Consider the following 65,536-nt stretch of genomic DNA (forward strand, 5'->3'; position numbering starts at 1 on the left):
TTGACTATGTATGAGTTATGTTGTTTTGTTGTGGAAAAAAATGGTATAAATGAGACTCAGTCTTTGACTTTGTATGAGTTATTTTGTTTTGTAGTGGGTAGAGTTAAGTTAGAATTGTGATTCTAAAATAATATCAAGAAACCAAACAGGGCTCAAGTAGCTGGATTTCGGAATCTCGGTAGAAAAATTGGGACTTGAGAGGCAGTTGGTACTAAGTTCTCATCAATCAAGTGAAACAAAACAAGGGCCATTATCATCATACTACCCTTTTGACTTCTCTTGCCATGCAATAATCATGCATTGCATACTCTCTCTCGCTAATGAAACGATTCCAGCAGCGGCCAGAACCGAAGAGATCATATAGTTATCATTGTGTATCAAACATGCAAGGAGGATAACAAAAAAATATATATATATATTGAACAGAGATTGCAGAACTATAGTGCTCCGTTTGATTTCGCAGTTAAAATCACATAAAATTTTAACTTTAATTTTAACTCAACGCACTACACAACAAAAATACATATTTCTCAAGTCAAAAATTTGAACTTTAACTTTAACTCAACACATTACACAATCATTTATCATTTTCCACGATCAAAATCAAAGTTACATTTTAACCCTAAAATCAAACGTAACATAAATGATTCAATTAATGTTGGAATGACTGACAAACAACAAACAAAAAAGCTAGAAGATGCTACCAAAGTTAAATGCATGCATGTACTGCCTTGTTTGACGAGAGAATGACGCGATCCGTGCTATCATAAATTTTTCGATGATCCCACCTCATTTTGGATCAATTAAGTCAACGGCACCGGTTGTATTGTGGACATATCATGTCAACAAAAGTTGGGGGTATAATTAAGGTGCAGTGGAGAATTGGGTGCTGCCGACAGCTAGGGGCTCAACTTCAAGCACTCAACCGATAAAGGAAGCAGAACAAAACAAGAAACACAACCGAGTACTTACAAATTTATCATGGAAGCAATGATAACTATGATATCATACCTCTGGTGGAAAGTCCACAATAAGGCGAATGCTTCCCATCTCTTTATCTTTATCGAATATATATATATATATATATATATATATCAACCCAGTGTGCGCCTCACTCAAATGCATAGGATTCTCCATCACCTTTGCCATTTCCAAATCCCTTCCCATCGTTATTCATGTCTCGTAATGATTACTAAACAACGATTTCATACCAGATAAAATGGCAACTCCATGCCTCCAAAAGAATGCCATCAAACGAGGACTTACCTCTTCACCACACCGTCGCCGGGATGAGAAGAAAGGAAGCAGCGATACTTCGAGTCCTGCTGCTGGTAATGGCGTGGCTCCTCTTGGCAGCTTCAGAGCACCATTTTCTCGCCTTCGCTGATGCTCGAGCTATTCGTTCAGGCAAGCTTCTACCTGCCCTTACTCCTTCCTTCACCTGAAAAACTTGTAGCATTTTTAAGGCTATTACACAAATACCAAAAGAAAGAATGATAACACGACGGAAAGCTCATGGATATTCCACTTCCTTACCCTTCTCATTTCTTCTGGCGACAGCTGACTCAAAGCTTGGACCAGACCGACAGAATTTATACATACCACAGGAAAACATCAGGTCTACTATGGTAAGTATGATGCCCCTTTCAACATCTACTTATCTTCATGATCGGCAAGCGATCGGTTCTCATAATTGTACTCTTATCTCTGTTCAAAACTTTTATAATTACTAATAATAATAATAATAAACAACAGGGAGGAGAAAAGAAGATTCGGAAGCCTCCATCAGGACCCAACCCAGTAGGAAACCAACGTCCACCAACGGAAAAGCACTGAAACCTTGGGCGAGCTGCAGCAATCTTCATGTGGAAGTAAGCAGCAAGTTCTTTGGGTTAGGCGTAGTCAGGGTAGGTTAAGACCCAATCTTCTGAATGATGTACTTCGAATACAAGTAGAATTCAATCTGACATTCATATGTTTTGGAAGCAGCTGCAGATCTTTAGGAGAGAACTCTGCTAGTGCAGAATATATGTGTGCATTATATTAGAACTCACAATTACAATATCAGCTGTGTGCTCACCAGAGATGAGCATGCAATCAGGTGAAGTTTTGCACGCACCTTTCACTGTTATAGCTGAGATAAAAGGCAGGTCTTGATTTCATCCGACTCCCAGAGAAATATACGTGACAAATGCAACTTAAAGAGATCACGTAAATAGGCAGAGTAATATCCAATGAAATTGCTACTATGTAACTGATTTGCATGAGAAGCGTGAACAAGAACTACCAAGTAACGACCCGCACCAGACTTCAGATGAACTAATACTCTTCAGACCGAGAAAGATAACCATCACGCTTTGTTGTGTTATGCGCAAGGATGGACCGAGAGGGGCCTAGGGTTGCAGCCGCCCTCCTAGAATTTTCACACCTTAAGGAAATTTACATATAGTTCTTCAAATTTTAATGAAATTTCTTGTATTCGCCTCCCTTAATTCGGGAAAAGTATCCTATAGTTCGCCCCTCAAGGATCTCTCCCCCTAATTTCAAATCCTGAGCTTGTCCCTGGTTATGCGTGGTTCTGTCTCTGATTTGGTTTTCTACAGTACTTTCCACCTATCAGTTTTCTCTAAAAGCAATTCCACGCTCATGCTTTCAAGAGTACCGATATCGTAATATCTATGCACAGCTCGGATCCGCCGCAATTCTCAGAGCGCTCAGGGAATTCCATCATCACAAGAAATCATTATCTCCAAGCACGAATAATAAAACGACCAGACATTTCTCTTTGCTGCGGGAAAAGTGAAAGCAAGATATATAACTCGAACCATAAGAACTTTTAATGATAATCACTAGCTTGGAGAGCTTACACTTTGGGTACTCTACGGGAATTTCCCTATAGATAGGGGGCAGTAGAGGGCAAAGGTAAGCCCATTCTTCCCCTCTCCACCATTTGAGAACTTCTCTCTCTATCTCTAACTTGGGAGTCGGAGTGTCTTCATCGAGGACGACCCATGGGCATTGCAGGTCGAGGGGAAGCAATGGGGAGGAGGTCGGCGGTCGAAGCACAACATGTTGCCTGAAGTCAACGAAGGCATGGAGGTCGATGAATGACTTAAGGTCGAGGACTGGAGGTCGAAGGAGGACTTGAGGTGGACGAAGAACTGGAAGTTGACGAATGACCTAAGGTCAAAGACTCAAGGTCGAGTACCCGAGGTCGAAGGACAACCTGAGGTCGACGGACGTCTAGAGGTCGAGTACCCGAGGTCGAGGACCAGAGGTCAAGCACCCTGGGTCGATCACCCATGGTCGAGGACTCAAGGCTAAGGACCTGAGGTCGATGGATGACTCGAGGTCGATGGATGACTCGAGGTCGACAATGGACTAGAGGTCGATGTTCGATAGACGACGTAATAGATGGAGAAGAGTAAGGGATCCACGAGTGGACATCCGAAGGGCCCTTAGTATTACGACGAGTAAAGCCAATCACGTAGAGACACGTGGCTCATAAAAAAAAATCTCGCATCAATATGGCAGCGTCGTCCATAACTTCAGTCAAGTGCACTTGCTTCATCCTAAGATGATCACAACCATGAAATATCTAGAAAGACTTATATCTTTGAATTGGAGCCTGGCTCTGACTCAGATCATGAAGGACTTCGTCGCTTGGGAGTTAGAGAGAAAGTTGTTATTAAGTTCTCATCCATCAAAACAAAACAAAGGCCCATCATCATCTTCATGCTAGCGTAATTTGACTTCTTTTGACGTTGCTAATCATGCCTTGCAATATTGATCACGCATTGAAATAATCACAATGCTTAATTCTAGCTAGTTGGGGCGAGAACCAAATATATATATATATATATTACAACTATTTGTCTTCCAAACATGTACCGGTTCAAGTGGGGTTGCAACGACCGACAAACAACAAACAAGTAGCTAGAAAAATGCTACGAAAGCATTGCATATGTCATCGTGTCTGAGTATATGTAATGGGAGACGATAGTCAAGAAATAATATTTATTGCAATTTCTTAAATATTAATAAAAAAAACCTAAGGTATCATACGGTTACTGAATCTAGGATAAGTTCAACAATCAACTCCCTACGAGTTAGGATCCTCCAGCAAACCATATAATGATTCTTGATTTCTCTCTTTGAGTGGAGTTGCCGTGGTTTTCTTGGGGCCGGTGGCTACTGCACAAGAGTAATATGATCGAATGTTGAAGGAGAGCAACCATTAGACTTTGGATGGGTCATGTATGGTAGCATCAATGTAATTCACCTGATCCATGACTCCATTGCTAAAGAAGAACGATAGGAATTTAAGGCCGAACAAAGGGGTTACAATTAGAAACTTAATAATTAAAACTATTCTTAATAATTTATTAAAATCTGATTTAAATTAGATGAGGAATCTCCTTATTAATAATATATAAACATTGTTATAATTTAATAAAAAAGATTTGTGATAAATTAAAAATTTGTCTCCCAATTAATTAATTAACTACGTAGTGCAAGTTGGTAGGGTAAGTGGGGGCAATTGGGCACAGCTGAACTTTTCTTTCTTTTTTTGGTTAAACCGAACGAATCGACTAATAATTACATTGAATTGAAAGTTGAACCAATCTCCTCTTTAATTTTAGAAACCTGAGAAATTTTGGTTTTTCAGTTGAAACAGTTATTTGACACCCCTAGTGAAAGGCAACTTTGGTCATATCTCGGCGGAAAGTCAACCCACAATGAGGAGAATGGCTCGCATCTCTTTATCGAATATATATATATATATATATATCACGTGAGCGCCTCACTCAAATGGCATAGGATTCTTCATTACCTTTGTCATTTCCAAATCCCTTCCCATTGCTTTCATGTCTCGTAATGATTACCAAACAACAATTTCCTACAAGATGAAACGGCAGCTCCCTGCCTCCCAAAAGAATGCCATCAAACGAGGACTCACCTACAACATCGCCCGGATGAGGAGAAAGGAAGCTGAATGTACACATGATATGGCAGTGCATCATATTAGCTCACAAGAGATGAGCATGAAATCAGGTGAAGGTTCGCACCTAGCTTTCACTGTTATAGCTGACATAGGATTCAGGTCTCAATTTCATATGACTCCCCCTGAGAAATATACGCGACGAATGAAACTTAAAGAGATCGCATAAAATAGTTAGGAGGAGACGCGGAGGCAAAGAGGAGGAGGGAGAAGGCCATGGTTGGAGCTGACCGGAGGCAGTGGAGTGGGAAGAGGGAGCTGGCTGAGGTCTGGTTTTATCGGCCTTGAACGGAGCCGAGAGGTGGGCGTGTGGGGGAAAGCATGCCATGCATGGTTCATGGCGATACAAAAGGACATCTTTGCCCCTGGAACCTCTTGTCGAGACCCCATCCTGTCATCTTTTGTCGAGACACTCGAGAATCCCCATCCTATACCAGAGTCTTCTGGCTTACGGGCATAACCACCTGACAATTGACGTTTATCACAAGCTAATAATTTTTATTTTTATTTTTCCGTGGATCACGCGCTAATAGTTATTCAAAAACTCGCCGAATTAATTTCGGCCCATCCACAATGCAAGTTATGCCGGTCCACCAGAAAGCTAGTGGGCCTCGTAATGGATCAGAATTTGCCTAGAACAAAGTCGAGTTGACTATGGGCTGGAGGTGAAATTTTCACTTACAAGAAAAGTCCCTGCGATAATATAATGAAATAGAAATTGTAAATACATAACGGGTTATTTGGTTGGATGTAATCTTCAAATTTTCCTGGGAAAATTCAAAAACTACGACCTATTTTAGGTTGTTTGGACGTAAAGTGATTCACCGTAATCACTTTTATGGATTAAGATTTTACGGGTGTGATTGGGAAAACTTTTACGGACGAAACACTTGATATTTTCGGCTTACTTCCGTAGACCCCATATCTTATCTCTGTAAAAATAAATCATATACATTTTTTGTAATTCAACATATTTATCAAGTACAACAATCTTATTTTTTGACTTCAACTCGTATAAAATGATTCAATAGTTAAATTTTCCTTATAATCTTCACGTTCCCCGTAATCTAACAATCGGGGAACCAAACGACCTCTAATAAAGAGGCACATATAATCCCAACGAGTATCAAATCTGAAATCTCTTTATTATTAAGCGAAGGCATGAACCATTACATTAAGCCCTTTTTGAAATTACGTGTAAAATTAAGTAGATCAAGAAAGATCTACCAAAAAATTGCTAGCCAGGGAAATCGATTCATATTCCCAAGGATTATCCATGTCTCCCAACCCTTTCAGAACTTTATTTATTTATCAGATTCATGGGACTCTCTCGTACGGAAAAGTGATTGAAGATCACGTCGTTGGTATGGAAATGTGACGGCGGATTATAAGGTAAAAGGGGATCGATGCACCTCATACATAGCTTCACCTCAGTGAGCTTCAATACCAGCATGATCACCACCTCTGGATCTTGAGAAGGTCCAAGGAAAGACTTATCTTCTGAGTTAGAGAGTCGGGCTCTGACAGAGAACAAGCGGACTTCGTCGCTGGGTGTCTCCTGGCAGCAGCAGCAGCAGCAGTTGCTCCATTTCAGAAATTCGGTGGAAAGTCGATAAAGAAAGCAGAACCAAACAAAAAAACACGACGGAGTAATTACAAATTTATTATGGAAGCAATGATAGCTATGAAATCATACCTCCACAAAGTCAACCCACAATGAGGAGATTGGCTCACATCTCCTTATCCATTATCGAATATATCAACCCATTGAGCGCCTCACTCAATAGCATAGGATTCTCCATCACCATTCCCATTTCAAATCTCTTCCCATTGTTTTCATGTCTCGTAATGATTACCAAACAAGGACTTCGTACCAGATAAAACGGCAGCTCCATGTCTCCAAAAGAATGCCATCAAACGAGGAATGGGATGGGAAGAAAGGAAGCAGCAATAGTTCGAGTCCTGCTGCCGGTATGGCTCCTCTTGGCAGCTTCGGAGCACCATTTTCCCGCCTTTGCTTATGCTCGCGCTATTCATTCAGGCAAGCTGCCGCTGCCCTTGCTCCTTCCTTCACCTGAAGAAACTTGTAGCATTGTTAAGGCTATTGCACAAGTACCAAAAGAAAGAATGCTAACACAACGGAAAGCTCATGGATATTCTGCTTCCTTACCCTTCTCATTTCTTCTGGCGACAGCTGACTCAAAGCTTGGACCAGACCGACAGAATTTATACATACCAAAGGAAAACATCAGGTCTACTATGGTAAGTATGATGCCCCTTTCAACATTTACTTATCTTCATGTTCAGCAAGCTCAGTTCTCATAATTTAATACACTATCTGTTCAAAACTTCAACGATTATTTAAAAGAATAATTAAAAAAACTACAGGGCGGAGAAAAGAAGATTCGTAGGACTCCATCAGGGCCCAACCCAGCAGGAAACCAACATCCTCCAACGAAGAAGCACTGAAACCTTGGGCGAGCTGCAGCAATCTTCATGTGGAAGTCGGTAGCAAATTCTTGGGGTTAGACATAGTCAGGGTAGGTTTAAGACCCAATCTTCCGAATGTACTGTGCATACAAGTAGAATTCAATCTAACATTCACATGTTTCAGAAGCAGCTGCAGATCTTTAGGAGAGAACTGCTAGTGCAGAATGTATACATATGACAGTGCATTATATTAGAACTCACAATTACAACATCAGGCGTGAGCTCAAAAGTGATGAGCACAAGAACGGGTGAAGGTTTGCACCAACCTTTCACTATCATAGCTGAGATAAAACTCAGGTATTGATTTCATCCAACTCCCAAAGAAATACACGTGACAAATGAAACTTAAAGAGATCACATAAATAGGCAGGGTAATATCCAATGACTACTACCATGATATTGAATCAGATGAGCAGCATGAACAAGAATTACCGAGTAGCGACCAGTGCACCAGACTTCAGGGGAACTAATTACTCTTCAGACTTGAGAAAGATAACCATCAAGCTCTATTATCTTAGCCATGGTTCTATCTCTGATTTGGTTTTCCACAGTATTTTCCTCCTATCTGTTTTCTGTAGAAGCAAATCCTAGCTTATGCTTTCAAGAGTACCGATATTGTCATTTTTATGCACAACTCAGTCTCACTGCAATTCTCAGAGCACTCAGGGAAGTCCATCATCACAAGGAATAATCATCTCGAAGCATGTATAATAAAACAATCAGACAGTTCTCTTTGCCGCGGGAAAAGTGAAAGTAAGATATCCCAAGACAAATCATAAGAACTTTTAATGATAATCATTAGCTTGGATGAGGGTTCGCCAAGATAAAAATGGCCACAATAATTGAACAAAATCACAAGTTGCAGGCATATACAAGACTCACCATAAACTAAAAACTTTTCACCGCAAAATCCAATCATACTTCATACAGCCCGTTTTCTCTTTGATCTTTTGCTTCTCTTTGGACGAGAATACCCAGGCAACTGTTTGCTAGCACTGGAAGCATACGTTTCTTCTAGCACTTCTTCGCCCTGTGAGCCACAGTATATGAGTTCCATAAGTCCAGTGTTACAGTACATTCATGAAAACTAGCATGCCTCTAACGTCAGTCATCAAACATAATCAGGATTCCCATCGGTGGGATCTCATTACAGAATTAACAGTCATCTATCCTTTGGCTGCATGTTCTCTCTAATGCTAGAATACTGAAACAAGAGAGCCATCCATCGATTACTAACAAGTCGCAAGAGGGCTAGCTCTTCTGCACTGTATATTCATTAGCCTAGATAGATATGAGATCTTCATAGAGATGGCAGAGACTGACCTCTTGAGCGATATACAAGTTCAATAATAAATGAAAGATTTTCCCAAACAACATTAAATGTTCGAGAGTTAAATACCTTTTCAGTAGACTCTTCATCTGAACCATCATCATCGGAATCAGAAGCTGAAGTCTCTACATTTTCGGCAGGTGATGCCTTGCCCAATTTTTTCTTCTCCTCTTCTTTTAGTTGTCTAAACCTGTGAACGCAACGTTCTTCAGCAAGACAAGCTCTGAAGCAGTTGATAATATTGCCGTCTACAAAACGAAGAGCACTGACCTATCCCCTGACTGAGCAGGCTCAGATCCTGCCCTCTTTGCGCGACCTGCTGTAATGATTCCACTAGCATTTTCATTCACAACAGGCTTCGCACCTCCCAATTTGCGCAACCACACTTGTTGTGATGTACTCAAGACATTGTTTGTAAACCTGATTGTGACATATGGAACATCCAAGTGCATTAATAAAGGACTGCACTGAGTGAATCTGCCACATAGAGACAGAGAGAGGGAAGAACAGATTCCTAGCAAAACTTTGACCTCATAAATATGAACTGTGCAGAAAACAGTGGTATTGGAAGATATTTATATATAAACATCCACTACAAGAAATGGGGCATGGGCATGTTTACTAGCATACATCTAGATGAACTTAAAAAAGAGAGGATGAAATTTGTTGCCTCAGTGGATCTTTCATAAAGAAATAAATTAAACCTCAGTATGTTAATGCACCAGGGAAGAAAGCACAAAGCAGGGTTAAGAACTGAAAAGACATACAGAAATAACTTGTTCTAGTTGACATTTTTATGAAAAGAAAATAATTCCTCTGCATGCATAGTAGTTCCCTAAGAAAACTTAATATTTACTAACAAAAAGAAGCAGTTCACAAGAGACTAACCAATAAATTGATAATCCTGACGGAACGGACAAGGAGAAGTAACCAATCATAAGTGGAAGAAACTTAAAGACAAGAAGTGTGTTCTTCTGAGCCGGATCATCAGTCTGCCAAGAGAGCAACAAAATTAACTTCCCACTAATACATAATGCATAGCAAAATTCCAGCAGTGCTTAGTTTCTACCTGGGGAGGTTTCATGAGCTCCATTGAAACGTACTGGGAAACAACAAGGAGGACTGGCAAAACAAGGTAAGCTGCAGTGTCATGCCAACCCAGTGGAGGATGGCCATCCTGAAAGGTGGATTATTTGCAATTAGCAATACTGAAAGTGCAAGTCCAAAAGCTCCATCATAAGACAATGGCTACAGAAGCAGACACATCGGATGTATACTAAGACAATTAGCATGCTAGTGACAGGGGGACATAACTCTGCACGTCTCAAAACGATATCTGTCATACGAGGCTTTCCTGTTTTGAATAGTCATTGATTGCCTTCTATCTCTTTTTCTTTTTTAATAAACGATTGCCTTCTGTCAATTACCATATAAGCTGGCGAGCAATACACGTCCTCATACAGTTCTTCTCTAGGCATATTGTCATGGGAAATTACAAAAACAAGACCCAGAGTGTTGCACATGAAACTTGAAGTTTGAAAGAGACGCTGGAATGAGAAGATCTAATAAGTGAAGAAAAGACAAATGGTATATTTGAGAATCACATCACAACTTCAGATAGACGTTTCTGCATTACCACATAATCCAGACAGATTTTTACAGGGCATGCTTTACTAGGTTCAGTCTCTGCCTAAAATAAAGCATTTACGGCTTCAAATGTAAGTTAGCTTGAACAAAGATCTGAGTTGTAAAAGAATGGATCAATATGAGCAAGGATAATCAACTTGAACTCTTCAAAATAGGGAATCGTAAATGATTTATTACCACAAAGGGAAAAAGCCAAGAAATGCCCGCTCCACTTTGTCTAGCGGCAATTGTAGTTGGGCCACCCAATGAGGGGATCCAAAAGAAACCTTCCGTTAACAAGCCCTGATATAAACGGAACAAAAAAATTGAACGTCCCCATAAGATTTAAAAATAGAATACTGAAAAAATGTTTAAACTTAACAAATTAGAATTTTCTTTAGTAGCATGGCTTGAAGCACAGCACAATCTATTAATACCTCATTAGCCACATTTGAAAGAGCTTGATACAAACCAATCCAGACTGGTATTGTAGCCAATGTTGGGAAACATCCTATATACCAGAACAAGCATTAAATTCAGGTGCATCAATAGAATGAAATATGCATATCTTGGCGAGATGATAATTTTAAGAGTAAATTGCACTGGTGATCCAAAAAGTTTTATAAATATTTCAACATGGTACTAAAAGTTTTTTTTGCTATTTGATGGTACAAAATATTTCAAAGTTGTTTCAATACGGTACAAACCGTCATCTCGCCATTGACAAACCGTCATCTCGCCATTGACGCCGTCAAGTCAACGCTGATTATACAAAATCGATTTTTGTGGGATGTTACATGATGGTGCAAAATGTTTTGAAGTTGTAATACGTAAGTTGGTGCAAAATTTACAGTCTTATAAATGACGGCTTGACGGTATTAATAGCGAGATGACGGTTTGTACCATACTGAAACAACTTTGAAATATTTTGTACCATCAAGTAGCAAAAAAACTTTTTGTACCATATTGAAATATTTATAAAACTTTTTGGACCACCAGTGCAATTTACCCTAATTTTAACCAGTAAGATGTGGAAGCAGCCTGGTAAATCAGAGAAATAATAGACTGTAAGAAGATAAAGATGACTAAAGGCCAATCATGTTTGATAGAGCACATCCAGGAATATTACATCTCATACCACAGAGGAAATTAAAATGTAAACAAAAATTTTAAATGAACCACCGAAGAAGAGCATTTACTTTGTGAATCACAGAACAGAAACAAAGTTCTATCACCAATAAATCATCTGTACCTGCCAATGGATTGACTCCGGCCTGCCTATAGAGTCTTGATGTTTCGAGTTGTATTCTTTCCTTAGGATAATAATGAGAAGAAGAGACAATAAAGAGCCACACCAACTGAGGAAATAATATCACTATGGTGAAGAAAACAGGTATATACGAGCCTCACCTGATTGCCTGCATATCTTTGTTGGATGGCTTTAATCTTAGGTTGAAGGTTTTGCATGGCCAATGTTGATTCCACCTGCATATTACTAAAGATCATCATTCTGCTTTCAAAACTAGAATTTTAACTGCTGGGAGGAAAATATATTTAAAAAAAGGAATAAAGAAAAGAAAGAAAAAAATAAAATGATAAAAGACGCACGGGAAAAGAAAAGACTTGAATCCATCGGAACTCCATATATAGATACATATGTATGTATAAGCCTAGTTTCTTCTGAAAATCAAATTTGCCAGCAAAAACACAAGTCTGAGGATAAAATGCGGAATAGTGATTGCTTGGTGACGTCTCACCTGCTGCTTTGTCAGTGGAAACGTGGCGATCTTGACTATAACAGTCAGCAATATGATTGCAAATCCATAAGCATAAGGGACATGAACCGCACTGAGCCCATCCTTCAAAATCTGATCAGATGAAAAGAGGATAATATCAAAGTTAGCAGAAAAAGGACATATCTTGAGAGTGAAGATGAAGCATACTCATATTTTAACATCATTCCCTTCAAACCAAACAATGAGTGTAGTTTATCTCATTTCAATCCATGTCACAATATCTTAAGCTTTTGGATTTTTTATTTTTTTGTAAACATCAAGATGGAACCAAAAACTAAAAGCACCGTCTTCAGTTCATAAAGATAACATACTCTGCGAACTAATACAATAAGCACTCCCAATCATAAAGCTCGTTTAACATCATCAAGTTCTGAGGAGCCAGTTTAACGAGCTCCCAGCTCAGTAGGACTGCCCTCGACGTTCAGAATTCAAAATTCAATGAACATATTATCGCTAAATAGCATTATTAACAATTACGAACAATCAAAGGCGGAACTTGAAAAGAATGATCAGTACAGCAGCTTAATACAAGAACTGAAAGCACACGTGAAAAGCACGTCAGTATGCGTCACCTTCAGTACGACCTCCATCGCATCGGATATAAATCCAAACCAGCCTCCGCTCTTCTGTACGGCAGCATCGGTGGAGGAGGAAGCAGCTCCACCGGTGCTCGGATCCACTGCAACCGCAGCATCGGCGAGAGTGTAGAGCAAGCTCTCAGCACGGCTGGCGATGCAGCTGAAGTCGACCGAGGAATCGAATGGATGAAATGGAGGAGGGATCTCATGGAAGTTGAGCTTCACTCGGAGGCTGCCGAGCCTGCGGTTGTGAGGAAGCGTGCGGAGGCCGTGGCGGGAGAGGGACGGGAGAGGCGTGCCGATGAACGGCGGCGACGAGAGCAAGGACTTCGCCATTGAACGCGGAGTTGCGATTGAATGGCAAGCTCTGCCGATTCGATTCAGCTTCTCATAGCCATGAGAGGCGAAAGAGATAAGGCGATGCTCGGCAGTAGGCCTCTGGTTTTCCTTCTTCGACTACTAATATTATCCGCAAATGTTCTTGGATATTTTTTAAGGTAAATTCCCAAAAATAAAAAACACAAATTTTTTACTCTTTTTTTTTTAAAACTTCTACTTTGTCTAATAAAATCATAAACTTTGCAATAGATTTCACGTTTGGCACCTTATAAGCTCACTCAACATTTCTAACATAAAAAGCTTATGTAAACCGTTAATTATCATTATCAATTAATTGTGAACTATCATTATTCACGTCGACATCATTAACGGTTTACATAAGTTTTTTTTATTAGAAATGTCGGGCGAGCTCACAGCATGCCAAACATGAAATCATTTGATAAGTTTGCGATTTTATTGGATAAAGTTAAAAATTCGAGTTAAAATTAGAAAAAATTGAAAAGTTTTTTTTTCTGAGAATTTACCCTATTTTTTATGGAATCAAATCAAACTAACGGAGTTGCAAATAATATTTAGTTGAGACCAATCTTTTGGCGCGACGTGTCAGAAGAAGGGCCATTTTCGTCATTTCAGGGAAAGTCATTGACTGGTAACGAAAAGAAAAACCAATTCAGTAATGCAACCCCACCGGAGCACGGGTGACGCGGCCGATTTTCCTTGGGTACGCCTTTTCTTATTTTCTCCGAAAGCGGACATATATTTGTGTCTCAACTTATCGATTACATGTGTTCTTTCTGGGCGAACAAATGTATATGGATATAATATTTTTCTTCTAAAAAAATTAGGCATCATTTGGATTTGAAAGTAATAAGAAAGTTCGGGGTTTTCCTGAAAATGAAAACAAAAGGAGGAAAAAGGGCAATGATCCGCTGCGCTGGTCGCCGTGTAAATAAGAATTTCCTGCTGCGCCGGTATAACTTTCCGGTTGCCGTCTACTTTACGGTTCATACATCCATCACAACATTCCAACAGTAAGATTATCCATCACAAAGCAACAACATTTTCAACAGCTATGTGTATGTCTTCCCGCAACCGAGTTCACATCAGGATCAGGAACATAATGAAATGATCCCTAATATGAGATTCTGCGCTATAATAGTTTCATATAACCAGACTGAAATTGCTAAGAATAAAATACGAAAGGTCCAACATGTGTGTTGAATACAAAGGCAACTCTTCAAATCTACAGTCCGTCCCCATCCCCGTCGCTTTATTCAGAAAGTAGCAAAACGTTGCCCTGAGACTAGAAAGACTATGCAATGCATCTATACCCCTAAAAATCAGCAGGGAAACTTGACTAATTACATTTATGGGGGGGAGCAAAGGCATCAAATTACTAACTACACCATCAATGAATTGCTAAAGAATTCTTACTTCGTAACTCCAAGACCTAATGTACGAGCCTGGGCTTGTTCCATAAGACTTCACCAGAATAAATTCTAAGAATGGGCAAGAAAAAACAATAATGCTGTAATGGTGAATCTTGTTTCACACGTTTCCAATCTCCCTTCCTATGAGTACAAGCTATATGTAATGAAAAATGTGCATTCCATTTCCACTCCTACCGTCACATTTTCTCCAACTACCCCTTCAGTCAGGATAACATCAGTTCGTTTTTCACACCTGAATGAGACCGAAGACACACTCGAACCTCGTGCTCCTCAGGGCCTGTGCGATGCTTTGGCACCATGATCTCAAGACCATTCCCAGCTTCGTCTTCATAAGCCTCGAGCTTGGCGTCGTCTGGGATTCGTGTAGGCAGAGGGATCTCCCTCACGAACTCTCCGGGAGGGCAGTGCTCGGGAGAAGGATCAGTGACCTCGAAAGTCCTTCCGTTTCTTTTGATATAAGGCATACAAGCAGTGCTCACTGAGGAAATCTTTACTACCCCATGAGTGAGATTGTTCCACCAAGTGACCTTCACCCTTTTGAGATCAGAAAAGGGCAAGCTTGTGATTATCAAGTAACCTTGCTCGTCCTCGTAGATTGTTTTTGCTGCTGTAACAGGGCCGTACACATTCCTCATCACTCCACTGAAATCATTCATCCATGGAAGCTCAGCTGGGTGGGTTTCGGGCTCAGAAAGCCTACCATTAGGTTGATTCATATGCAAGTAACAGTCTTCCTCGCTTCCTGCTCCATACATGTCCTTCTTCCTCTTGTTGTTTCCCACAGGTGAGAGATCCAAGGAGCCCCCATTAGCCTGGTTTGGTGGACGATTTGACAGGTTCAGACTGGAACCATTGAGGAGCTTCTTTGAGTTTGAGTTGGAGGTGCTGGTCTTCAATGGAGGCAGGTGCCTTTCAAGCTCGAACTCCGTGGTGGGGAGGTTCCTCCAAGAACAGAACTCACTTGCCTCGGGCGGTAGCGTGAAATTCAAGTCTCTGCCCGTGAGTTCCACCCACCTCTTCTGTTCTTCCTCGTCAACTCCCTCAAAGTTGGGTGAAGAGACAAGCTCGATCCCGTGAACGCACTGAGGATTTGAGAGTCCTCTGTAGTGCTTCCTCTGCATCCTGTGGGACCTAACAAACCCTTTATCTACGCTAAACGGGAAAGGTCGCTCTCCTTGACGAGAATGCCCATTCATGTAACTCCGTAGCTGCATCTTCCCGAGGGCGTTCTCAGGCCGTTTCTTGAAGACCCACATGTACATGTTTTCCATGTCATGCTGTACCAAGAAAACATCCAGCTCGAGGTCTGACTTATCAAATCCAGATGCCCCATTACCATCCCTCACTACCTTGCACTTTGATTTGTCATTCAATACAGGCTTGAAGTAGTAGCAGAAGAAGAACCAAGCTCCCCACACACTATCCAACCTCTTGGTGCACTTGCGCCCGGTCTTGGGCAGATTAGCATGGGCATCATGCTCGTTACTCTGAGACCCAAGACTAACATCTAAGGTATCGAAGGGGTCCAAGTTCCACGACTGCAAAGAAGAGCCGTTTTGCTCAGAGGCAAGGGGGAGATTGATATCCGGGGGCCGAGAGACGATAGTCGGTCTGCTTAGTTCATGGTCCAATTCGTCCCGAGAAACCCCACCCGAGTCCATTGATAATAAAGTCGATGGATGATGATGATGATTATCAATAGATAGGGTAGTGAACAAATCCTCTCCCATCTCCTCAACCCTCTGAACTAACAACAATCAATTCGCAGAGCACCACAAAGCTTACAGCTTTCACAGAATCGAAACCGTTGCCCAAATTGAATTCACTCAGTCGTCAAAGTTTACAACGGCTACGTCCTGTGAAGCTATCTTTGTCAGTACCAAGCATTGGCCTCCTCCAAGGAAGCGGGAAAATCAGAAACCCTAGCCCAGAACCAAAACTCAAGCAGGGGCTGTTTGATTCATCAATAGGAGACATTAAGCAGAGAGAAAAATAGAGAAGACAGCGTACGATAAAGGACTTGATGGAAGGGATTTACCTTTTGAGATTGGCCGAGAATCTAAACACCACCATAGATCTCCATGAGCAGATCCTCACCTCCAATGAGCTGAGGAGGAAGATATCAATCGACAGCGACGATAACGGTTCCGTTAACAAACGGGGATGGGATTTCTCGTTTTCCCCTTTGCTTTAGATATTCAAATTAAAATAACTCCAGCAGTTGAGAATTTGGCTTATTTGTTTTTAAAATTAAACTTCACTTAACTTAATTTTTTTCTCAATTCAATAATATAATTTTTACTTTTTTTAAATTTTCTCTCATACTTTTTTCTTATTCATTATTTAAATTAATTTTTTAATAATAAATTCTCTCAACTATTTAATATTTTTTTCCTCAATTCAACAACACAATCATATCTTTTATATATTCTTTTTCAATTCTCTCACATACTTTTCCCCACTACTTTTGCCTTTATCTCCTTAAATCAAACTAAATCAAATTAAATCAATACTTTGAAAAATGAATATAGAACTATTTTTTTCTATCGCGTCACGCGAGCTTATTTCCATTTAATTATTAGCATTTGTGTTATTATTATTTATTTATATTTACGGAAGGTAGAATGACAACAATAATTTTAATTCAATACTTTATAATTTTTTCGAAAGGTCGTTACTTTTTAATTACAATTATTTTAAGAGGTTCCAATTACGCAATGAATTTTCTTAAATTTCCCATATAATATATTTGTTTTCCAGTGTTGTTTACTAGTCTCGAAACCTGTGCATAGAGCGAGTACTAACGGTTATTCGAATTTTTAATAATCCACTAAAACGCAATTCCCATAAGAGTATCTTTACAGACTTATTAAAACATATTCAAATCATACGAAACATGAACTAAGAAATAGTTGCGGGTGATTTACCGTTTATGTGATCGTGAATTAAAAACAGATTTTAGTAGAGCATGTTCGGATCATACAAATAATGAATTAAGAATTGGTTATGAGGAGTCAGTAAATGAGAATGTCCCAAAAGTCTATGTGGAAGGTTCGTAAATCCAATTAAGGGCTCACATTCGCAAAGTCCTATTTTAATTATATACAAGAAAATAAAATAGAAAAAAGTCACATTAACATCACATGGTTTTCTCATAAAATGACTTGAGACCAACTTTGTTATATCAGAACTTTATCATAAAAAATGATTAAGAAAATCATATATAGAGTCATTTATCGATTTTAGATATGCAAAATTCAAGTAATCCTTATATAGGAAAAAGTGATATTAATACTTAAATTAAAAATTATAGTGAAAAAAGAATATAAAATATATTAATTTTAATAAGAGAGTAAACATTTATATACTTTTATACAAATCTATATATCATTAGTACGACGGTTATTTAATTCAATAAATTTATCTAATGATAATATTCAGTTTAGTAGTTTTATTCGTAGTAAAGGCATATGTAAAAAATTATTTTAAAAAAAGAAACAGACAATGTATTAATATCCTAAAGTAGGAACAACGAAGAATAGAAAAATGTTAAATGGAGAGTTTCAAATATGGGACAATATGCACGAGTAGCCATATCCTTACCACTACAACACTAACATACTTATCAAATATCAAATATTAAATATAGGAATGGGAAGAGTCTATTATTGTGAGGATCCCAGTCTTATCAAATTGATGATGTTACATAATTTCGTCACACGATATCAGGGAGTCTAAATTACATATTTGTATTAGAAAATTATAGATATATTAGACGGACAGTCAATAATTTGTTATTAGAAGATTCTCCAACGACGCTGCGTATTTTATATTTTTCTATAAAATAATTATCTAGCATTTTTAAGTAATTATTTTAGTTTTCATGCCGCTTGTAACGTTAGTATTATTGTCTAGTGATTATCTTTTTTGGCGAAAAAAATCTTATTAAGGTTCTCAATAATTTACTTAGATGAAAAAAAAACCCTTGGTTCCACTAATTTTATCTGAAGCTCCTTTTAGTGAAAAATATAACATAGACTTGAATTGTATAAATAGAATAACGATCAAGAAGAAAGGTGGCACTTGCAAATTTTGGCTTGTTTTTACAATATTTAAATATTCATTCAGGGTTAAAAAATGTAAAGAATGCTGCAAATAACTTCCCATAAAACCAACCTGAGCTATCGTAGAACTAGAAGCGCATTTACCCATTTTGTGTAACAAATGCTGTAGCACAACAATAACAAGTAGAAAGAGACTTGCACGGGAAAAGGTGACACTGGTACGTGCCTATACCGAAGAGAGCTAGCGGGAAGGAGGAATGGATGCAAATAGCTCGGTGCTGCTGCTTCGAAACCTCCATCGGAGCAAAGGAGATGATGTTGCGATACGAGGATTTTTCAAAAAATAAAATTATGAGGAGGGAAAGAGGAGCAAATATGTAACGGTGACGGAAGCTGAAAGACTTGGTGGACCCCCTGGAAGAAGTGAAAGGCATAGAATAGAGTAGAATAGAGTTAAGAGAGATAAAAGAGTCGGAACTATTTTATAATTGGATGGCTCTTTCTGCGTGCTCTTTACCGTCAAAAGGCATCCGATCCAAAAAGTCCTTTTGGGCCCAAATGGGCCTTTGTTCCATATCCGGCCACTTTTCTATAAACCATCCCATCACAACCCCGAAGCAAACCGCTTTAACTCTCTTATCCATGATAGTTTAAAAAAGTCATCTCAGCATCATGGGAGCACTTAACTAATTCTTAACACGTGAAACTTACACATTCCCTGTCAACAAATATCGGGCAACTATCTACCCCACCCAATGCTAAAGTCCGTGTTATCCTGGATGACTTCGATATCAGTGCGATCGGAAACCTGTACCTATGCTCTTGTTTTGCTTGACAATAGATGAATACATCGGTGTTTATGTATTTCTTCTTTTCTTTTTGTGGACATATATACAATTTAATAAATAAAGTTATTTAATCGCCCACAAAAGTGGACAGCTGGTCTCTGGACCGTCAGGACCCAATTTTCCGTTAAAAGAGCCGACCGACGGAGTTCCGGTTGATAGGTCGGGATCATTTAATTTGACCATTCGATGCATCATCGCCTTCTGAAGGGCCCACTCCAAGCCTTTTCTGCAGCCATTCAGGCCCACCACATGGCCTCATCCATAAACCACGAGATGGGCCCACTGGGCCTCGAGCATTTAAAGCCGATCATATTAATCACGGATCCAGTAGTGTTCGTAAATCAATTTCGCTCCTCAACAACTATTTATATGGCTGGAAGCAATTGAAAATTTTGACTCTGGATTGATGTTACGATTATTTTGATTGGACTGTTCTATCCTTGTTCGTGTCAACTTCGTGCATTGTCAAACGGAGTCACTGTGGTCATCTTGACCGAGAATAGCATCGAGGCCGATACTTACCACACTCGATAAACATCTGCTGATTGATAATAAGACCGGGAATTATATGGATCTGGAGATGATGCAGTCGTCCGTGCCTGTTGCTTCCCGCGAGCCTAACAGCGGAGGAGAAATAATGTCAGCCACCTGATTTTTTTTTAAAATTTTTTATAGCTGAGTTGAGGTGGTTATTGGGTAACCATATTTTTCCGTGACAAAGGACGATCATGGCAGCTTTTGGTTCTATACATTTCATCCTTTTAACTAATTAAGTGTTCAATTTATCAAACACCACCTAAATCTATGAATTTATGGTCATATAACTAAAATGACTCCTATATTAATAAATGATATCTCATTATTGAACAAAAAAAAGCTAAGAGAGTTGATTTAATTATGTGAATTTCATTTATTTAATTGGATGCTAACCTAATTTCTATTGTAAAATTAAAATTTTATTATTATTTATGAACTTATTATAATATAAAAATTAAACAAGGATGTCAAAAAATTTGCATAATTAAAAAATTGGTAATGAAGTAAATATATATCATAAGGATGTCATTTACAACAATAATCTCTCTAATATATTTACTACTAAATAAATATATAATATAATGCTTACTAATTGGGACTGTATGTTACAAATATATATTGAAGCCATGTAAACTCAGTCTAATTTTATTATTTAATTATAACATAAAACTTATAAAACTTGAAATTAATTATTAAAAATATTTTATTATGTTAAGAAGCCAATACATTTTCCAAAATTTAGAATAACTATTTTAAAATTGATATAAATGAAAAATTTAATTTTCAAAAAAGTTATGGATTTATAAATGAAAAATATTATGATATAGCGCTATGAGCTTAAATTCATTAAAAAAATAAAAATAAATAAATAAATAAAAGAATCTCATTAAATTTGTTTTAAAAGACGAGCGAAATGAAGTTTTATCCCATTAGTAGACTTAACACATGCCAATCTATATTGATAATTAACAAAAATAAGATGATGCATATCAATTGAAATAAATAGTTTAAAAATATTGCTATGATAATTAACTTGCAACATGGACAAAAAATAAATAACTGACTCTTTTTTTTAACGAAAAAAGGTGTTAAGATACTATTTAAAATTATAATTAATAACTGAAAATTTTAATGATTTTTAATAAAAAAATTTGTGTTTCAAACTGTAAAAAATTACAATAAGAAATGGTGTATGTATATATGAAAATGAATCCGTGTAACGGGATGTAATAGAAAATTAGTATATAAGTAAATATGTAGACTAATATCTAGATAGATAATTTTGATTGGCAAGTTCTAATTTTACTCAGAAGACAAGACTATTGGTTTTCCATAATGTTGTTAAATGCATCTGTCGGCACTCGACATACCATTCAGAATTATAATATCAACTGCTCGGAAATAAAAGAGTATTCACTCAACCAGACCCGGGACGGGAGAACAACTTTTCTTTCCTTTTCGAAGCTAAGTACGAGTGCATGTAATTAATTGGTGCAGTCAAAGTGTACCTTAATTTCTCAATTATCTTTTTGCCTATACCAATATTATTTTCTCAATATCTCTGCTTTATTGAATTGAATAAAATGAATATCGAGCTTCCAGAATTCAGGTTTTCCAAACAGGAAAGTATATTTTATACAGTGTTTGTTTGCCTATCTTATATCACATGTATATATAAGTAATCAGTGTGGGTGCGCGGGGCAAAAGGACACGGAAACAGGTTTGCAAGCCCATGTGAGCCGATCTCTCTCTCTCTACCAACTGTTTCTTTTTCCTCGCTTTCACCACACAAACTCATACCCAAACAGGCACTCCTCCGCTACTTTTCGAGAAATTTTTCAATCTCTTCTTCCTCCTCCTCACGATCTCTTCCCACGTATATATACTAATAAACAGATTCACCTCTGCCTGGTTGGCGGTCTGATTCCGTTCTGTGTGGTTGAAATTCCACGCGGATCCAGAGGACCTCCTTAGGCCAATTTTCTACGGAGCTCAACCTCTGCTTTCCTCGTAGCGTGCCTGTGGACAACCCAGAAAACGATCTTGGCTGGCTGGCTTGCTCGCTCGCTCGCTCGCTCAAAGGACCAATTATTCTTCAATATTGAGGTTTTGATAGTTTTCAGCATTACACTACACGTCCTCTCAGTCTGTCAGTCTGTCAGTCAGTCTCTGGGACTATTCGGCACGGCTCTGCCCTGCACTGCACTGCACTTCAGCTTCTTGCTTGCCTGGCCTCCTGCAATTTTTTGGTCCTCTCCTGACTGATCCGCTCCGGGCCTGTTTGTTATGATTTGAGCTGAGCTTGGAGCTAGGAAATGGCGTGTTTTGGTAGACTAGGAATTGGGCTCAGCATAGGCTTCGGTGTCCTCCTGTTAGCCTTTGGAGCTGAGGTCTATTACTTGCTATGGCGGAAGAAGAGAATCACGGTCTCTCCTACCCCGGAAACCAAGTCCCCTTCCCCTGACTACACGCACTCCGCCAGGGAGCTCCTAATCCAACTCATCCGCTGGAAGAAGCCGAACCCCGCCGATGATCGGATTCCCGACGTCAAGGAGGGCGAAGACCTCGAGCTCGGAACGGGGAAGGATTCGGATTCCGTCGCGAAGCAGTTCGTCGGCGAGGAAAGCGTGGAGTCCGAGCTCATGAGGCTGCACAATCTCTCCGGCCCGCCGAGGTTCCTCTTCACGATCAAGGAGGAGACCCGGGAGGATTTGGAGTCTGACGACGGGAGGTCGAGGAAAGGGTCTCGGGCTCGGAGCTTGAGCGATCTGATCCTGTCCCTCGACACGCCGTTCCTCACCCCGCTGCCCTCTCCCCCATTGAAGGCCTCATCGCTGAACAACGAGAGCCCTCTTCTCGACTCCTATAACAACCCGCTGTTCGAGTATTCGGGTCCTATGAGGCCTCCGGCTTCTCCTCCTCCCAAATTCAAGTTTCTCAGGGACGCGGAGGAGAAGCTTTACAGGAGGCTCAAGGAAGAGGCAGAGGCGGTATTGATGAGAGGAACTCTGAACAAATCCGGGGCACAGTCACAGAAGGTCACGGCTCCGTCTAGCTCCTCTCAGGTGCTTCCCCTGGAGTCTTCTCCGACAGTACTCAGACCGGCGCCGGACAAGAAGACTGTTGTCCGTTAAACTTTCATTGGACATGATGGGTCCAGTCCAGCCATCCATGTCCATTTTCATATGTGCGTATTCTTGATTGATGATCTAAAGCTAATTCTTTTTGGCTTAAAAGGATTGATTGCTACGGTGTCTTAGTATTAGCAATAGTAATAGCAAGCATTATTAATTGCTTCTTCCTCTTCTTGTTGTTAGTTTAGCATAGTCTCAAAAACTTTGACCTTTACTCCTTACTGGATCGATCCAACGCGACTTAATTAGTTGAAATTTAATTGGTTTTTGAATATCATGGTTCATATCGAAAAAATACGAGCATGTGCCGCTGCACTATAATAAGAGAGGTCTATAGATATGATAAAAGGAGTACGCACGACATTGCAATTCCAACTTTCTAGTTGATTTTCTTTTTATCGAGGTTTGAAATTAATGCGCTGGAGAATTGATTCATCGGGAATTTAAACATTATAATTCAATCTACTTTACCTAGACTAGATGTATTATTATTAATCTAACACATATTATATTATCACGTCTATTATTGCTGGATTCGGCGTGATCTTTTGACAAAAACGTTGTCATCAATCCTCTTAAATTTGGTATCCAGCTAATGGTTTCCTTTCTTCTCCAAAGACCAAGCTTTCTACTAAACGATACCAATCTTCTAGTGTACACGTTTTTTCACTTTCTCCCGCAAGGTTGCTTTTTTCTTCCTATTTTATGTCATCCCGTGGACCGCGCAACAATGTGTTCTCCCTATCAGTAGTTCATTCATAAAAACTCTTCTGGGATATTTGGTTGACCGAATTAGAGGGAGGATAGGATTTCTAAGATCCTAATCCGACATTTGGTATCGACGGGAACGGGATTGGGTTCCACATATACCAAGATAGAAGTATTAAGGAGTTAATTTCAAGGAGTGGTGAATTGGGATATGATTATCTAGCAAAAGACGAAGATGCCCCTACCTTTCTATCAAAATTTTGAATTACGCCATTGAAGATTTTTTTTCCCTGGGTTCAAGAAGCAAGAGGGGTGGTGGGCAGGTCTTGACCAAGAGGGCTGGGGTGGTTGTGGTCCCTCTAAAATTTGGACGTTGTATAAAAAATCATAGGCTCTTCTACCATTTTTTGTGAAATTAGTTATGTTCGCCATCCCTATATAGCAAGTTACTTTCCCTTTTGTGCCCCTAAGGGCTCGATCTCCTTGACCAAAATCCTAGATCCGACTCTAGCGGTGGGACCTAATGCCGGCCGCCTCCCAGATGAGATCAGCCTCGGGCAACCACCCCCCTTCCCCTCAGGCCTTAGCTCTGTTCAACTCTCCAGTTTTTTTTTTTAGTGAAAATTATTTTCATTTAAAAAATATTAAATATAGGACATATAGGTCTTATTTTGTTTTCGTTGGGTACATATATGTAATTTTCTTTCTTTTATCCTAAATTCAAATCTTGGCAGGCTCCAAACATAGATTAGTACTTTGAATATCCATAGGTTTTTACATCTCATCCCATCCTGATCTTATCTTAATCCCGAACTTGATGATCAAATGCGGTCTTCAATTATTACATGAGTCATCAAGCTTTATACGTACAAATAACATGGCGCTGGTACACAATAGGTATGGAATTTGAACAATGTTGATAGGAGAGCCACGTCAACATATTCCGTGTTAAAAAGGAATATAGATAGATTTATCTTCTCAGCAAATATGATATATATGGAGAGAGAGATCAGCGTAAATGTAAAAGAAGAAAGTCGCAGCAACAAAAGAAATCAAAATTTCATACTGCCTGGCGGAAAAGTCTCCGGGTTGATTTGGGAGTGTAATGAGAGATTTCATAGTAAATTTTTCTTATAATTTTAAATAGATATGGAATTTGGCGAGAGTATTTAAAATTGAAACTATGGTTTGGACCTAAATTACAATTACAAACGTAATTTTCTTAAACATATTAATTGATATTCATAAAATATGCTTTTGTTTGTTTCAAGTATTAATAATTATCTTTTTTATTTTCAACAGTTTTAAATTAGTTTCATTCAAATACTTTAATTTATAATAAAATCAACATTTATTTTTTAATAATTTTATTTTAGTACTTCTATATCAGTAACAATACTTCCAAACCAAGCCTCAGTGAAAGGAATCTGGGCAAAGAGCTTGCAAAAAATAAAAAATCAATTTTCCCTTTTCTTGACCCATTGAAAAATTAAGGAAAAAACTTTTTTATGTTTTTAAAAAAGTTAACAAGAAACGTCACTGTTATCACGCGATTCGGCCGAAAGGTGCCTCCAGTACCATTCTAGTTCTAACATTAGCATAAATTAAATTTTCTCTTTTCCACATTTTCGAAGGAATATGAAAAAAGAAATTGCAAATAACTTTTCCTAAATTAACGTAATTCCATAATAATAAGAGTATGGGATATTTTCAGTATATCAACCAAGTTAATTAATTTCAGCAGATTTTATTTTCAGCATATGATTTTTTGGCTTTTCATGAGGCAAATAGCACAAATATTTTGAATTTTGTTTTCGCCATATAACCCAAAATCAACTTTCCGTCAATAATGTGATACGCGGCTAAAATTGGTGGTAAACTGCGAGTGCCACATCTATTTGAAGAATTATACTGAATAACGTGTTCTTTTTTTCCTTAACCTTGTTGGAAATTCTAGCAATTTTTTTGAAAAATTGACATCATTTTCGCATGATTTTATCTTCCAGATGTACAAGGATGTCAAAAAATTAGTGTCACGTGACTCACGTCCATTTTCTGTTAAAAAATTAGTATTGTGTTATATGGTAAAAAATTCAAAATTTTCATACTATTTGGTGACATTGAAACAATAACGTTGTTTCATGGGAAAAAAAAAATCTTATCATACGATATAACACTTTTTTTTTTCAATAGGTGTCATAGATATAACTTACCCATCTTTATAATGGTGGAGTTTGCGATAATTATGGGTTCGTGCCAATTTAAAATGATGATTACCACAAAAACCCAAGTTATGGTAATAAAACATGTTCCCATGTGCTACGAAGGGCCCCAGCCAGCGGTCCATGAATTGAGCAAATCATTGGGCCCATTTCATTATAACCCTTGCATGACATTTTGTTGCAACTCGAACCATTCATTATCCCCAACCTTTTCTATTTCTTCCCTATATAATAACCATTTCCCGACAAAGCATTCAAAATTTTGATATTCACATGTTGCACATATTTCGGATTCTTTTATATTACAAATGTGATGGATAATTCAGTATGGGAAGCTACATCACAAATATACATTTCGACTGGACCGTTGCAGCGTCGCTGTCCCTCGTATGCAAATAGTTCACACCACGAATATCACATATGAAATTGATCTCAATGTGCGCGAGTTCCAGCCATACATCATCACAGTCCAAGGGTTAATTGGGCCCAGCACAAGCTCATTTTTCTGGGCCGGGAGTTGGACTTATATCCACTGGATTCTGAATTTTCTGAGCACCCCCCCTGCTCCAAAATTAGCTGTAGTCTACATGGTGACCAGAGTCAACCTAATATCCAAGGGAGGATTAATCTGATTTGACCAATCAAAATGTACGAAACAATTGTAGCATAAAGAACGAGAACGAATGAGGCATATTAACTTTGAGCTTGAGCTTGTTCCTCGATGGATTTGTTCTCACACGGTATGATAGTATCGATGCACCCAAAATCACGAGAATGAAGCTTTGCGAAGCATACTACTCATTGTTATGCGGGATTGGAAGCGGGACTTCTTTTAAATTTTGATCCCGTTTGATGCTAAAATTTCATTGAGCTATATGCAGTGTGCCCTGCATTCGCGAGGAGGATGGATGGATGAAGATTTTTATACCTCGAAAAGAAACAGGAGAAATAAATTAAAGCGTACAACGTTGGAAGCAAAAGAGGAACGAACAATGACACTCTGCAGTCAGCATGTGGAAATTGAACTGTGGACTGACTGTCCTGAAATTTTGGGGATGGTCTGGTCAGTGGTCGTCTCGTCTGAGGAAGACGAAGACGGAGAAGTGAAACGAAGATCTTGGACAAGGACCTTTCGTGGGGAATTGGACAAAAGGTCAGACATTTGACATATGTGCAGGACCTAACCCACCTGCCCGGCTAAATATCTCTCCCTTGCCCGACCCCCCCGACAGTCCCATTCCTCACAGACACGGTCAGGCTTCCTCCTCCACCGGGCAGCTCCAACCCCTCTCTCTCCGTGTAAAAAAAGATCATTTCTTTGGTTTTTATTTTTTATTCATTATTATAAAGAGGAAAAGTCTCAAGCTTTCTTCATCAAATGGAGGGAGATCGCATTAAAATGTGAACTTTCCCCTTCGATGATAATGAGCGGGAGCAGTCTAAGGCCGCGCCCACCAACATTCTCCGGCGGAGGTGGCGCGTTCTAGTGGCGGCGGGGGAGAAAGAACAATGGGCCAAGGGCTGAGCTGCTGGCACGGCCAGGGAAATGGGATGCTCAGGGCGGTCAAGTTCGGGGATTTGGATGCTGTGGAAGCTCTATTGGAGAGATACCCGACTCTGTCGGAGCTGAGCACTGTCTATGGTCGTCAGTCGGTCCTCCATTTAGCTGCTGCCAGTGGCCATATCGAGGTGATCAATCCCCTGCATCACAGTCCGGGCAATGTTAGATTTGTTTAGTAGCAATTGCTTATCGTAGTGACCTTGCTGTTCTAAATGCTGCTATATCGAGTATTGGGTTTGATCCGGATTAGTTCAACTACTCGGAGAAGTTCTTCTTAGATAAATGATGTCGGAATTGTGCCGAATGTTTGTATGATTTCTTCTGCTTTTTGGCTGATGGATCCTTGAACATGTACAGTTCGAATAACCAAATGCTAAGCCTTAAGCTTAATTCTTCATCCTGGACTCTTGCAGATCCTGTCTATGCTGTTAAATCGGTCTGTGAACCCAGATTTATTGAACCGTCACAAACAGGTAAATTTGAGAACTGAGAACTCTCTGTGATTGAAAAGGGTCATGGTAGCTGTTTATTTTAGCCCTCACATGATTTTTTGAATGCCTTCAGACTCCTCTTATGTTGGCTGCCATGCATGGGAATATCAGCTGCGTAAGCAAGTTGCTTGAAGCTGGGGCCAATGTAGGGCAAATTCTCCTGCGCTTTACCTCTTATTTGATCCGATTGAAGTTCTTCTAGTTCTGAGATCAGTTTTGATATTGATATGATTCTTCAGGTCTTGATGTTTGATTCTGTTAAGGGAAGGACTTGCTTGCACCATGCTGCCTACTATGGCCATTCGCATTGCCTTGAAGCGATTCTTTCGGCTGCTCAATCTAGTCCTGTGTCTGCTTCATGGTTTGTCCCCCCCCTGCGCTGCTCGAGAATTCTCCTAATTCATTAGCTCCATGATTTAATTTGCAATATCTTTATGTATTGCCTTGGACTTCAGGGGATATGCGAGGTTCGTGAATATTAGAGATGGAAGAGGAGCCACCCCATTACATTTGGCAGCCCGACAAGCGCATGATCGTTGTGTGCACATCCTATTGGAGAATGGAGCTCTTGTTTGTGCTTCGACTAGTAGATACGGGTAATTATCCTGTCAAAGGTTGTTTCATAATCTGCACTGTGGATTAGCTGCAAACTTTCCCAATTTTTAAAGAGCCAGACAGTCTATCAATGTCCCGATCTATCTTGAAAATTGACCAAGTTGCTTTTGTCCAGATACCCTGGAAGCAGTCCTCTTCATTTGGCAGCTCAAGTAGGATCTCTCGATTGCATCCGTGAATTGCTTGCCTGGGGAGCTGATAGGCTTCAAAGAGATTCATCCGGGTAATTGTTTCTAGCGTGAGCATTTTGTCATAAATGCATCTTTTGTCTTCCATAGCAAGTTAATGATTTGGTAGTAATTGCAATTGATAAACATTCAAGGGGAAAGATGTGGAGAGAGTTGTGAAATGCAAGTCTTTTGTTACGTTTCAGTAAAAACTATAGTAATTCAAGACCTTTCAGTCTTATATTTAACTGAGTTCTGATGTGAGTGATCTGAGCCTGCTCTGACATGACAGTGTGGCCATGCAGGAGAATACCGTATGTGGTTGCTCTCAAGCACAAGCATAATGCATGTGCAGCTCTGCTGGATCCAGCATCAGCAGAGCCTCTTGTGTGGCCATCTCCGTTGAAGCTTATCAGCGAGCTTAATCACGAGGCAAAGGCCCTCCTTGAAAAGGCATTAATGGATGCTAATAAGGAGAGGGAGAAGAGCATCTTGAAGGGAACTCTGTACTCTCTTCCATCTCCGTCACGCTCCGAGGTTGGGGTTGATGATGATGTGTCAGAGGTAAAAGCTTACATTGAGCTCAATCTTCCATTGTCAGTGTGTTTAATTCAGGATCTTCTTCTGTGCTACAGGCAAGTGAAACCGACTTATGCTGCATATGCTTTGACCAGTTATGCTCAATCGAGGTCCAGGACTGTAGCCACCGAATGTGTGCTCAATGCATACTCTCGCTTTGCTGCCACAACAAGCCCAACCCAACAACTTCATGCCTAGCCCCTCCCATCTGCCCCTTCTGCCGAAGCTCGATATCAGGCCTCGTAGTTGCAAAGGTTAGAGTTCCTGAGGAGCCTGATCATCATGACATAACCGAGGTTAGCTCCTCCTCCAAGCCGAGGAAGTCATGGAAGTCTCAGGGTCTCTGTGAGGGAAGCAGCAGTTTAAAGGGATTATTGGTTATGGGTTCCTTCAAGATGGGCGGCCGACTTTCTGCTGAAAACGAATGGATCGATAAGCCATGAAAGAATATCTGTTGACTGCTGTCATTGATTCCAGAATGATTAAGAAGGCAGTGAATTGGTGCATTTTGGGTCTATTCTATTCATGATCACCCTGTTTTTCCCTCGAGAAGGGAATGAAGGGAAGAGAATGGAAAAGCCATTCTTTTTCCATGGCTCTGCGCTGCTGGCACAGCATAAGCCATATGGAATGGATTCATCCAAGGAGAAAAGTCAAAGATACGTACCATCGGGTTCATTGTATCGTATGAATAATATAGAAATGATAGAAGATGTGGGCCGGGCTTTATGGTGGGCCATGTGATAATATGTCTGGTGTGGGTTCAGTAAATTATAACGTGTTCTGTCTCCTCTTGAACGAGGAAGAGCGTCAAATGATCATCTCTCATGGATTTTCCCAAGCAATCGTACGTTCTCCTGCATTCTCCCCCGTCCTCTCATAATAATGCAGGCATCGGATACCTCTTAGAGTTGGAGTTGGACCCAGTAAAGATAGTTGTGACTGCAATAAGCTCGTGGACTCTCACTGATGCGAACAATGAGTTAATGTATTATAGTTGCTATAATTATAAAGCCAATCAATCTATATATGTGTGTTTTTTCATATATATATATATATTCGTTGGTCATGTAAAGGAGCCCATGTCGGGTGTACATCTAGTATCCTGATGGAGATTTCGGGATTCTTTTGGAATTTTTTAAGAGTTGGATAGTTTATTAAGGGGAGGCCTTAATAGGCAATACTCAATTGAGGTTGAATAGCTGATGGGCCGCCCGGTTTAAGCACCTGGAACTTAAACGGCCCCATAACCGGCCTTACTCCTGAATGTTGGTTTGCCGGGAAAAAGGTCCATCCGGCTTTTTTGAACGGATCGGACCAGACTTGACCCGATGGACCGATCCATCTCTTCCGAAAACACGATAACAAGGAAGAATTATATCCTTGCCCATCGTATTCTTATATCGTATGCCACTCTTACTCATCAAATAGGGTAAAGTACACACAAAAATACAACTACTTACTTTTGCCTCAATTTTGATACGAATTTTCATTTTTTGACATAAAAAATTTCAATATTTTTGTTTTGTCTCAAATAAGGCACGCTGTCCATCAGCTTTGACGGATTCCGTTTAATTGTTGACGTGGAGCATAGCGGTGTTAAATGGACTTCCCATCCACCGATGAAAATGGGATGCAGGTACAATTATCTTTCTAAAATAAAAATAAATCTTTTTTTTTTTTCACAAATTTGCCCCACGTCACTCTGCCCCCCTCAACCTATTCTCTCTCTTATGCAAATATTTATCTCGTTGTCTAAGCTGTCGCTGTTGAAGCATGACGAGCAAAGTCCACCATCCTTGTACCTCCAAAGGGTGAAACAAAACCTCTCCTCTCAAATCCGGAGTGCCAAAGCTGGACGAAGCAACAAGCTACTAAATAGAATGAGGAGACTTCGCTAGAGGATTGTGACCAGGGTGTTGAAGGCTTGAGTTCAGAAAAAGCAAAGGCAAAGGCTAAACAAATTCAAGAATCCCAAAAGAGTGATAAATCTGTTGTAAATAGAAAATGGGCCATGCTTTTAGGCATTGGTCGAGAGCCGTTGCTTCCATGAGCAGGGAGGAGAGAGATAGTTGCATAAGAGAGAGAATAAGTTGACGAGGGAGGAGAGAGGTAAGGCATATTTGTGAAAACAAAAAAAATATAGGGTAAGATATTTGTACATATGTCCCGTTTTCATAGGTGGATGGGGGTCCATTTATCGCGGTTACTCTCCACGTCAACAATTAAACGGAATCCATCAAAATTGATGGACGGCGTGCCAGATTTGAGACAAAATAGAAACATTCAAATTTTTTATGTCAAAAATAAAAAGTCGTGCCAAAATTAAGAAAAAAAGTAAAAACTTGTATTGTGCGTTTGGTTTCAGAATTAAACTAACTTTGATTTTGATTGTGGAAAAGAACAAATGATTGTATAGTGTATTGAGTTAAAGTTAAAATTAAAATTTTTGTGATTTTAACTGCGAAATCAAACGGAGCAATATTTTTTTAGCGTAATTTAACCCATCGTAGTTATCTATGTTGTCGGATTTTAGTGAAGGGAGAAATGCGTTTTATAATATCTCTGTAAAAAGAGAAAATTAGAAAACCTCTTTTCCTTTTAAATTCTGAGTAAATTCTTTTGGTAATGCTTTTCGTAAAAGAATTACGTGTATTAAAGGGATTCACTCATTGAAAGTAGACAATCAATGAGGAAAGATAATTCATTAATTGAATAAGTTATATTCAGTGATGGAATTGCAACCCAACGAAATATAAATAAACAACTCAAACCAAAATTACAGATGATGGCCTACTATGTTTTCCATTGAGGCAAGTAGTTTAGGCTATGAACTTAGGTCTGAGGTCGCCTGTAGACGAAGTAGAATAAATGAAATCCATTGAGACGCTTTGAGCGAATGACCGTGGAATGAGGGCGAGACCTTCTGTCAACAAGCTGATGGAGTCGTGACCGTGTAATTGATGATGTAATCATGCCACGACGGACTTGTGAACTTGGATCTTTGAGGGGATCACCCTGCTGCTACAAGCTTGGATCGAAATATCTAAATTACTCCTACTTCTAGGGATAAAAACTTATATAAGTTGAAAGATCTGCAGAAATTATGTCTGTTGAATGAGTTGTGTATTAATCCAGCTGGATCTTCTGATATTTATAGATTTTCTTCCTTCCTTGATCTTGAGAACGTGGGTTCCTTGTTATCTAACTGTTCTTAACCGTCATCTTATCTTCACGTGATAATTATCCACAACTTTGACCAGTCCACCTTGGATAAGCTTTATTTTTTTCGATCTATAACTGTCCAACAGTCGTGATTTAGAGACAACGTTGTGGATATCCAGATTCTGAAGAAGTTATGATTCAGATACGACGTCGTCATCACTCAGATTCTATAAGTCAGTCAGTCACAGAATATGAGTCATGCAGTGTCATGCACAGTTACGTCCATATTCTGTCTATTCACAGGCTCATAATTTGAATATGTTTGTTGTTCCAGAAGCGACGTCGTTTTCTGGAGTTCTATTAATATTACGCCGATAATCCCTAGACTTTTGTCATTTACAGGAATACCCCCAACACGTCTAATGACCTGATTGGGCCACGTGACGAGTCTTTGAAAATCATTTTATTATGGTAGAAATATCAAATGCCACTCTCTCTGGAATGCGACCTCACTTAGTTCTGCCTTTGACTGTTGTCCATTTACATCATATAAAACTCGTGTATGTACTGATGTAATGGACAGTTTTAATTGTTCAAAAGGAATCATTGTAGACCGGTTATTATTTGGAATGAGTATGTGATACAGATGATGACCACTTATTGTATGGTGTTAAAGAGCTTAATTAAATATGGTCCATATGCGATACGATCTCTAAAATGACAGAGCTCAATTTTTCTTGATGAAGTGCATTTCAAGCTCAAATACAAACAGCTGAATCGTCACATATGTAGCTAGCTAGAATCGATCTCCAATCTTTAAAGTACCTGAAAATATTGTATATCTGAATTTACGCGAACTATTCCTATATGCTCCATCTTTTTGACCGGCCGTTTCAATACATGATTTGCCTAATTTACTATCTGATCTGATGCTGCAATAAGAACGACTTCCGGAAGTAATAAAAACTGAACTTAATAACACTCGTGCACTATGTTGTATATTTATAGTGTGTATGCATATGTATGTATTTGGGTTGGAGAACATTTAGCAATCTAAATATTTTGTTCTATAAAATTAATCTCTTAATTAATGCCTAATTTTTCTGCTAAAACCTTTTTAGAAAAAAAATTGCATGAACAAATATTCTGTCGCGAGATCGATAGATCGATCAATCTCTTGGAAGGAATATATTTTCAATGCGTTGATCAATCATGTGGATTGCTCATGCAGCACATAAATCAAACTAAAATAAAGATCAGAGGGCTGTGGGGAGCATGTTTGTATCTTTTTTGTATCAGAAAAAAAGTCAATGCTTGCAGCTACGTAATTAAAATTTGCGTTGAAATCTTTCTTTCTCTTTTGCTTCAGGTTCAACTTTTTCAGAAACAAACACATCGATGCATCTGATGATCCAACAAAAAGTAAAACCCCACATTCATGTTTGCTGCGGCTTAACATGGAATCCTATGCTAATATTCATCTCTCTGATTATGCGGGAAAGTTAGCCAGACACACACACACACACATGTATATATTGACTTTTTACTTCGTTGCACTTTCTGGAAAAGGTTCAGATCTGAATCCGAGGCAATATACCTTTCCAAAAGATAATGCGAAAAGAATTTTAAATTAAGGTCTCGCTCATATATATATATATATATATATATATCGTAAGATCATGCTGCATTTTTCAAAAAATCAGATTGGATTTAAATCTACTAGAAAATTTCAAATCTGGTATATATGATTGTGCAGATCAGGTCATGATGTTTTGTATGTGGAAGAAATCAATGAAACCCGGTTGTTCTGAGCTTTAAAATAAAGACTCAAAAAAGAAAAATGATACAGAGGGAGATGGAGGTGAAGCATGTAACGAGCATCGAGCTCAGCTGTAGGGTGCGATCAAACAAGCAAACATATATACAGAATAAAGAATTATCCGTATATATATATATATATATATACGCGGTTGCTAAGTACCTGCAAATGAAATCACAATTCATGTTGTCGTATCAGGAAATTCAAATTGCATTCAAGTGATATTTTAACGTATGAGTACCTTTTTGTTTTGGTGGACAGTGTATAACCAGAAAGCTTTCTGTATATGCAGATCATGGGACGTATAATATATATACATGCACAAAAGAAGGAGAAGAGAGAAATGAAAAATCAAATCGAATGCATGCAATCCAGCCCTAAATTGATCTCAATGTAATTAATTTGTTCATCGGATGACCTCTCGGAATTCCAGAAGTTCATTCATGATGAAAAGCCAGTACTTTTTACCAATAGACTGAGAACCGAATCGAATGTATATGGAGGTTATCTCATAATTAAAACTAATTTTCATAGACCTAATCGAATTAATGCGAAGCAGCTAATAACTAGTTGCTCCAAAGGAGAAGCAAAAATACAGTCAGCATTATGCATCAATTACTCAACTTTTTCTCAACATCTTCTTCTTTTACTTTGCTAGAGTCGTCCACGATCTTCCTGCGGAAGTTCTTTCGAATTGTAAGAGGAAACAGTGCCTCCACTTCATTCGAAAAATCCAACAGAATCCTTCGGCCACGACTGGACGGTTTCCTGATCTTTGCCTTTGCAGCAGGGACTGCTCTCGGCTTTCTCGGTGCTGGAGGGCATTGCGTTGTCGTTGCTAGAGGAATTATCCTGTGGTCGGATGAAGTTGGAGTCTTGAAACCCTCATCATACTCATCGCAAGCCGTGGGGTTCGTCGTAGTCTCCTCCTCTCGTTCCGGTGTTGACGTTGCAGGGCGAGGCTTGACCAGGAAATCGAACTGATCCATGGCGATGATCGGAATCGAGTCGTCTTTTTCGGGGATCTTAAACTTGCCGGAGGAGTTCTCCGGTGCATAACCCATTTGTAAGAAATTAAAGAGAGTGGAACACTCCGAGCAAGTGGGTGAAGGAGGAATCTAAATGAGAGAGGGATAGAAGAGGGATAGAAGAGGGAATGAAGAGAATTCAAAAACCAAAGCTTTGGATTTGGAACATTAGAGAGAACAAACTGACAAGAAGAATGAAAGAAGAGAGACGACGGAGAAGTCTAGGAATAAGAGGGAGAATAGGGATAATATGTTTGGTGGTGCAGAAATAGGAAGGAGGTCTTAAAGACTCTTAACTAAAAGGAAACTCTCTACTGCCCAAAAAAAAAAAAGATCAAACTCTCTCTCCCCCTCTCCATCTGTGAATAATTTATCGGATATTATCACGTGACAATATTACAAGTTAATAAGAATTTATATATTTTTACTGATTTTTGAAAATACCGTAAAAACTATTATTGATAAAAATTTGAATTTTTTATATATGTGCCAAAATGTCACACGATATATCCGTCACGTATAATACTCCTTTCTATGCCCTAGCTAGCTAGGAATTACTAATAAACTGTTTGGGTAGCCTTTGATTTTTTAAGCATTTTCCAATGATGATTTTTTTTTTTTTTGGATTTTAGCACTTGGGAAGTTCTTGATCAAGAGAGAGAGAGAAAGAGAGATATAAAGGTGGGGGTAAGGAATTTTTTTTTTTGGCCACTGGGAATAAGGATTTCAAAAATACCCACTTTGGCGAAGGATCCAATGCGCAAAAAATACACATGTACAATTGCCTGCACCCAAAGAAAGGAAATTACTAGTGGCAAAAAAAAAGGCAAATTACTGGTATATACACAATATATATATATATATATATTTTTTCGATCAAAGTGTACTTATACACAATATTAGATATGATAATATTATTATTTACATTTCCAATTTTTTCGTTTGACAGCAATCTTTCAAATTCAGCATAACTTAACGTTTTTCTAGTAATAGGTATATCCGAATATATATGAGGACCCAATTCAGATATTACAGAGAGACAGGACAGGAGAGCTGTGGACAGATATACTTAATATAATTAAGGTAGTGCTGTATAGGTAACAATATTCAGCAAAACTAAATGGGTAAATGGATATAGAAATAATAATTATTTTTTTTCAGCGATAAAGAAATAACATATTAACTAAATTAATTGATAGTTCACCCAAAGAAAAAAAAAGCTGGGGTTTTATTAATTTGAGGGTCACCTCCTCCCCGACGATATAACTGAGAAGTGAGAAGCTTCTGTGCATGGAAGCACGTGCTTTACTACAGTACAGTCGTGGGTTGGAAACCCCAACCCATCCAACCAGTGAGATTTTAATTTTACGTGTTATATATATAACGGGGCTCTACACACACACACACATATATCTATATATATTTGTATGTTTATATTATTATTTTTAGATTACAATTTGTATATTTACGTACATTTAACTGTCAGAATATTCTTGTCCCTTTTTTCTTTTTATATTTTTTTTATAAAGATTTTCTTACGGCCAATTGATGCACGGAACATCCAGAACCTCTTGGCATGAATGCATCTCCTATAATTAGAACCAAATTAGGCAAAACTTCTCTGCCTAGATTATATCTCCCCATATTTTGGGTTCTTAGATCGATATATCTATCTCGGCATATATATATATATATATATATGCATACGTACATAGGGCTGAATGAACTTGATAAATTCCTTTATATATATCATATCATTTTTCTTTCTCTTTTTTTTTTGTGAAAGGATACGGATAATGCGCATATATCAAATCTAACCGACCCAAAATAATAAGTAATATATAGCGCGTCAAAGCGTTTGGTGAGAGCATCTAATATAAAGGTTATCCAAATTATGATGAATGAGGAAACTTATTGTGCTTAGGATCCAAAGAGTAGTTTTGAGGTTTGGTTGATCATAACTACCTAACATTAGGGAGTTGGTACCTATAGGCTGTAGCTTAGGAAAAAGAAACAACAACAGAAAAGTATTTTATATGCATGTATATACATATGTGTGGGATTTTTTTCCCATATATATGGGGCCACGTATTTTGTATATAGGGGAATTATTGTGTTGGTTTTGTTAAATTTCCTTGCATGATTTTCTGTTAAAATTTTTCATGTGAGATTAACTCAAAGTAAAATTCATCCGAAGGTCTTTGAACTATCCGGTATAATTTATTGAAAGAGATGAAAAAGAAAAAAAAAACAAATAAATGATAATGGTAATACTTAATAATAATATGGCGGGCAGAAGATGGCGATCCTTTGAGATTGCTTGGATTTCACCGCATCGTAGACATAATTAGGAGTGTGCTTTCGTGGGACCACTTTGGCCTCTCTATCGTCTAGACTGTTCTTCTATAATCCCTTCGTAATTTAATATCAGCATAATTTCTTTTCTTTTCTAATCTAATGAATCCAGTCCCCCTTACTCTCCTGAAATTACTCCACGCCCATCCACGGGTCATTATTTCTTGATCTATTTACTTCGAATAAATAGTAAATCAACAATCTCAAGCTCGTGTATTGTGATATATATCACATACCAATTTACTACGTGTATGCATAATGGCTTATGAAACTTATATTTTACATAAATAATGTGTTGCTTGGCTCTCAGGGTTGAATTTTTATGAACCTTTACGGGCTGAATATGCTCTTATATTCAGTATATTAAGTAAGTCAAAGAAAAAGAAAATTAAGAGAAAACATATGTACAGAGATCTTAATTATGATAATAGATGATTTTTTTTTCTTTATTATCCGATTAGAGAATAAAAAAATAAAGTGTTTTGATAAATTCTTTTAGTTTTTTTTTTGGGGGGCCATTTAATGAAAATTGAAGAGCATGAAGAAAGGGATGATAATGGGGGAATGATGGTGAGTAAGAAAAGAGTAACACATATATATTACAAACACTCTCATGATCGATCGACCCCATTAATAATTGCTTTCTCTATCATGCTCTTCTCCTTAACAATTATTCTGCTTCCTCATTCCCCATCATCATGCCTTCCCTTCCCTCTCCTCTCCTCCTACACTTTCCACTTGCTCTCTCTATACACATATGTACATATATATCTGTATGTATATCTTCTTTGGGTTTCATATTCTGATCACCCTGTCATCAGCTATGTCATATACGCATAAACAACTATCATATATATATATATACATATATGTTTGAGTATATCATGTTTATTGATAAAAAAAGAGAGTATATCATGTTTTAGTTGATTGGCATATATCATATATATCAATCGGGGTCACCAACTAACTATATATGTTGTTCATAAGATACTAATTGAATAAACAAACGCCAGTGCGATTTTGAATTTCAAAACTATGATGGTGATGGAGTGACACGAGATAAAACAAGGAGAAGCTACCAATCTGACAGTTAGAAATGCTTCTCCACATATTAATACTCTCGTTGGATAGTTTCTCAGCCAGATTAATTAATTAGGCAACATGCCAAATTAGTCGTCATTTTGCTCACGGCTTCTAATTTTGAAATTTGAACTTCGTAAATTGTAACTTTTCTTCTGTTTTCACCTTCGTTGAACCGGTCTTCGAGAATTTCAATATTATTCCATTCCATGCAAGTATGTCAAATATTATACATTTCATTCTCTAATAGAATTATATATATATATATATATATAGGATTTAAAATCAGCTGTAATGATGCGCGTATTGTAATAAGTATCTTATTTTATATATACTTCAACATCATTCAAGGAGTTTTCTGCTTAATTAATCTGACTGGCTGGTGAAGTATAATGGGCTGTATTAAACGCCAAGCTGCCAACGTTTAGTTTAGTAACGTGTGTATTATAATAATTATCTTATTTTATAATGGGCTGAATTAAAGCCCAACCAGCTTGTCTTTTCGTGAAGGAAACGAGGCCCGGAGCTAAACAGCTCCGCAGTTACCGGCCCATGTCGTCATTGATGGGCCATAAACATGGGCAGGTCCATTATGTGTGCATCTTCTAAAAGAAATGTTTTTTTTTCTTTTTCTTTTGCTGCATATAGTATATATAATATGATAGAAAATCAATTGAAAAACTACAAGATCGGTTTTTCCCTTCTCCTTGGTAAAACGATCCCTTTTTTTTTTTGGCCAGACCTTGGTAAATGATCAAATAATTATACACATCAACGCGTTTGAGTACTGAACCTAGATGTTTCTCTTTAATGCTTTTTATCTAGAATTAGAATCGTGCCCGAATGCTACGTGCAACTGCAAAATTGGTTGGTTTCTCACTCGAATATTTGACCCAGTAATTTGTTTAGTGCATGTGAATGAGAAGAAAGGTCCGTACGCTTATTAAGAATTGATTGCAATTAATTGTTTGCGCGAGATCATATGGATGAAATAAACGACTTTCAAATCCCAAGACTCACAGCAGTTGAATTGTTCAACAGAGAAAATTCAGCGTCGGATCTTCCGATATGTATAAGTGAAAGCGGAACTTCAATTTGGAGTAAAAGTCTTTGTGTCTTAATCTCATTTTGCTGATGGCTTTGTGTGTGTGAATGGCTATTACTTTAGACTTTGATAAGTCTTAAAAGAGATTTACCGCTTTTCAATTAATAACAGTCCCAACCAAACATCACGCGACAAATTAAAATGATTGAGTTCGGGGAAATTCATGGGGATTGAAAATATAAGATGTTACTTTCCTTAACTTTTACGAGGTATAAGTGCCCTCCATCTTGCACTTAATTACAAGTTTGCCCCTTTGTCTCATTGGGAACCTCCGAGTCGGAGGAGGGTACAGCAGTGCTCCTCAGGAATTTGCTGACTTTTTTTTTTTTTGTTTTTTTGCGACTTTCTTTGGGTGAGATTTTCTTTTGAGTGAAAAATTGATGTCACGACTTTGAGCGAAGGGTAAGGATCAAATCATTATCACAGCGACTTTGTCCAAAAAATAATTAAGCATAGATTAATCTTCAAAGAGGGGAATTTGGTCATCTGATCCATCTCTCCTTGTCATGCCCATAGCTTACTTCATTGACTTGGCTTTGCGGACATTAACTTGGACTATGGACTTTATTCAGCCGTCAACATAGTGTTCGCACCATTTCTACTTACAAGGAGAGATTCATCCAAAAATAAAAAAACTTACATGGAGAGAGAGAGAGAGAGAGAGAGAGAGAGTTTTTGCATTGACCCGATTCACTGAAGCCCAAACTTACATGAGCCTGAACCTGCGCTGGGCTTTCGTACGCCGGGAGTATTAGACAACCTCAACGCCCTCTTGGCGGGTGAATTTGCGCCCGAAGGGGGCGCCTTTATTACACTGGTCTTCAGGAGGAGGACGACCAGTGGCAACGGTTGTCTTGTCTTTCCCCTCTTCCAGTTTCTAATAATTCTCGTCAACCATAGGTTCTCCCCACTCCCGGGGTCGGTTTGGATTATCTGGAAGAAGTCCCACCAAAACCATTCGGAGGAAGAAGCTGAATATCTAATTCAAGAACTCAGCTAGAAGACCAGAGCTTAGGTTTCTTGTTCTTCAAAGCTCCCGGCAGGTTTGGCTTTTAGCTCAATTTTTTTTTATCTTTATACTGTCTCAGCCTCTCTACTGTTTCATTGAACTTGCCCCTGTTCTTCGGAGCCCAGGTTTCTCGTTCTTCGGAGGTCGGACAGGCTGCGTCTCTCAAAGTGATTTTGTTTTCTGTCATTTATCTCAAAGGTGGTCCTTCGCAGCTTTAACTCTGAATCTACCGCATTTAAGACTGGTTCCTTTCTAAAAATTGGATATTTTTGAAAGGATCGATGAGGTTTTATGCAAATCACTGGTTGCATTAGACATCGGAGAACAAATTTCAGGTCTGAGTAGGCTTGATAGAGATTTGTGCTTTCCCTGCGCAGGCGGGTTTGCTTCTCTCAGCCACTACTGCTGTTTCCGGCGTTTAAAACATGGGAAAGCACTTGCCTTTTAGTGGTCAATGCAAGGTCGAGCTCGGGGAACATCAGCCGGGATGCTTCTGGGGCATGCTTCATGTTCTTGATTACCACCACTGGCAGTATATGAAGAGACTGCTTCATCACAAGAAACATCATATGAGAAGAAAACGTAATCGGTGTGGGTGATTCTTATTCACCTTACTCTCTCTTTCTCTGAGTTCTTACATATTGCATGTTTTAGATAAACAATGGTTCTTAATCACAACTTATTTTTCCTTATGTTTTCTTTTTTTTTGAAATTTCTTAATCACAACTTCATTGGCTAAGCTAGGAGTGTGTTTCATTTCTGTTTGTTATGATTCCACCGTTTTATAGGAAGGTGGGTAACTTTCGATACCTATGTCTAACGGTCTTGTTTTCAGGTTGTGTAAATCCGAAAACAATCTCTTTTACTTATGATGCTGGGAAAGCACCAGAACATAATGATGCTGAATCAGAGCATTTGCCGGTAGGCTCGACTTTCTGAGTTGTCTAATGTCTGTGGTCTGATATTTTATTCTGATAATGAGCTAAAAGCTAACGATTCTAATGTCACAACTCACAGGGCCAGCATCATATTGAAGGGGGGGAAACTTTAGTTGCTACAGATATATCCAATGAAGAGGTTGACAAGAAGCACGATCATCTGATTGGTGGTGAGATGGGTCGTACTACTCCATGCTCGACTAAGGCGGAGGACGAGTTATTTCAGAGAATCCTCCACAATTCCCATTTTGGAATTGTGAAAGATGTTGCCACCGAATATGATGCCAATAGGGACCCGAGATTCACCAAAGCTAGATCATTTCCCGTGCCCAGTTCCTCCGGGGTCCAAAGCTATAAGGCCAGCACTCTCAAACACAAACAGAACGAAGTTTGGTTCTTTCCTGGGGGAGATGGACGGGAGATTGGCTCATCTAATTTTCCTAAGGATCATAAGATACGGCTGAAGCCATTTAACGGCATTTTCAAACAAGAAACTACATTTTCTTCTCTTGATTCGCCGAAGACAGTTCACAGCCATGGGTGGAATCATTTGATTATTAGTCAGTTCAAGGGTATCAAGCGGAGGATAAAACGTGCCCTCAAGGAAAACAGAAAAGGAGATTCACCAACTGAAGCAATTATTGATCACGGAAGCTCTACTGATGACAAGAACGAAAATTCTAATGATCGTGTCGAAGAGAGTAAGCTCCAAGGGATGCTGAGATTGTCCTCTTTGAATGACTCACTAGATAAATATGCCCGGTTATTCGAGGAAAGTGTCAGCTTAGAGTCCAAAGCCACCAAGTTGAACAATTCCAAGAGCCTAAAGTTGACGACCGAAGATAGGACTAGCGCACCAAAAACCTTCAGAAGGAGACTCTCGCTGCCTGATCATGAGACACTTGGTGCTCTTCTGGGTGATCTGTCTTATGATCATCTTTATTCGGGGCTGCCAACTAAGACGAAAACGGAAAGCAACAAATCTAAAGAGTTGAAGCTGAAAAGTGAGCCATTAGGTTCGTCACATGACTTCCCAAAAATTGATCCAATGGAGAAATCATCAGAAGGAAGAGATGCAAATTTGATCACCGAACCGGGACAAAGTTCTGTTGGAGATGGTACTGAAGATCGGTTCGGTGATGATGATATTTGTGATGAGAATTCAGTTGAATCTGTAAAGAGAAAAAATATTCTTATCCACGGAGAGGAGATTGGCATGTCATTGAAAGACGCCGCTGAGGCAGAACCATCGAGTCCGGTATCAGTTCTCCACTCCTTTTTATCGCACTGGAAGACTGGGGTAGCACCATTCTCTTTTTTGGAAGGTATCAGCTCTTCTTTGATCGTGGAAAATGACAAATGAGTTGAGATTAAAAATTTGACTTGGGAAACGTGTATTTTTGTTGTGTAGTGTGTTGAATTAAAGTTAAAGTTAAAATTTTTGACTTGGGAAATATATAATTTTGTTGTGTAGTGTATTGAATTAAAGTTAAAGTTAAAATCAAGTTGATTTTAACTTACAAACCATACAAGCCTTTATGCTCCGTTTAGTTTCAAAATAGGATTTTTAAATCAGATTTTGATTTTGAAAAATAGTGGTATAAATGAGGTCCACCCTTTGACTTTGTATAAGTTATTTTGTTTTGTCATGGAAAAAGAGTGGTATAAATGGGGTTCACCTTTGACTTTGTATAAGTTATTTTGTTTTGTTGTGAGTATAATTAAGTTAAAGTGGAATTTTAAAATCCCACTTTGAAACCAAACAAGCCTATATTTTATGGAACATGTTACATTTTAAGTGTCGGACTGAAATTTCTTGTCGAATCTTCAGGAATGGAGTTACATCCCCTTGGTGCTTTAGATGATGGGAATATTGGTACGAGGAATGAAGCCGCAGGCAATCTCTTACAGACTCGTCCCATAATTGTTGAAGAGGATGTGACCGACTTTAACTTCGTAAAAGACATACTTAAGCTGGGGGGTTTCTTTCAAAATGAGTTCATCGAGCCATGGGAGTCAATGGACCTGCCGCTTAACCCGAAGCTGTTTGATGACTCGGAGGTTTCAAAGCTTCATGGAATTGAATGCTCTGACGGCCAATGCGGGCACCAGGTCCTGTTTGATCTGACTAACGAAGCTCTCCTTGAGATTTGCGAGAGACACTTCACCTACTTCCCGAGAGCGTTCTCCTTAGGCCGATTCACGAGACCGGTTACAAAGGGGCAGCATCTTCTCGAAGATGTCTGGACAAGAGTGAAGTGGTATCGCAGCATGGGGCCTGAGCTTGACACGACGTTAGATGATATAGTTGGCCAGGATATGGCAAAGGGTGATCGGTGGATGGACCTCGAATGGGAAAGCCAGTGCAGGGCTCTTGAGCTTGAGGACATGATCTTTGATGAACTCGTAAACGAGCTTATACGTTCTTGATTGGATTGTAGACCGAAGAACAATAGCAGCTGTACATGAAGTTTTACAACTACGCAGGTTCTTATTCATTTGAAAATGGTTTGCCTGGATCTTATTATTACCATGTAGGCTGCCGGTAGGTTTGGTTTGGTGATTATTTGTAGCTTTTGGGAATGGTTTTCTTGGACAATAAGTTGTATACTGCGAGGAATTCAATAGACACTGCAATGTCAAAGAAGTTGTGCTTGCTGTATCCGTGACAGTTCAAGGTGGACGTACATAAGGAAGGCCGTGAAAAATTGATTAGGCACAACACCAAATTACAATATATCAGTGATTTGATCTAATAGATTCGGTCTGACATGGTACAACATAAATATGTAAGATTTTTGCAATTGCTTAAAACTCTAGACCCGCACACTTGAGATGATGGTGATACATTGATGTATAATCTGTATGTGATTAATGAATGAATAGATCAACTACGTTCAGAAATGCACGATACTCTCTCTTGAGATGGAGACGTTCGATCGTCCCTGCAAATGTCTAGTGTCAGGATTATATAATCTACAACATAATGGGCCTCTCTTAATGGGCCGATACGTCAGATGGGCTTCAGTTGGAGCCCGAGCCTATCCACGGCAAAGTGAAAGACGATTCTAATTGGTCGATTCCAGAGCACACGGATCGCAATCCTCTGTCCCATTAGAACTGAACTTTACCATTGGATCGCTATGGATCTGACGGTCCTAAATTTTGCTCCGCCCTCCAGGAGCTCGGAGAAGCTTTCATTCAAACTTCCCGCTCCTCACACTGATCTTTTCTCCCTATAAAAATGTCATCCGCCTGAGATTAAATTCCCCATAGCAATCACATCGTCTGTCGATTTCGCGTTTTTCTCCAGAAACTCTCTCGAGAGATCCACGCAAAGCTATCATCCTTCTTTTACCTGATCGATGGCACGCACGAAGCAGACTGCTAGGAAGTCGACCGGTGGGAAGGCACCGAGGAAGCAGCTGGCGACGAAGGCCGCCAGGAAGTCGGCGCCGGCCACCGGAGGAGTGAAGAAGCCGCACAGGTTCAGGCCGGGGACGGTGGCCCTCAGGGAGATCAGGAAGTACCAGAAGAGCACGGAGCTGCTGATCCGGAAGCTCCCCTTCCAGAGGCTTGTGAGGGAGATCGCTCAGGACTTCAAGACGGACCTGAGGTTCCAGAGCAGCGCCGTGGCTGCCCTCCAGGAGGCTGCGGAGGCCTACCTGGTAGGTCTCTTTGAGGACACGAATCTGTGTGCCATCCATGCCAAGAGGGTCACCATCATGCCCAAGGATATTCAGCTTGCCAGGAGGATTAGAGGCGAGAGAGCTTAGAAACAAAATCCAACCCCAACTGCTGCTGATGATTGTCTTGATTAGGGTTTCTAGCTGTCTAGTTGGTAGATCTCTGATGTGTGCTGTGGGTTGGATTGTGCACCTTCGTGAGGATCAGTAATGGATGCTTGTGTAAATCTGTCCGTAGTTTACTTTGATTTTCAGGTCATTCCACTTTGAAGGATGATGTAATCCGGACATCTGAAAATTGAATGCAAATTTCTAATTTGAATTCTATCCTCATTTCTTATTTTAAATGCAAATGTTTCACCTTGCAAACAAGTGTTCTTTGAAAACTGAAGACAAGAAGAATGTGTTGCTGCGGTGGAAGGAAAACTGTGGCTTGCAGTGTTCTGATATCACTATAACATGAGTTTTGCTTTGAGTTTTTATGTGGAATGATTGTATTGATATGAGTTTTGCTCTCTTACCAAACCATGAGTTTCACTATAACAAGAGTTCTGCTTGATCATAAAGAGATGCATTTGGGTTGGCTCAAATCCTGTTTTGGGATAGAGTTTTTAGTTTCTCGTCTTGTTTGTTGATGTGGAAAGTATCCTCAGCTGGGTTTTTCAGTTGTGTGCTTATGTGCTCCTGTGGATTGCTGCTATAATCACATGATAGTAGGGCTGATAGTAGGACACGAATTGCCATCCCCACATGATAGTGAAGTAAGATGGACTGGACATTACTTATTGACACCGATGACGGTGATGTAAGTTCACAAAAGACAAGGAAGTCTTCGGTTCTGAAACAGCCAGTTGATTCTTCATACGGTCAGAGTGATCGCAGAAGGGACAAGACTGCTAATCCTGAGAATTTTAAGTAAGATAGTTGATGAACTCGGCAGCTGTTGCAATGGCGCTTCCAGTAATAGCGTCCATTACAATCTTGTCTTTATGATTGTTGCTGGCGAGGGATATCGCCAGCCCTGTCACAGCTCCCCCTATCATAGCATTCTTCTGCAATTGAAAACCAGAAACAGGTAAAGTGGGTGAGTTTGTATCCTAATGAAATACCTAAGGGCACATGCCCAAGAAAATCATGTTCTTTTTCAGAAGTTAATCCGATGAACTCAAATGATACGGAAAATTTGTCGAAGCATCATAATTAAGGAAAAGTTCTGAAAAGCTTACCCAGTCTCTGGTACCCCGGATCCTCTCAACCCCATACTCCATCCCGGCATACACTCCAGCAACAGTTCCTGTTCACCCATAGAAAGAATTGCAAACAGGATTGATTTCATCCACGGAGGAAGTCCTTAAAAATTTCTTGACAGAATTTGCTTGCACAATATTTCCTTACCCCAGTAAGCACCTTCTTTGCACATCTTCTTCAACTGCATTTGTGCAGTGATCACATCAGTAAAGATAAACTTGTCAACGATCATGTCCACTAAAATTCAGATGCATTAGCAATAAAATAGCAACACCTTCTTTATTTATTTATTTTATTTTTATAAATTTGGGACAAATGTTCCAAGGAATGAATAGTTGGGAAATGAGAAGTCAATTAATTGTACATGAAACCTTAAATATGTTGGATCAGCAGAGCAGCCTTCACATACAGTACACACACAATTCACTCATCCTTCAGTGACTAGTAACAAGTTCAAACATCATATCAAATACAAATCAAATTAGTAGCTTTGCTCAGCCTTAGGTTACTCACCGAGTGCTCAATCTTGTCGCCAGACAAACTTCCTGCACAAGCGGGTCATCATTCAGCAAGTCGGAAGCTCATACAAATTAACTTGCTCATCAGTTCAACTATGGATGGATCAGATCAGATCAGAGCTATTCAATTGCACGCAATAGATTCATTGTCTCACTGGTGCCGTCAAACCATTCAGTGAGCAGCAATAAGGATAAATAAGAGTGTAAAGACCTCTTTTAAAGGCGTGGTATGCATCCTCAGCCGCTACTCTGGTGGCTGCCACCTGAGAATTATCCAGCAGTTGAATGGATAAAGATAAAACCGATCGAAACTGAGAAAGCAGAATGTGGAGGAGATATGAAGGTAGAGATGAGGGAATGGTTGGGTCGCAACGTACAGCGCCGATCTTGAGGAAGCCGTCGACGGTGATGTTGAGCAAGGGATTGCCCATGTCGATCAACACGTCCACCCTGGGAGTGGAGAAAGAGCCTGAGAGACCACCGCGAGGCATCTTCTTCTCTGCTGCTGCTGCTGCTGCTGCTGCTTCTTCTTCTTCTTCTTTGAGCTTCTCAAACTCACTGATGAGTCAGTGTGAAGCCACAGTTTGTCTGCTTCTTCTTCTATATAATATAATGACTAATGCGGCCAACTGACGGGTGGCAATTCATCTGATATAAATAAATAAAACAAAATATCGTCTCATTATCAACCCGTCTCTCTCACGGCGATTGGCGATGGCGCATTTACCCAAATGGAATCGTAGATTCATCTCATCACGAGGTTCAGATCTTTGTATGCGGTCGAGGTTAGTGTTGCCCGGGCCAATTTTCTGCTGTGGACCTAAATTTTGTGTCCGGAGTACTTCACACCCCAAAGTTTTTTTTTCTCTTTTTCCCAATTTTCACCAAAAACTTAGAAAGTGCTCTGTGGTTAAAATTTTTCGGCCAAATGTGGGAAAGACTTTCCCTTCGTGACATTTTGTTTTCTCATTACCGTGGTGAGTACTACATATTGACTCTCATAAATAAATTAAAATTTGATTATTACTCGTTTTCATAGTAATTTCAATGCACTTGTCAAATACAACAATCTCACATTTATTTTTATATTTTTACAAAAATGATTTCATAATTAAAATTTTCCTTGCAAAGGTTAGGCCTCTAGACTAACGGTCAGCCGTGTAAGTCTTTTCCCGGTGCTAAGTGGTCGTAAACATGAATTAAGATTTAAGAGGTACATATCGAATTAGTATTTGAGGGCAAACTGGGTGTCAAACATATCTTGAGGGTGCAAACTGCAAAGCATTATTTTCCATCTGGTTGACTTTATGGATGAGCCCAGCCCATAGATGAATCCAATGGGCCCACGATCGGGGCGGTCTTTGGGCTTGAAACAACATCGCTGGCCCAATCCATCAACAGAAATTTCCCTCAACTTGCGAGGCCTATATATAGGCTTGGAAGCTTTGAGCCTCCGACTTGAGAATTTGCAGGTAGCTGGCCGAAGACGAAACCGCAGCAAAAAACCCTTTGAAGCGGTGAAGGGAGGGGGAGAGCAGGCAGATTAGATCGATCCGAAGATGGATAAAAGCATGTTAGGAGACCTCGACAACCTTCCCGAGGCTGACAAGATCCGAATGTCTGGGATGATTGACCAGCTCCAGATCCGCGACAGGTCTTTTTTCTCCGTTCCATTGCTACTCTCATCAGCTTCTTCTGACTCAGTTTCCACTTTATACTGCGTATTCAACTGTGTTCCTTTGTTATTGCGGGAAACAAATGCTGATAACATGCTTTATTTAGTTAGCGCGTTGGGTTCATTTGTATATATATGTAAGAAAATGAATGCGTGTCTATGGGCGATTTGCAAATGGTCGTGTTCGTATCATTGTTCTTTGTCTTACGTTTTAGAGTCGTAAACTTCAGCTACTGAAAGTAAGCTAGCCAGTGTAATTTGATCGATCGGTCTTTAATGACCGCCGACAAAAATTTCGTATTGGATTGGCCGTTTGCTGGTGCCACCAGCCATTTAGTGTTGAAGCTGTCAAAAGCAATTCATCTGTGGCACGTTACTGGATCTCTGTATTGTCTGAGGAGATTAAATCCTTGTCTTGGCTAGCCAGACTCCTACGACAAGATGGGTCGGTAGTATCTGCCACCGAGTTGAAGTGATCTATTCTGCTGGTTAATACATTTGGCTTCATATTTATTGTATATGGGGTGCATTGTGGTCTCGTCTTTGTGACCCTGCTCCTTGTGAAGCCAGAACAAATGTTCTCCTTGAAAACCAGGGCAGCCTACATTGCTGCATCTGGACGTTTTGGGAACAACACATGCGAGTTCCTCGCTACTTGAATCCTTGGTTTTATGGTGATTTATGAGCATGCACACCGCCTTTTAGTATTACTTCTGTTCCGTGTCCATTTCAGAATAGAAAAAGATATGATCTTTAAAGTTGGGAAAGGTATATCGTATTCCGGGCAGCAGGTTTCGGCTGGGCTAAGGTTCCTTCCTGGCAATATCCTGTCTATTTACAGAACTTCCTTTGATTCCGACATGCAGTTTGAGGATGTACAACTCACTCGTGGAGAGGTGCTTTAGCGACTGTGTTGACTCCTTCAAGCACAAGAAATTGCAGAAGCAAGAGGAGACCTGTGTCCAACGTTGTGCTGAGAAGTTCCTAAAGCACTCGATGCGAGTCGGTATGAGGTTTGCTGAGTTGAACCAAGGAGCAGCGACACAGGATTAGACTGATTTAGCCCCAAGCAAAAGAGCTCCAAATTACTGTTTAATGAAGTTTTTTCGATTCCATATGTCTAGGAATTGATGATTATATTGCTTGTACTCGATTTTCTTCCCCTCGATATTAGGAGGGTGTCTCATCTAAGAGAGCGCACTGTTGTAATAAGCTTGAGGCAGTCTCATTTTTTAGGAAAGCAACGTGAAATCGTGTAAAACTAAAATGCAGCAGTTCCTTGCAAATGAATGCAGCCATGTTTTTGTAATTGGATCATCAATCATCATCTGCTTTAAGGAGAAAGGGAGATGAGCAACATTCCTAATGAAACTTGGAGGATGAGGTCGCACAGTAATGCAAAATACACAAACTAAATGCATACAAATGTCTTACATATCATGTCTGTTGACAAACAGAGATTCCTGAGCCGTTGATCCAGTTGCCCACAAACCAGGCAGATCGACAACCCGTTAACAAAGAACAATTTTACACATTCTTACTTAATTCCATCAGCAAATCTTCCAGTCAAGTTCACTCGAAGGTATCCCAATTCTTGGTTCCAATTCATGCATCAACCGAAAGGTACAGCAAATCCAAGAGCTTGAAAATTCATAATGAAAATTTTCTTGGACCGAAACCATTTATAAGGGATTTTCCCCATCTGCATCGCATCGACTTCACATCTCTTCGGAGGAACACCAGCATCCTGAAAGTAAGACAGATAGATCGTCAGCATCCTGTACAGTCAACAACCTATATTTGTAGTGATCCAATTTGAATGATCCAACTTGCATGTTTAGTAAAGTCTCCTATCTCACTCTAAGGAGTTTGCTCATTTGTTGCTCATGTAAATCAGGCCAAACATACTTTACGGATTATTAACGATATAAACAATTCCTACTTCCTAAATCCACTATAAACAGCTTCATAAGAAATACTAAGGAACCAGAACAAACAGATGCTGACAAAAGTTTTTCCGACCCGTCATGGTAAGGGTAATGTAAGTTATACAAACATCAAGCAAAAGACTCATCAAGAACATATTTCAATACGTGCATTTCATAATCTTAGGATCATTATAATTTTACAGGCGGTTTCTCATCATTACAAAAAATTAAAAATCCACACACAATTAATCAGAAGGGATGGGTGTAAGCATTACCTCTTTTAACTTGACTCATCCCCTCTGTGGCGATGCCTTCGGCTGCTCTTCACTGATCGCTTAGAACCCCTACCAATTCGTGAGTCATCTGATCCACTTGCCTCTGAATTGGATGGAGTGGAAGCCCTCCTGCTCTTCCGTCTATGCCTTCTTCCAGAATCACTTGATTCATCAGAATCATCTGAATATCGGCGGCTCTTCCTTCTCCTCTTATCCCTCCTGCTCTTCCTGTGCCTTGACCTATGATCATCCTCTTCATCATCAGAGGAGTCATCCCTCTTCCTCCTCTTCTCTCTCCTTTTCCTTCTCCTGCCCTCATCATCATCCTCAGAGAGGCTACCCCGCCTCTTCCCACTCTTCCTCTTCTTGGACCTCCCCCTCTTCTTCCTCTCTCCAGAATCGGAATCAGAGTCATCATCCTCTGAGCGATCCTTCTTCTTCCTTGATGAGCTTCCCTTGCTAGGCAACTTCTTCCCAGATCTTTTGGCAATTATCCTCTCAATCTCCGAATCCACATCTGAGTCAGAAGTCTCGCTCTCTTCCTCTTCATCTTCACTCTCATCCTCACTCTCAGCCGCACCCTTGCCATTCAACTTGTTGCCACTCCCCTTCAGTTTGTCCAAAAGTGGCAAGGACATGGCCCCGGCCTGTGCTGCCTCCAGTTCTTTCTCCTTGTTGTCATCCTTAGCGCTCAAGAAGTTTCTACACTGAAAGGTCAAGTGCCCAACACGGCCACACTTCTTGCAAGCACCACGAGCTTCGTCAGCATTTGAGCCAGTGATACGGGCAAGGGCAAGGAGGCCCTGGAAGCTTGCGTAAGCATTCTCACCCTCGGGCTCGGCACTGGCAATATTGTTCTGTGCTGAGCTCTTCGCGTCATCCTTGTTGGGTGCATAAGGGTCATACCCGATAGCACTCTGCCATATACCATGGGTCTGCAGGGCTGCACTACTGTGCACCCTGTTGTTCGCAGGCATGCGAACCCTACCTGCTGTAGCCGGCATCTTGAACTAGGAAGATAGGAAGCCTGTAAACAGACACAGTACAGTTAGGGTTTCATTTCAAATCCACATTTGGCTGGATCAACAATCGAAAGGAACAGCAATACCAAAGTTTCCTGAGGCTCATCTCAGAAAACAAGCAAAAAATTTCAGCTACATTTCAAATCAACTCGTGATGAGAAACGCGTCAATCATATCGGTAAATCGGTTCTAGGGTTAGCCAAAATTTACCACACGAATGCAAAAATCAATAGCAAGAAGCTGGATAAACGATTGCACTCCATATCAATGAACAGATGATCACAAAATCAACAAGCATGCGTCATCAGGCAACAGCAATAGCATTCAAGAAGATAAAACCCAGGACAAAGAACTGCATCTTTATTGGTAACCCCTACGCCGCCGCAACATGAAAATGATAGAATTCAAGAGAAAGGGATTAAGATCAAGATCATACCTGAAATTCGATTGATTGACCTCGCAGAGAATCGCTGATCGCAGAGAAAGCTCGCCCCAATTCGAAATGGAATCTAATTGAATCTCCTCCTCAACGATGAGGGATTATCCTCATCATACGCGTGGTTCGGTTTGTTTAAACGAGCTAAGCTGCATCGAGTATCGGGCCGGTCCCATTACAATGTCGGTTGGGCCCAAAATCCTTGTTTGGCCCAAATTCGAATTTGCAGTCTATTTCTTGAATTTTCCGTTTCCCCTTTTCCTTTATCTTGTCTACGACAAATTGCAGGCAATCATTTGCTTCTTAGTGCCATCGAGCACGCTCGTAAAATTTAATTTTGGAAATTCACATGATGGATATTATTTATTTATTTAAGTAGAGGTCCTTCTCTTCAAGAAAATGGAAGCAACAAATTAAGATTCACAATTTTTGAATGGTGAAAAAAAGAGAGGAGGAATAATAACCGGGAAAATGATTTAATGAATACGTGCAATGTATGACGCAAGATCGGCAACGAATTTCTTAGTAACTGGCCATGGTCTTATGTAAAAAAAAAAAAAGAAAAAAGGGGATTGCCTTTTTTTATTAGACAAATCCAACTATATTTAAAATTACAATTTCAATACCGAAATCTAGATAAAATTCTCAACACAAGAGTGTAACTACTGTAAATGTCACAATTTGACAGCAAACAATCAAAGACAGTCGTTGTTGGAAAAGATTTTACTAAAACATGTAACATGCATGCAAATTTTTTAGATGTTCAAGTTAATTTTTCGATTGGGAATAATTATTTGCAAGAATTTCTTAGTAAGTTACCATATTTACATTAAAAAAGAGAATTTATTTTCTTCTTTTTGGAAATCCAACAAGTCGCAAATTACAATTTGAGAGTACAAAATCAAATAAAAGTCTCAAAATCATAAAGACCTTAGTTTGATATCAATCATGGAAGGATTTTACCAAAAAAAAAAACGCACCAATGTAATGAGGTACTTACGAGATTTAGCGATACTTGAATTATTTCTTTACAAAAGATGGCCATTTTTCTAATCATGAAAACATTAATAATAAGAGTAGACTACCATTGTCGCCCTCCATTTATTCATTAACAACCGTTTTTATCACTGATATATTTTTGCCACCAATTAGCCTCAAACGTTGGCATTTTATCTACCATTTATATTCTTCCGTAATGGAAAAGTAATAGAAAATGTATTACCGTCCATAAATTTTCCATCGCGGAGGTTAACGAAATGATATAAATTGTAGACGGAATGCCAACGTCTGTGGTTAATTGGTGGCAAAAATATGCCAGAGATAAAAAAGGTTGTTAATGAATAAGTAGATGGCGACGATAGTGTTCTACTCTAATAATAATATTATCGTTATTATTTATCTTAATTATTTATTATTTATTTTGGGAAAACCAACAAGCCTAAAAAATCTATACATGGATATGGTCAAATAGGCAAGGAGTGATGAGCAATATCGGAGTACTGCAAATCCTCCGATATTCAAAAAAGCCTTGTTGTAGTTCTCCGACGTGAGAACGTTTTCCAAGTACGAAAAACCGCCACCTGGTGGGGCGGTAGGACTTAAACCCCGGGAGCCGTTGTCTTGCGTGAGGTGGCGCGTCATCTCCAAGCGCCTCCGCTGTCAAAAAAAAAAAAAGGACTATCAGTTTCGGGTCTCCTTTCACTCCCCGATCAGCTCAGATATCGAAGCCAATCCCATACCATACCCACTGGTCCACAGCCCCCGGTTTCTGCTTCATTCCATTCCCCTCCCCGTCCCGTCCTCATGTCTCCCACTGCCAACCCCAGCTCCCCTCACCTCAACCCCGCCGATTCCGACCGCTTCGCCGGTACCCTGCCCCCTGATCCGCTCCTCCAGTCGGGCTGCTTCATCGACGCCACCGCCACTACCAGCGGAGAAACCCTAGTCGCCGGCGCTGATATGCCTAGCTCGAACGGTGCGGACGCCGCGACCCCGATCCCGGGCCGCCGGTCAGATCGAGCCGTCCGGGGTTCCCCTCCGTCAGGGGCGCCGAAATCGAGCTCTAACGGCGGGGAGCCAGTCACCGCCACGGCGGAAAGCGCGGCGGATGGCTCCGAGGACTCGAAGCCGAAGCGGAGACGGCGGCTCACAGTGGGGGAGAGGCGGGTGGCAGCAGGGGAGACACCAGATTGGCTGCCGTCCGGTTGGATCGTGGAAGATAGGGTCAGATCGTCTGGTGCTACTGCTGGATTGGTCGATAAGGTTCGATTCTGATGAGCTTCTTTCTCCTCCTTTGTGTATTTTTAAGATCAAAATGGAAATATAGAATTTCACCCAAAAAAAAAAAAGGAAATACAAATGTAGAATTATCAAATTACGGAATTTATTTTTAAAAAAAAATATTGGAGATTTAATCTGATCCCATTTTATGCTTGCAAATGCGCCCATATGCTCGGAGTACGATTACCATTTATATTTCCAAACATAGGAACTTTTGAGTCCGCGTTGTTATTTATTCTTTAACCTCCATGATTTAATGCGAGTGCTTGCTGTAGGATTTTGATTTGGTTAAGGATGTTAATGGATTTGAGTTGCTCTGCCTCTGGTCTGCAGTGTAGCTCCTAATTCCATGTTCTCTTGTACGATGTACTATTTCTAGCCTTAGCTTTAAACTTGTCTGCTTTTGTTCACTTTGTTTTTGACTTTTTAACCCGTTGCGTGAAGGAACTGGATGCTAACCCCATTTCTTTTGTGCCCCTGGTTCTTCATGCTGCCAATATGGTGAGCTCTTTCATGTTGGATTTGCTTAGACTAGATATTTCTGCTGTAACTGACCGAGATGGACCTTGGGATAGTTTGCGTTTTTTTTATTATCCGGGAGTGCGTCAAGAATATTCCTATGTTGTGGTAGCTTGTTATGTGCCGGGAATTCCGTACAAAGAAGATTGCTTAATTTTGTGGCCTGGCTGCTCCGTGTTGAATGTGCTTGAGCTGCTTTACCATTGCAACCGGCAAGCCTCTTGCATGTTGGAAATCTGGTCTGTGGGTTGTCTTAGCCGTTAGTGTTTGAGCTTTTATCCAAATGCTTGTTGATTGTGGTTTTCTCTCCGTAATTCTGAAACCAGTTTGAGTGGGCTCGGGCTTGATGATCTTGAGTACGTTCGCTACCCGAGATGGAGACTGAAAATTTCCCCTGATTGAGTTCAAGTTGTTCCCTTAATTGGCTCAACCTCTAGAGTGCTCCCCTTGCTTATACTTTCTTTTTCTTTATTCATAGGCATCGTTTCACTATGCATGTCTACGACTACATGTCCTAGCTTTGGTTTTGATTCATGTTGTAGGGTATATACAACTTCCAGTATGTACTTGCAGTAGGCTGGTGCTTCATTCAAGCTTCAGCAGTTATACAGTGTTCCAGTGATCAGTTGCAGTGCAGCCACTTGACTTGGTTTAACTGTGGGAAGTCTGTGGGATGTCGATCTCAAACCTTTGATCAAATGTCATAAATTAATGGTTCTGCAGAGTGCATTGTATATGAACCACGTGTGTGGAACTTGAATTTAGAAGGCCAAAGCTTTTAATTTAGGAGCACGAACTTAGAGTAGGAGCTCAAAAGGTGAGAAGGCTTCATTGTTCCTGTTACAAAGCCTTACCCTTGAATAGAAACATGATAAGGGAATCCCATTTTCCTTTCAGTCATGTCAGGTTGGTGGACTAGTTACAATTGATGATGGAGGAAGCATGGTTTGGCATTTATCTAATGATCTTTTCTTTTCTTGTCTCTTCTACCCCTTTGTTGTACTAGGAACCAGATTTCAATAGGAGTGCAATTTTTGTGAATATGATTGTTGGACTGGTACTAATAGAGCTTGAATATAAGTGGGTTTCTCGTATTTGTTTATCATGTAGGAGACAAAGAAATTGTATTGCTTGGGACACTTGTATCTAGGATCTTTTCAACTGCTGCTCGCCAATTGCTGTCGTCTATCTTATCTGCAAACTCTCTTCTTTCTCTCCATCTGAGGCCTAAATTATAACTTTCTGGTGCAGTACTACTGTGATCCAGTCTCGGGCCATGTGTTCCGCTCGAAGAAGGAGGTTCTTTACTTTCTGGAGACCGGAACGAAGAGGAAGAAAAGTGCAGACAGCTCCGATGTCGATACAGCTGTAAGAACAGAAACTGATCTCAATTTTTGCCATTGCCTTTTGCTCTCATTTTACTTGCATTTGCTGAGCGTTTACTGGAACTGCAAAAACAGACTGGAGAGAACTCGGGTAGCCACAAGAAGGCCAGCGCTGCCCTGAAGGCTCCCCCAAACTTCGACTTCAATGATCCTCCCGAGAAGGTTACTTGGGTCCTAACCGATTCTTCTGAGGGGTCATGGGCCCCGTGTGTGAATGCTAAGGCGGTGCCTGAGTCCACAGTCCGAGAATGGGCTGCAGCCTTCAAGTTCACATCTTCTAAGAAGCGTTGAACTGTTTGAGTTATTCTCCTCTAGGAGGCTCGTGCTGCTTCAGTTTGCTCCTTGCATCACAGATCCGGGCATGTTTTTTTGGGTCTAAGCTGTCCATGACAGACTCAGCACAGAGAGGAAAGGGCAAGGGCCGCGGAGGTTTCGTTTCATTCTGGCTTCTTCTCACTATGAGGAGCATCGTCCTGATAAGTGGTAGAGTAGAAGAGATCATAGTGATGTTATCGTGAACTCGTTTTATATGTTGCAACACATTTCGTGTTATGGCCTGCCAATCCAAGGATTTGGAAGCAGTGTTATCAGAACCGGACCGGATGATGAACCGGAAGGGGTACGGGGTCATGGGTTTATGGGTCCAACCGGGGGTTCGATGGGTCGGACCGCTCGTTTATTTAAAATAAAATAAATATTCATATTATTAAAAAAATTATGATAATTAAGATAAAAATATGATGATTTTAAAGAAATATAACAATAGTATAAGAAAGTATCTATATTTAATATTTTTTACTTCAAAATAAATATTTTATTTTAATAAGTACTTAAAAGTAGAGTTAAAAGAACAAAAAAGTGGTGGTGGCTTGGTTGGTAGTATGCTAATATGAAAAGCAAGAGGTCATGAGTTCAAATCCTTACACAACCAATCAATTTTTACATTAAATAGGAAACCCATAGAACCGGCCGGTTTAATGAAATTTTGCTTAAAACCGACCGGTTCAATGGGTCCGACGGTTCAAAGCTGCCATTTCGGTTTTAGGCGAACCGGACCGGACTTGGTGCCGGTTCCCGGTCCGACCGGTCGAACCGGCCGGTCCGGTCCGGTTCTGATAACAATGTTTGGAAGTCGTAATTTCGCTCTTCTTCTTTTTCTTTTTTCAAGTATCCCCTTCTGGATACTATTTTCAAATGGATGTGCTGAATCGTGTACAATTGTAGAGATGCGATGCGGCGAAGGTAGGACAGATCCTTCATGATTCGACCATAGTAATCACATCAGAGCTAACCGATACAACATATGATGGACAGGACCTCGGCTCGTGTACGTATCTACTGGACTTAATTTGTTCTATCGTGTATTGACACACAAATCACCCGTAAGGTCGTGATTATTACTCAACATGTGGACCAATACTATTGGAAAAAAAGAAAAAAAAATATACTCATAATATTTTCTTTTCTAAGTAAAAATAAAAGGGAAACCAAAATATAAATAAATATACAAATGGATGCTGTATGACTGTCTCACTAATGGCTGCAGTCACCCGGGGGGGGTGGGAATTCTACGGGAGAGGTGAGAGGGTAAGAGGGTGCCGGAATTTTCTACTACTGGCTAAAGCTTCTTCTACCGGCTTTGCTGCTGCTGCTGCTCCACTTCGCTCTCTTCTCTCACCGATCAACTGGAATGGCACGGAAATTCTTCGTCGGCGGCAACTGGAAATGTGTATGCCAGCACCCCTCAGAACCCCCTTCGTCTCCTGTACTCTTTTATCTTCGATTACTTTCTTGCTGTTTCATCAGTCATATCGGTGTTGATTTTTAATATGTCTGTGCTCATCATCTCTCACGATCGTTGGGTGATATATATATATATATATATATATGCGATGGAGGATGCGTGGATGTGATGTGAAGCCCGACACTGGACTTGGACTCTATTGCTTGCTCAGTGTTCCTCTCATTTACTGCAATGATATGGTTGAATTTGTTATGACTGAGCTTTGAATTTGCTCCAGAATGGAACTCTCGATGAAGTGAAGAAGATTGTCTCCATCCTTAATGAAGCTGAAGTCCCTCCCGAGGACGTTGTTGGTGAGTCTTCCTGAATGGCGGTGTTTTCCTATTACCAAGTTTTGCAATCGGTTCCAAAATTTTCATTTTTTCACCCACACCTAACACGAGAAACATTTTCGACAGAAATCACGTAATCCTTACGTGCTAGCCTAGCGATCAGGAATTAAGAGCTGTATCGTTGCTTGTAAATTACAAACTGGTGTGGCTCGTGATTCACTTGTGGTTGTGTTTATGTTACAGAGGTTGTGGTGAGCCCTCCTTTCGTGTTTCTTCCACTGGTGAAAAGTTTACTGCGATCCGATTTCAGTGTTGCTGCACAAAATTGTTGGGTACGCAGAGGCGGTGCATTCACTGGAGAGATTAGGTACTACTCGATGTTATCCTTGACCTATGATTTAGGCTGTCCCATGCTATAGATGGTGGGTGCACAACCATCCCAATTTGCTAGTGCTGGCAGAGGATTTAAGGTCATATTAGGATACGGCGCGACCTAAAGTAACAAAGGAAGTGGTAAAATTGTCTAATTGAAGCAATATTCACAGGCTTTTGCTGATTATTACTGCTAAAATAACACAAACATCTATCACATCATTGTGTATCTAATTGCTTTGTATTGATCAGCTGCATTAACATGATACAGATTATAGGCCCATGACAATCTGTCTTTCTTGCTCAGCGCTGAGATGCTTATCAACTCGAACATTCCGTGGGTCATTGTCGGACATTCCGAAAGGAGACTGCTTCTGAACGAATCTAATGAGGTAATCTATAACCTCCAACTATTACATTTAGTTAACTTTTTTCTAGTTTTAAACACCTGCATTTTGCCTATGCAGTTTGTTGGTGACAAAGTTGCATACGCACTTCTTCAAGGCTTAAAGGTGATTGCCTGTGTTGGTGAGACTCTTGAGCAGCGTGAATCTGGATCTACCATGAATGTTGTTGCTGCACAAACAAAAGCTATTGCAGGTACTCCCTCAAACAGATAGTGCTTTCTTTAAGATTTCATGGATGTTAAGCTGCATAGCATGAAGTTTGAAGACCATTTTGAACTTTTATATGAATTTTCAAATTACTCCTCTTCCACAGATCATGCATTTCAGCCATATTAATGCAACATTTTTGGATTACAGATCGAGTGTCACATTGGGAGAATGTAGTTTTAGCTTATGAGCCTGTCTGGGCCATTGGCACGGGGAAGGTTGCTACCCCTGCTCAGGCACAGGAGGCACGTACGTCTTGTTTTACTTTGTTCATGTGCCGTACTCATCGTTACACAAACTGAAGCTGTGCCCATTGTATCATCCACTTGCCAATCTATAGTGTTGTACTGTCAAGACTATTATTTAGCATCTGTAAATGAGTCCCAACCTCCATACATGCCAGGTCCATTCAGAATTGAGGAAGTGGCTCCATGATAATGTTGGTCCAGAAGTAGCTGCTTCAGTAAGAATCATATATGGAGGTATCGTTCTGCCTCTTCTCCAGCAATCTTAGCTCTTAATCTAATCAACTTGCTAATGGGGCAATCTTAGCTCTTCAGTGAGAAGTGGTCAGTAGTCTATCAGCGAATGAAGATAGCACATGGAAGTTTCTGACTTGAGTTCACATGGATTGTAGGGTCTGTTAATGGAGCAAATTGCGAAGAACAAGCAGCCCAGCCCGATGTCGACGGGTTTTTGGTTGGTGGAGCTTCTCTGAAGGTCATTTCTGTCCTTTGCACCATTCCTTGTTCATGTCAAGTTGGAATTACCTGTTTACCCGTTGCTGACCCCCTTTTTTTCTTTGCCTTTAATAGCCTGAGTTCATCGACATAATCAAATCTGCCACTGTGAAGAAGAAGTGACTGAAGACCGTAAAGGGCTATGCATTCACCTTCTGTCATGTTAATTAAGTGCTTTCAATAGTGGAGTTCCTCAGGTCTGTGTAGATGAGGATTTCAGTTCTGAAACGGTTTTTGTTTGAATAAGTTGCTGTCAGATAAGGCTAAGACTAGGCAGAAAAACTGTGTGGTCCGAGGATCCTATGCCACTATCATATCATATGAATATTTGCTTATGATGTCTCACGAGGTTTCTCCCCCATTCTGAGTGCCATCTTACTAGTTAGTTGTCACCTTATCCTGCATTGAGATTCATTTTGCTCCCTAAATCGGAAATTGTATCGTACTGTATAGAGTTTGCCTGGTTGGATTTGGTTTCAAGTGAACTCTGTGATGAACCCTATGATACCACAACAAAGCAATTGCAAAATTGCGGGTGAGGGCGGTCGGTGTTATGTTGATTCATGATTTTACTCAACTCAACTCCACTTATCTTCAATTCAATAATACAATCATTACTTTTTTCATTTTTATAAATTTTTTTAACCATTCAATTCGATTTTTAATATTAAATTCTCTCAATTATTCATTATATTATGAAAACACAATCATTACTTAATTATTACTTTCTCTCAACTATTCATTACTTTTTTTTTTACATTTTTTCTCATAATTCAACAATGCAATCATTACAAATCAATTAAAACTCAACTTAATTCAATTCAAAAACCAATCCCATTCTAAGCGTGTACCTCTAGATCCAAAACTTGAACAGCAAGCTCTCGTAGCTCAGTTGGTTAGAGCACCCGTTTAGTAAGCGGGAGGTCTTGAGTTCGACTCTCAACGAGAGCAGAAGTGATGCTTTATTTTACTCTTCAGCAAGTCCCAGAGGACTGGGCTCCGGTTTTGAGAGATGAGCCCAACTATTCCTCTTATATATGTCTTTTACTCTTAGGCAAGGCCCAGTGGGCTCTTCTTTTGAAGACTGCAGCTCAACTAACTTGTGCATCCATCTGCGAGCCCAAGTCCCAATCTTCTTCTCATGCAAGCATGGATGCCCCGCAAATATCAGATGCTAATCAGAACGAGGAAAGTATAGCTTTTTTTCTTTTTTTTTTTCCTGTAGGAGAAAGAATACCATTTTGGTAATGGTAAAAGAATATTGCAGTTACTAAGGTAAGTTGGTTCAAGCAGTTCGACGCTTATTCAGCTTAAATAAGGTCTCGGGTTCGACTTCGAGTTTTTGTGAATACAGAAAATTCACATTGGACTTGATTATTCGTGGTCCAATTGAATCTCCAGATATCAAGGTTCATACCTTACGAAAAAAGAATATTGCACTTTGCGATGCTCTCTCCTAAGTTCATCCGTGAGTGGTCAATAGCTAGAAAGAGAGATGGATAGTATATGGTGTGGGGGAGACGTTCGAGCAATTGGCTAAGATTTAGATGAGACGATGTCGACGAATTAGGCATTCAAAGTCTCTTGGCATTTATCAGAAAAGGATTGCTTCTTCGGGTTCGTTCCCGTTCTTGTCTTCGTGTTGGTTGTGTTCCGTTAGGACTTGGGGGGGGGGGGGGGGGGGGGGGGTAATGAGGGCGTCGGTTTCGAGGAATCCTATCACATCCGGATCCCGGCCTTGAACACGCGCATTTTCTCTGTGCACACATCTTGAAGATGTTTCGTTTTCGAGATAAGGAGAAGGGACCGATTGTCTGTCTAGAAAGAAAGAGTACAAATATAACAATTAAAGAGCAAGGACATGAATGAGTTGCTTGATTAGTTAAGAGGGTATCCAATGCTCGGCTCCCTTTGAAGGGGGGGGAGGGGAGCCTGAGAATCCAAAGATCTCTCTACCCTCTGAATGGAAGTGAACAAAAACAAAAGGGATGTTGTCTTGGTGGGAAGGGAAAGGAAGGAGGGAAGAAATTTAATGGCAACATGTGAACAAAAAGGTCAGCAACCCATCTACTTATTAGTTTACTTTACCCCACCCCATGTGGCCTTATTTGATTTTGTTTGGCTCAATTGGCTATAGCCAGCTAAGCTAGTTTTTCATTATATTGGTTACCACATCTCGTGTGATGTGACCCGACCCTTTAGGAAATCAATCTTTCATAGGCCAATGTATCCGGTAAGATTAGCATTAATTATATATGGACGTTCCATTAATTTTACTGCATTAAGTATATGTAGCTCATAATTAATCATTTTCAACTGGCTGGTTAACAGTAAGAATGAAGAGATGCAAAAACAAAGCTCTTCGACGACTGTACGGCGACCGTTTCAACTTCACCATGATATGGTGTATCTAACGTCTCAACGTCGGGGTGTGACAGTATGATGCAGAAGGAGCCGGTGAAGAGAGGAGCCATATATGGGATGGGATACTCTCTTTACTGAAACCCTTTTTCTATTCTTGATGAATTGCTGAAGCCATTCTAGCTGATCACTAAACACTATCCAGCTGCTGCAGCAAATGAACCATGCTTTCGCATTAGAGTCTGGACTCTGGATAGACTTTTAGCCAGTTGGCGAACATTCCTAGAAATTTCCTGATGCAAAAGAAAAATTCAATTAACACTTCCTTTAGGAAATTTCTCTGGCCAGAGTAAAATTATAATGATGTGAACGTTTAGGATTTGGCCAAAGAAAAAGGCAGCAGCAACTCGGTTGTGGCAGATCTAATTAGTGTCCAGCTAGCTAGGCGATATAGATGGAAATTTCCCGCATAGCCAGCAGATATACGAGTACGAATATGATATGTCGAGGGTCAAATCCTGCTAATTAAGCATGATCGATGAAATGACACACCAACTGCATTATATTATAACTTGGTACGACTTGAAATTACACTTGTCAATCAAACACTATGATTCATCTAGTCTAGTTATAATAAAGGACTAAAACACATACATACATATGTGTCTTGACTTGTGAGAATTGAATACCAGACTTTGGTATTACATATGACATATATTATATATATATATATATATATATATATAATCAGCTGCGGGCTGCATGTTTGTGCAGCCGCCTCAGCCTCCCACCAATAATCCCTACCCTTCCCTCCCTTTTCCTTCATTTACTCCACTACTAGTACTAAGCTAAGCTTACATATTATAGTCAATAAAAATAAAAATAAAAATAAATTCCCACTCACCCTCAGTCATAAACCCCACCCCACCCCACAAACATAAAGTCAAAAACAGCCTTCTCCCACTCACCAGAAAAACCGACTTTCACAGTCTCCAACACCAAAGTTAAATATCATGCTGGAACCGAGGGGAAAAGTGGAAAATGTGGCACAGTGGGAAGTCATCGGACGCATCGATCCAAATCCCTACACCCTGAAGTTCTTGCCGGTGAAAGTCTGACCAAACCGCCAGTTTGCGGGGACGATGTTCCAAGAAGTGGATGTCCGCCGGTCGCTGCCTGTGACCCGGAAGGAGAGCGACTGGCCGACTAGCACCGCGTTGGACTGCCAGTTCTGGCCCCAGTTCCTGCTCATGCTCATCCACCCGGTCTTCGAGCCCTTCACGCTAACACGCACTATGTCTCCCGCACCGGCCACATTGGAGATCAGCACCAGGTTGAAGTACCGGAATCCGTTGATCGTGAACCTGATCCCGCCGTGCTTTCGGCATGGCACCCTGCGTAATCATCAATATCACGTTAGACAAAAATACATGAATACAATACTAGTTGGAATTGGAGATCTAGTTGAGGGCAATTTGGTAATAAGGGATAATAGCGTCAAACGTGGCCCGTGATCATAGCGTGGAACCCAGCTGTTCTGAAAATAGGACACCTTTTTCGCATTATAGTCGAACAACGAATCCATAATGACTTGGGAGACTGTGTACGTGTAGTAGTACAGTGTCGTTCGTGATGTCTGACTAGTCAGTTAAACCTGCACTGACCTCAGTCCCAGACTTTTTCCGTATTTATTTCCCCAATTGTTGAATGCCACGTGGCAACAGTTGACAGTCTGTTTCCACAACTTTTTTTTTTAAAAAATTAGAGCTGAAAAATTGTTGTCAAAGGTAATTAATGCGTATTACATTTGCATCTCTCAATTAATATAATAATACTTCTCTTCGGCAGATAATAGTAATCAGAGGAAGAGCGGAACAGGCGATAGTGACCGTAGAATATTTCCTAACACCCAAAAAAAAAAAGAAAAAGAAAAAAAAGATGAAAGCTACCTCATAACTTTAACCGCTCGAATTTAAGCTAAATGACGCTGAACCGAACGGGACCTTAGTAGCTCTGTGCTCTAAAGTGGAACTAACCAATCGATATCACTTAGCTATGAGGGCCAAAATCGTTAGGAAAATAAATTGTTGCGTGTATGCTTTCTTTTCGTCATTAACTAAACTAAAAAGAAGTAAGAAAAAAAGTTTTAGAGGAGTGATATGTAAAGACATAAAACTCAGGGGATGGGTCTGACAAAAAGGCAATAAAAAGCCCCCCGACCGGAATCCGACCAACATGAAGTCAGAGCCCGACCCACCATTCATTAACCGGAGGCCAGACCGCAAAGACTATTCCTTCAACAAGCTCCTATTTCCCATCTTTCCTTTTTACTTTCTACTTATGATAATAATAATTATTATTATT

The 65,536-nt window shown here is 39.9% G+C and overlaps 14 protein-coding genes and 1 non-coding gene across 22 annotated transcripts in view; 10 read left to right on the top strand and 5 right to left on the bottom strand.

Moving 5' to 3' along the window:
* Positions 1-926: 926 nt before the first annotated feature.
* Positions 927-2,167, top strand: LOC116210176 (CLAVATA3/ESR (CLE)-related protein 46-like). The gene is made up of 3 exons (XM_031543998.1): positions 927-1,407; positions 1,561-1,628; positions 1,756-2,167. The coding sequence occupies exons 1-3, from the start codon at positions 1,245-1,247 to the stop codon at positions 1,834-1,836; spliced, it is 312 nt and encodes a 103-aa protein (XP_031399858.1). The 5' UTR covers positions 927-1,244; the 3' UTR covers positions 1,837-2,167.
* Positions 2,168-6,698: 4,531 nt separating this feature from the next.
* LOC116210179 (CLAVATA3/ESR (CLE)-related protein 46-like) lies at positions 6,699-8,107 on the top strand. Of its 2 annotated transcripts, XM_031544003.1 has the most exons (3): positions 6,699-7,043; positions 7,197-7,264; positions 7,391-8,107. In XM_031544003.1, the coding sequence occupies exons 1-3, from the start codon at positions 6,896-6,898 to the stop codon at positions 7,469-7,471; spliced, it is 297 nt and encodes a 98-aa protein (XP_031399863.1). In that variant the 5' UTR covers positions 6,699-6,895; the 3' UTR covers positions 7,472-8,107. The 2 variants fall into 2 exon arrangements, with proteins under 2 accessions (XP_031399863.1, XP_031399862.1); XM_031544002.1 differs by having other exon boundaries at positions 6,699-7,264.
* A 146-nt stretch (positions 8,108-8,253) lies between these two features.
* On the bottom strand, positions 8,254-13,281 carry LOC116210178 (inner membrane protein PPF-1, chloroplastic). The gene is made up of 11 exons (XM_031544001.1): positions 12,817-13,281; positions 12,206-12,316; positions 11,859-11,933; positions 11,701-11,761; positions 10,886-10,959; positions 10,647-10,751; positions 9,892-9,999; positions 9,711-9,814; positions 9,093-9,242; positions 8,892-9,012; positions 8,254-8,522 (listed from the first exon to the last, which is right to left on the bottom strand). Exons 1-11 carry the CDS (start codon positions 13,156-13,158, stop codon positions 8,415-8,417), a joined length of 1,359 nt encoding a protein of 452 aa, XP_031399861.1. The 5' UTR covers positions 13,159-13,281; the 3' UTR covers positions 8,254-8,414.
* Positions 13,282-14,307: 1,026 nt separating this feature from the next.
* On the bottom strand, positions 14,308-16,785 carry LOC116210177. Of its 2 annotated transcripts, none has more exons than XM_031543999.1 (2): positions 16,651-16,785; positions 14,308-16,563 (listed from the first exon to the last, which is right to left on the bottom strand). In XM_031543999.1, exon 2 carries the CDS (start codon positions 16,340-16,342, stop codon positions 14,816-14,818), a length of 1,527 nt encoding a protein of 508 aa, XP_031399859.1. In that variant the 5' UTR covers positions 16,343-16,563; positions 16,651-16,785; the 3' UTR covers positions 14,308-14,815. The 2 variants fall into 2 exon arrangements, with proteins under 2 accessions (XP_031399859.1, XP_031399860.1); XM_031544000.1 differs by having other exon boundaries at positions 14,308-16,468; positions 16,651-16,774.
* Positions 16,786-21,744: 4,959 nt separating this feature from the next.
* LOC116212020 lies at positions 21,745-23,416 on the top strand. The gene has a single exon (XM_031546596.1). The coding sequence runs from the start codon at positions 22,377-22,379 to the stop codon at positions 23,193-23,195; it is 819 nt and encodes a 272-aa protein (XP_031402456.1). The 5' UTR covers positions 21,745-22,376; the 3' UTR covers positions 23,196-23,416.
* A 3,984-nt stretch (positions 23,417-27,400) lies between these two features.
* LOC116212027 (putative E3 ubiquitin-protein ligase XBAT31) lies at positions 27,401-30,383 on the top strand. Of its 2 annotated transcripts, none has more exons than XM_031546602.1 (8): positions 27,401-27,814; positions 28,100-28,159; positions 28,251-28,322; positions 28,417-28,538; positions 28,633-28,773; positions 28,908-29,015; positions 29,265-29,496; positions 29,595-30,383. In XM_031546602.1, the coding sequence occupies exons 1-8, from the start codon at positions 27,635-27,637 to the stop codon at positions 29,979-29,981; spliced, it is 1,302 nt and encodes a 433-aa protein (XP_031402462.1). In that variant the 5' UTR covers positions 27,401-27,634; the 3' UTR covers positions 29,982-30,383. The 2 variants fall into 2 exon arrangements, with proteins under 2 accessions (XP_031402462.1, XP_031402461.1); XM_031546601.1 differs by having other exon boundaries at positions 27,420-27,814; positions 29,265-29,523.
* A 10,347-nt stretch (positions 30,384-40,730) lies between these two features.
* LOC116211014 (protein TRM32-like) lies at positions 40,731-44,795 on the top strand. 3 transcript variants are annotated; one of them, XM_031545202.1, is made up of 6 exons: positions 40,731-41,133; positions 41,225-41,297; positions 41,477-41,681; positions 41,935-42,020; positions 42,117-43,362; positions 43,869-44,795. In XM_031545202.1, exons 3-6 carry the CDS (start codon positions 41,525-41,527, stop codon positions 44,465-44,467), a joined length of 2,088 nt encoding a protein of 695 aa, XP_031401062.1. In that variant the 5' UTR covers positions 40,731-41,133; positions 41,225-41,297; positions 41,477-41,524; the 3' UTR covers positions 44,468-44,795. The 3 variants fall into 3 exon arrangements, with proteins under 3 accessions (XP_031401062.1, XP_031401060.1, XP_031401063.1); XM_031545200.1 differs by having other exon boundaries at positions 40,732-41,133; positions 41,477-41,690; XM_031545203.1 differs by lacking the exons at positions 40,731-41,133; positions 41,225-41,297 and having other exon boundaries at positions 41,555-41,688.
* A 499-nt stretch (positions 44,796-45,294) lies between these two features.
* Positions 45,295-46,050, top strand: LOC116211018 (histone H3.2). Its single transcript, XM_031545207.1, has one exon. The coding sequence runs from the start codon at positions 45,403-45,405 to the stop codon at positions 45,811-45,813; it is 411 nt and encodes a 136-aa protein (XP_031401067.1). The 5' UTR covers positions 45,295-45,402; the 3' UTR covers positions 45,814-46,050.
* A 399-nt stretch (positions 46,051-46,449) lies between these two features.
* On the bottom strand, positions 46,450-48,234 carry LOC116211017 (outer envelope pore protein 16, chloroplastic). Its single transcript, XM_031545206.1, has 6 exons — positions 47,867-48,234; positions 47,701-47,752; positions 47,485-47,516; positions 47,119-47,152; positions 46,950-47,017; positions 46,450-46,775 (listed from the first exon to the last, which is right to left on the bottom strand). Exons 1-6 carry the CDS (start codon positions 47,978-47,980, stop codon positions 46,635-46,637), a joined length of 441 nt encoding a protein of 146 aa, XP_031401066.1. The 5' UTR covers positions 47,981-48,234; the 3' UTR covers positions 46,450-46,634.
* A 713-nt stretch (positions 48,235-48,947) lies between these two features.
* On the top strand, positions 48,948-50,481 carry LOC116211019 (mitochondrial import inner membrane translocase subunit Tim9). Its single transcript, XM_031545208.1, has 2 exons — positions 48,948-49,143; positions 50,031-50,481. The coding sequence occupies exons 1-2, from the start codon at positions 49,049-49,051 to the stop codon at positions 50,215-50,217; spliced, it is 282 nt and encodes a 93-aa protein (XP_031401068.1). The 5' UTR covers positions 48,948-49,048; the 3' UTR covers positions 50,218-50,481.
* A 63-nt stretch (positions 50,482-50,544) lies between these two features.
* Positions 50,545-52,980, bottom strand: LOC116211015 (CAX-interacting protein 4). The gene is made up of 3 exons (XM_031545204.1): positions 52,826-52,980; positions 51,368-52,394; positions 50,545-50,911 (listed from the first exon to the last, which is right to left on the bottom strand). The coding sequence occupies exon 2, from the start codon at positions 52,369-52,371 to the stop codon at positions 51,373-51,375; it is 999 nt and encodes a 332-aa protein (XP_031401064.1). The 5' UTR covers positions 52,372-52,394; positions 52,826-52,980; the 3' UTR covers positions 50,545-50,911; positions 51,368-51,372.
* Positions 52,981-54,291: 1,311 nt separating this feature from the next.
* On the top strand, positions 54,292-57,602 carry LOC116211016 (methyl-CpG-binding domain-containing protein 6-like). Its single transcript, XM_031545205.1, has 3 exons — positions 54,292-55,087; positions 56,876-56,992; positions 57,085-57,602. The coding sequence occupies exons 1-3, from the start codon at positions 54,629-54,631 to the stop codon at positions 57,298-57,300; spliced, it is 792 nt and encodes a 263-aa protein (XP_031401065.1). The 5' UTR covers positions 54,292-54,628; the 3' UTR covers positions 57,301-57,602.
* Positions 57,603-58,535: 933 nt separating this feature from the next.
* LOC116209970 (triosephosphate isomerase, cytosolic-like) lies at positions 58,536-61,172 on the top strand. Of its 3 annotated transcripts, none has more exons than XR_004157391.1 (9): positions 58,536-58,774; positions 59,031-59,106; positions 59,329-59,452; positions 59,765-59,849; positions 59,925-60,057; positions 60,222-60,320; positions 60,475-60,553; positions 60,709-60,791; positions 60,887-61,172. XR_004157391.1 is itself a non-coding variant. In XM_031543741.1 (9 exons), the coding sequence occupies exons 1-9, from the start codon at positions 58,700-58,702 to the stop codon at positions 60,932-60,934; spliced, it is 798 nt and encodes a 265-aa protein (XP_031399601.1). In that variant the 5' UTR covers positions 58,537-58,699; the 3' UTR covers positions 60,935-61,172. The 3 variants fall into 3 exon arrangements, 2 of the variants coding, with proteins under 2 accessions (XP_031399601.1, XP_031399602.1); XM_031543741.1 differs by having other exon boundaries at positions 58,537-58,774; positions 60,222-60,316; XM_031543742.1 differs by having other exon boundaries at positions 58,539-58,738; positions 60,222-60,316.
* A 516-nt stretch (positions 61,173-61,688) lies between these two features.
* On the top strand, positions 61,689-61,762 carry TRNAT-AGU. Its single transcript has one exon. It is a non-coding gene; the product is annotated as a tRNA-Thr (tRNA).
* A 1,954-nt stretch (positions 61,763-63,716) lies between these two features.
* The window catches only part of LOC116211908 (expansin-A4), a 2,735-nt gene continuing 915 nt past the window's right edge, over positions 63,717-65,536 (bottom strand). The window contains exon 3 of the mRNA XM_031546448.1: positions 63,717-64,566. Coding sequence (XP_031402308.1) covers positions 64,257-64,566 — 310 coding nt within the window. The 3' untranslated portion in view covers positions 63,717-64,256. The remainder of the gene's footprint in view (positions 64,567-65,536) is intronic.

Source organism: Punica granatum, chromosome 6 (genome assembly GCF_007655135.1).
Source record: "Punica granatum isolate Tunisia-2019 chromosome 6, ASM765513v2, whole genome shotgun sequence".
In the NCBI taxonomy this organism is placed as follows: domain Eukaryota; kingdom Viridiplantae; phylum Streptophyta; class Magnoliopsida; order Myrtales; family Lythraceae; genus Punica; species Punica granatum.

What these genes read in the sequence shown, in the direction of transcription:
- LOC116211017 (XM_031545206.1), bottom strand. Translation starts at nt 47,980, where the DNA reads ATGCCTCGCGGTGGTCTCTCAGGCTCTTTCTCCACTCCCAGGGTGGAC. An exon ending in ATACCACGCCTTTAAAAGAG is followed by an intron (nt 47,517 to 47,700) that starts GTCTTTACACTC and finishes CCGCTTGTGCAG; the next exon opens with GAAGTTTGTCTGGCGACAAG. An exon ending in TCCGGGGTACCAGAGACTGG is followed by an intron (nt 46,776 to 46,949) that starts GTAAGCTTTTCA and finishes TTTCAATTGCAG; the next exon opens with AAGAATGCTATGATAGGGGG.
- LOC116211015 (XM_031545204.1), bottom strand. Translation starts at nt 52,371, where the DNA reads ATGCCGGCTACAGCAGGTAGGGTTCGCATGCCTGCGAACAACAGGGTG.
- LOC116212020 (XM_031546596.1), top strand. Translation starts at nt 22,377, where the DNA reads ATGGCGTGTTTTGGTAGACTAGGAATTGGGCTCAGCATAGGCTTCGGT.
- LOC116211016 (XM_031545205.1), top strand. Translation starts at nt 54,629, where the DNA reads ATGTCTCCCACTGCCAACCCCAGCTCCCCTCACCTCAACCCCGCCGAT. An exon ending in CTGCTGGATTGGTCGATAAG is followed by an intron (nt 55,088 to 56,875) that starts GTTCGATTCTGA and finishes TTTCTGGTGCAG; the next exon opens with TACTACTGTGATCCAGTCTC. An exon ending in GCTCCGATGTCGATACAGCT is followed by an intron (nt 56,993 to 57,084) that starts GTAAGAACAGAA and finishes CTGCAAAAACAG; the next exon opens with ACTGGAGAGAACTCGGGTAG.
- LOC116211019 (XM_031545208.1), top strand. Translation starts at nt 49,049, where the DNA reads ATGGATAAAAGCATGTTAGGAGACCTCGACAACCTTCCCGAGGCTGAC. An exon ending in CAGCTCCAGATCCGCGACAG is followed by an intron (nt 49,144 to 50,030) that starts GTCTTTTTTCTC and finishes TCCGACATGCAG; the next exon opens with TTTGAGGATGTACAACTCAC.
- LOC116210177 (XM_031543999.1), bottom strand. Translation starts at nt 16,342, where the DNA reads ATGGGAGAGGATTTGTTCACTACCCTATCTATTGATAATCATCATCAT.
- LOC116210176 (XM_031543998.1), top strand. Translation starts at nt 1,245, where the DNA reads ATGCCATCAAACGAGGACTTACCTCTTCACCACACCGTCGCCGGGATG. An exon ending in TGCTCGAGCTATTCGTTCAG is followed by an intron (nt 1,408 to 1,560) that starts GCAAGCTTCTAC and finishes TTCTGGCGACAG; the next exon opens with CTGACTCAAAGCTTGGACCA. An exon ending in AAAACATCAGGTCTACTATG is followed by an intron (nt 1,629 to 1,755) that starts GTAAGTATGATG and finishes AATAAACAACAG; the next exon opens with GGAGGAGAAAAGAAGATTCG.
- LOC116210179 (XM_031544002.1), top strand. Translation starts at nt 6,896, where the DNA reads ATGTCTCCAAAAGAATGCCATCAAACGAGGAATGGGATGGGAAGAAAG. An exon ending in AAAACATCAGGTCTACTATG is followed by an intron (nt 7,265 to 7,390) that starts GTAAGTATGATG and finishes AAAAAACTACAG; the next exon opens with GGCGGAGAAAAGAAGATTCG.
- LOC116212027 (XM_031546601.1), top strand. Translation starts at nt 27,635, where the DNA reads ATGGGCCAAGGGCTGAGCTGCTGGCACGGCCAGGGAAATGGGATGCTC. An exon ending in GCTTCGACTAGTAGATACGG is followed by an intron (nt 28,774 to 28,907) that starts GTAATTATCCTG and finishes GCTTTTGTCCAG; the next exon opens with ATACCCTGGAAGCAGTCCTC. An exon ending in CTTCAAAGAGATTCATCCGG is followed by an intron (nt 29,016 to 29,264) that starts GTAATTGTTTCT and finishes GTGGCCATGCAG; the next exon opens with GAGAATACCGTATGTGGTTG.
- LOC116209970 (XM_031543741.1), top strand. Translation starts at nt 58,700, where the DNA reads ATGGCACGGAAATTCTTCGTCGGCGGCAACTGGAAATGTGTATGCCAG. An exon ending in TTCTGAACGAATCTAATGAG is followed by an intron (nt 59,850 to 59,924) that starts GTAATCTATAAC and finishes TTGCCTATGCAG; the next exon opens with TTTGTTGGTGACAAAGTTGC. An exon ending in CCCCTGCTCAGGCACAGGAG is followed by an intron (nt 60,317 to 60,474) that starts GCACGTACGTCT and finishes CATACATGCCAG; the next exon opens with GTCCATTCAGAATTGAGGAA.
- LOC116211014 (XM_031545200.1), top strand. Translation starts at nt 41,525, where the DNA reads ATGGGAAAGCACTTGCCTTTTAGTGGTCAATGCAAGGTCGAGCTCGGG. An exon ending in GAGAAGAAAACGTAATCGGT is followed by an intron (nt 41,691 to 41,934) that starts GTGGGTGATTCT and finishes TCTTGTTTTCAG; the next exon opens with GTTGTGTAAATCCGAAAACA. An exon ending in CTGAATCAGAGCATTTGCCG is followed by an intron (nt 42,021 to 42,116) that starts GTAGGCTCGACT and finishes CACAACTCACAG; the next exon opens with GGCCAGCATCATATTGAAGG.
- LOC116211018 (XM_031545207.1), top strand. Translation starts at nt 45,403, where the DNA reads ATGGCACGCACGAAGCAGACTGCTAGGAAGTCGACCGGTGGGAAGGCA.
- LOC116210178 (XM_031544001.1), bottom strand. Translation starts at nt 13,158, where the DNA reads ATGGCGAAGTCCTTGCTCTCGTCGCCGCCGTTCATCGGCACGCCTCTC. An exon ending in AAAGATATGCAGGCAATCAG is followed by an intron (nt 11,762 to 11,858) that starts GTGAGGCTCGTA and finishes TATTATCCTAAG; the next exon opens with GAAAGAATACAACTCGAAAC. An exon ending in TCAGGATTATCAATTTATTG is followed by an intron (nt 9,243 to 9,710) that starts GTTAGTCTCTTG and finishes TGTCACAATCAG; the next exon opens with GTTTACAAACAATGTCTTGA.